The sequence below is a fragment of the Leuresthes tenuis genome, unplaced genomic scaffold (assembly GCF_036924035.1).
Source record: "Leuresthes tenuis unplaced genomic scaffold, fLeuTen1.0.hap1 SCAF_13, whole genome shotgun sequence".
NCBI classification, from domain to species: Eukaryota; Metazoa; Chordata; class Actinopteri; order Atheriniformes; family Atherinopsidae; genus Leuresthes; species Leuresthes tenuis.
Genome location: NW_027325367.1, coordinates 21,988,705 through 22,060,793, shown reverse-complemented (window position 1 = coordinate 22,060,793; position 72,089 = coordinate 21,988,705). Strand labels below are relative to the sequence as shown.

At 38.8% G+C, this 72,089-nt stretch overlaps 1 protein-coding gene across 1 annotated transcript; it reads left to right on the top strand.

Annotated features, from left to right (window-relative positions):
- The first annotated feature begins 13,681 nt into the window (after nucleotides 1–13,681).
- Nucleotides 13,682–67,527, top strand: opn5 (opsin 5). Its single transcript, XM_072362745.1, has 6 exons — nucleotides 13,682–13,824; nucleotides 33,059–33,178; nucleotides 53,074–53,244; nucleotides 54,282–54,616; nucleotides 54,746–54,987; nucleotides 67,198–67,527. The coding sequence occupies exons 1-6, from the start codon at nucleotides 13,701–13,703 to the stop codon at nucleotides 67,262–67,264; spliced, it is 1,059 nt and encodes a 352-aa protein (XP_072218846.1). The 5' UTR covers nucleotides 13,682–13,700; the 3' UTR covers nucleotides 67,265–67,527.
- The last annotated feature ends 4,562 nt before the right edge of the window (nucleotides 67,528–72,089 follow it).

Here is a 72,089-nt window from a genome sequence, read left to right as displayed (position 1 = left end):
GTGTTATACACAATGTTGTCTGAGGTTAATGGTAAGAAATTCACTAATTTGGGTTATTGCAGAATTGACAAAGTGAGAGCCATTATCGCTGCTCAGTTTTGGTGTAGTTGTAGTTCCCAGATGGAGAGTAATCTCTGTTAGCAGAGCCTTTGCTACCACTTGGCTACTCTGGTGTTTTGCTGGAAATACTTCAATCTATTTTGACCACGTCAACTATTACTAAGCAGCGTTTCTTTCCTTCTGCTGGTGACAGTTCTATGAAATCCATCCTTAAGTGTTCGAATGGTCTGTCTGGTGATGGGTGAGTGATGTGTGTGACTGCTTTGGTTTTACCTTTTATGCGTTGCACAAACCATACGCGGTTGACTGATCTTCTGCTGCATGAACTGAAAATCCTTTGGTGAACCAGTGCTGGGTTATGGCATCCATCATCCCCCCTTTTGACACATGGTCCAATCCATGTGTCAATTTCGCGAAATGAGGGAAAAAATGTTTAGGTAGACAAGGCTTATTATCGGTTTCTCGCCACACATCTTCCTGTGGCGTGGCAAAAGATTGCACCGTTGTCAGAGAGGTGGAAATAGTGACAGGGATAAATTATAGTGGGTGGGAGTGTAGCTTCTTTTTCAGCAGCATCCGCTCTTGCATTTCCTTGAGAGACAGGACCTGAGTTGTTAGTGTGAGCAAAGCATTTACAAACAGAGATTGACTTTTTGGAGTAAAATGGCATCAAGAAGAGCTGTGACTTTGTCATGATGGAGAATGGGTTTGCCGTTAGATTTTAGGAATTGTCTGTGTTTCCACAGAGTGTCAAAATCCTGGACAACCCAAACATGTGTCTGGAATCAGATTAGATGGTTACTGCTTTGTTGTTAGCTAGTCTGCATGCCTCTGCCATTGCTATCAGTTCTGCCACCTCTGCAGAATGGTGAGGAGGGAGTGAGCTGGAGAGAAGAGTTTCATGATTAGTGACAACAGTAAAACCAACTCTGTTGTGACCCGTTTGTGGGTCACGTGAAGCTGATTCATCTGCAAAGAGAACCAAATCAGGGTTTGTTAATGGTGTTTCTTGGCAAGTAAACCGGTTGGGGGACAGCAACACAGTTATGTTGTGTTCTGTCATCTGGTGTGGGGAGGAGGGTGGCAGGTTTTAACACAGGGTGTTTGACAGTGATGTTAGACATTTCTAAAAGTGTTTTGTTGTATCGTAGCCATCGTGCTGTGGAGAGGTAAGAAGTCTTTTGTTCAAGTAAAATCATGGACACATCATGTGGGACCAGGAGAGCTACATCAGAATAGGCCACAATATCACTGGAGGCCATAACTGCCTTTGCCGCCACAGATCTGATACATCTTGGGAGATCTGCAGCCACGGGGTCCAGTTTTGAAGAAAAATAAGCTACAGGCCGCAGCTTATTTCCATGATCCTGCAACAAAATTGAAGTCATACATCCATCTTTTCCATCTACTGTTTGAGTGAACGGTCTGGTAGGGTCAGGCAGGCCCAAAGTTGGAGTGCTTTGTAAGGCAAGTTTTAGTTCTATGAAAGATTGTTCTGCTGCAGGAGTCCATTTGATCTCATGTTTTGCTTGCAGGCCTTTGCCATGAATGAGGGAGGCGAGTGGAGCTTCAAGAATGGAATAGTTAGAAATGAATTGTCGACAGTAAGAGCACATACCAAGAAATGACATCATCGGCTTCTTTGTGATGGGTTTTGGAAGGTTCTGAATTGCATCCACTCTTTTTGGTGAAAGAGTTTTACCTTCAGAAGTGATGACATGACCTAAGAAGACAACCCTTTCCTGGACAAATTGGAGTTTTGTCAAGCTGGCTTTGTGACCAGTTTGTGCCAGATGTTTCAAGAGTGTGACTGTGTTGGCTTCACACTGCTCTTTAGTCGGACTGCAGATCATGAGGTCATCCACATACTGTAGCAAGGCAGTGCCTGGGGAGAGAACAAGAGATTCTAGACTTTGTCTGAGAGCCTCATTGTAGATGGTGGGACTTTCGCAGTATCCTTGGCACAGACGTGTGAATGTGTAGCCTCGCCCATTGAAGTTGAATGCAAACCAGAATTAGCTTCCTGGGTGACCTGGAACACTGGAGGTGTCTGAAAGGTTGACCACTGAAAAGAATTTTGCATTAGTTAGTTGAGCTTTTTGTTTAAGTGAGTATTGAGCCTTGCAAGGTTTAAAGTCTGATTTTGGAATGATGACAACATTTTCACAATCTTTGACAAGGTTAACATACTTTCTGTTGACTGTTCTTTGTGTGTGCACAAAAGATGTCACCCTTTTTGAGTAGCATTGTAGTGAAGGTGAAAAAATAATAGATCTATCAGATGTTTGTTGCCTTTCGGCAATTTCATAACTGGGCTCAAATCTTCCCAATTATCTGATGTGTGTCTTGCTAGTGGGATGTGTGGGACTGAATAGTCCATGGTGTACATGTTACGTTGAGCTGGTGTGAGAGAGACTGACACAGCATATTTATGTTCTGTACAAAAAATGTGTGTCAGTGTTAGTTTGTCAAACCTCTCACTTAACCAGCTTTCCTCGTAAGATTCGTCAGATTCTGGTGACAGATGGGAGGTACACTGCAGGTCCTCTTTGGTCATGAAGTCTGTTGAGGCTGCTGAAATGATGTTTTTCGCTGAAACAAACTCAGGGAAGGTTGTTAGTGGTTGCAGTTGCCATTGATATGCATATGTGATGTGCAAATTATGCTTAATTTGCACATCCAGTTCCTGCCTGTCAGGTTACTGGGACAGATTTTAGAGAGCAACTTTTTTTTTTTTTTTTTCTTCCAGTTTCTCTTCTAGTTTTTCAGTTTTTCTTTGTTTTTTTTTTGTTTTCTTTTAAACTAAGGGACCCCCCTAATGGGAATCTGAGCTCATTTGTCCATAGATTTAAATAATTTAGACTTTTATCCCCAAATTTCTTTTTCATGATTTCCACGATGGGCCCCTCCGGAGGCTCAACCACCTCAACGGAAAATCTCCCCATGCCGAATGGGGATGGGGAGGCCGTACGACAAATCCAGTCCAGACGTCTCTGTACTGGGTGCTTTTTTCAAATGCCAAGTCACAAATGCTAACTGTTTCGTATTTTGGCCACAAACAGCAAAAAACCCCTTCCTTTTGTGTTTTCTTTTCTTCTTTTTCTTTGTCCAAAGGATACAAGCAACGAACGGAATTATTACGTGTTCGTTTTAAAAGCGAAAGAATAGAAATAAAGAAAATAAAAAGAAGCCCCGTTACTTGTTTATCCAAGCACCGTAACATTACTTCGTCTTATTTAAACTGCTACAAGTAACAAAAAGCATGGCCACTTCGTCTCAACGCTACAAGTGGCAAAAAGCTGGCCAACTGTGGAGACCATGAAAAAACTCAAATGTGCCTAATTAAAACCCAAATTTGAAAGACAATGTATTAAGTCAATATTTCAAAACTCACCAGACGAGCTTCGCTGAACTCTGTTCTTGGCAGCGACTCAGGACGTGTTACCGGTTAGCCCTCCCGTCTCACAAATTAATTGAGGTTTGGAGGCTGGAAATAATCTATTTCTCCAGGATGGCCTGTCGCTTTCCGTGCCTCGTCCTGAACGGCTGCTCACGGGGTCCTGCCCTACAACGCCAAACTGTTATGGAAGTTTTCAATCGCTTCCTTCCTAATACCTCTGATGAGCAATGAAATAGAGAAACTTACTTTTTCTGCCGGCCGGCTAAGTTTTTTATTCTTCGTTGCAAGGAAAAAGATCAGTCCACACCATTCAGCGGCAATGGTATGAAAAGATATAAACAAAAGAAATACAGAGTATTTATACCTGAAGAGGGGGGGCTTTGTTCTTTAGATGTGTAATCACACAGGATGACTGCAGGATGCAGTCTTGATGATAATTAAGAAACAGGAGGTTAAAACAATTATCTTGTCTGAGTGTTAATTAAGAGGCAAATAGTTTAAAACAATTAGCGTGTCTGGGTGATACAAATGGTTAATGTGGATTGGAGAGTCTGTCAGTCCTGAGACAGACATTTTACCATCACATGGACAGGCAGCCAGTGTAAAGACCTCAGAGGTGGACTGATGTGCTCCACTTTTTTTGGTCTTAGTGAGGACTTGAGCAACTGAGTTCTGAATGAGCTGCAGTTGTCTAACTGACTTTTTAGGTAGACCTGTAAGGATGCTATTATAAGAATCAAGCCTACTAAAGTTGAATGCATGGACTAGTTTTTCCAGGTACTGCTGAGATATCAGATATTTTAACCTTGATATATTCTTAAGGTGATAGTAGGCTGACTTTGTTATTGCCTTTATGTGTTTTTCCAAATTTAGGTCTGAGGCCATCACTACACCCAGGTTTCTGGCCTGGTTGGTAGTTTTTAGGTGTATAGATTGACGCTCTGTGGTGACCTGCAATCATTTCTCTTTGCTCCAAAGACAATTAGCTCAGTTTTGTTTTTGTTTAGCTGGAGAAAGGTGTGGCACATCCAGTCATTAATCTCCTCAATGCATTTACCAAGGGCCTGTACAGGGCCTCGGTCTCCTTGTGACATTGTAATATATATCTGCGTGTCATCTGCACAGGTATGGTAGTTTATTTTGTCGTTTTTTAGAATCTGTGCCAGTGGGAGCATGTAGATGTTAAACAGAAGAGGTCCCAGGATGGAACCTTGGGGAACTCCACATGTGATTGTCTGCTCAGATGTAAAGTTACCGATTGACACAAAGTACTTCCTGTTCTCTAAATATGTTTTGAACCAGTTTAGTACAGTTCCGGAAAGACCCATCCAGTTCTCCAGTCATTTGAGTAATATATTGTGGTCAACTGTATCAAAAGCAGCACTGAGATCCAGTAAAACTAAGACTGACATTTTTCCACCGTCTGTATTCAGACATTTGTCATTAAACACTTTGGTCAGAGCAGTCTCAGTGCTGTGGTGCCGTCTAAAACCTGACTGGAAGGTATCATAGCAGTTATTTTGTATTAAAAAGTTATCAAGCTGTTGAAAAAATGCTTTTTCAATGATCTTACTTAAAAATGGTAGATTTGAGATGGGCCTGTAGTTGTTCATTTGTGTCTCGTCAAGATTGTCCTTTTTCAGTAGAGGTTTAATTACAGCTGTTTTTAGTGGCTCTGGAAACACACCTGACATTAAAGACAAGTTCACGATCAGTAACAGGACTTTGGATTTTGGACTTTGTTTGTGAAGAATTTGGCAAAGTCATTGCAGGCCATGGTGGAATGAAGTTCAGTTGCCACTGACACAGAGGGTTTGTTAGCCTGTCAATTGTAGCAAATAAGGCCAGAGCATTATGATTTTTTTGGTGATAATGTCAGAGAAGTAGGACTTCCTTGCATTCCTCAGTTGTAAATTATAAGAGTAAAGTTTCTCTTTATAGATGTCATAATGAACCTGGAGATTTGTTTTTCTCCATCTGTGCTCAGCTTTCCGACACTCTCATTTCCCATTTTTCACCAGTATGGAATTTGGCCATGGAGACTTCTTCCGTCCAGAGATAACCTTCACCTTAATGGGAGCAATAGTATCCATAACATTTAACATTTTAGCATTGAAGCTACTGACGAGCTCACTGACTGAACCCCCGGACAGGGCAGGTGTTAAAGAGAATATCTGGTTAAAGATCTCACTACTTTTTTCAGTTATACACCGTTCTGAGATCACTGCTGTTGAGACATTTGTGTGTACTGAAATCGTACTCTCAAAGAAAACACAGGAATGGTCAGACAAGCCCACATCAGACATAGTAATCTTTGAAATGCTCAGACCCCTAGAGATCAGTAAGTCTGGAGTGTGCACCCTATTGTGCGTCACCTCTTTTACATGCTGAGTCAGCCCAAACTTGTCCAGAGTGTTACTCGGGTCTTTAGTCCCTTTGTCCTGAGGGTTGTCCATATGGATGTTAAAATCACCAACAATAATTACACAGTCAAAATCAACACAGATCATAGACAGCAGTTCACTGAAGGCATCAAAAAACACAGTATTTAGGGGGCCTGTAAACATTCAGAAACAGGACTCAGGCTGAGGCCTTCAGCTGTACAGCCATATAGTCAAAGGACTGAAAACAGTGGTGGCTGGTGTGCCAACAGATTTCCCTGCCTAATCTAGTTTAAGCAAAATGAACAGTTGAAAATGAACAGCCAAAAAATGACTGCAGTTCCACAATAATAATTTAATTTCACAGTATCCAGTTTCACAGAAAAATTCTCAATTTTACAGCTATATTCAGCTATATATCAAATACTATACAATACAATACAATACAATACAAGGGATAAATTCACAACAAGGGAATCATACCCTTGTTGTGTCTAAGTGTCTTATGTGAGTGTGGGTTGAGAAGAGAGCATGAAACAGAACTTTTCAAAAGCACCACAAAATTCAACATAATTGATGATCTTAGATAAAATTTTTAGTTTTTATCTACCTCTTCATTGTGCCTTCATACAGCAACGCGGTGCCCATCATCTAGCTGTGTTGCTATGCTAATCTTTCCGAACACAGCTAGATTTACGTAGTTTTCCATGTGAACTTTGGATCCATCATGCTTCTTCATCCGTTCGGAGAGGTGCTTTAAGTCAGTTGCTAGGCCAATCAGGCATTGGCCACTCCACAACCTGCCAGCTGCATCTTTGAACCAGGTCTGGCAAAAACTTAGTTTGTAACATTTATCTTTCATTCATCTTTTGCTCGGAAATGTTGATTTCAGGCTTGTCGGGTCCCAGATTCTTATTGAGAATTTTTTCCTCCGTCTTCCAACTCGCAAAAGGATGCATTACTAATGATTTCACCGAATTTAGTGGAAGCTTTTCTTGAACTCCGGTTGTCACCGCCATGATCCCTCTTCGTTGTCACACGTATTTTTTTCCCCATAGCGTAGGTCAGAGTCTGAGAGTCGCACTACGAAAAAAACGTCTCCACAGACGTTTGGCGACGTTGATAGGCCAGTTATTCATTATATCCCCCTAACATCCATAACCGGATTGGCTGTTTAGCTAGAGGTCTGGGGCTATTTGCCGATAGCCCCATGAGAGAATGATGTCAATGGAAATTCACTGTTTAATGAGTGTCAGTTGGTGGAAATTGTGTTTAAATTATTTAAATTGCATGTAGGCACACACACTATTAAGGAAAACTGACATTGATTTAAAAAAAAAAAAAAACTACTATTTACTTTTTCCTCTCAACAGCTGGTGGGGCTGAGCCCCAGCGCCCCCATGGGCCAGCCCCCACTGACTGAAAACTTCCAGGAGATAACTGCTTACATTAAAATGGTTAATTGAAGAAGACTGTGACCCCTCCTGCTATCTCTGGCCTCACTGATAAAACTGTAACCAGGAGGGGTCGACTCAATGAGAACAGCAGCACTGTTATTTTGGTCTAACCAAGTTTCAGTTAAAAACATAAAATCCAGGGTGTGCTCAGTGATAAAATTATTAATTGAGAATGTTTTCCCAGCTAAAGACCTAGCATTTAATAAAGCCAACTTAAGTGTTTTAGAGGTATTATTTGCCCCCTCGTGTTTGGGAGCAGTCTGTGGCACACAAGGTATGTTTACTTTGTTTAAAGATATTTTAGAGTGCGTTTTGACTGGGCCACATTTCTCCTTCTGTCACGTAAAAGTACAGAAATTTTAAAACCTTCTAATAAACAGAGCCTCAGCTTGTCCTTGGAAAAGTCATGACTGTCATAATCCTCGCAGCCCGGACTGGAAGGAGTGGGGCTCGGTGGCGAACCTTTGGCTGCTCAGGTGGGGGGTTTAGGGGGGACAAAAAGGGATTGGGCTGGGGGGTAGATCTGAGCCCAGTGTTGACCCACTCCATCATCTGCTCAGTGAATTTCAGGTGAGGGGAGGAGGGAGAAAGGGAGGGTGTGGAGTGCGATGACCTGTCAGGGGTTTGGGGGGCAGAGGAAGGTCCTGGTCCTGGTCCTGGTCCCTGGTGCTGTTGAGAGGGTTGGGGGGAAATAAGGACCCGTCTTCTTGCCTCTGATGTCTCTCCTTTCAGAAGCTCTTCTCGGGTAGGGGAGTTCTTCCTCAAGGTTTCTGTTGGAATTTGTTTGTTCCTCTCTATGAGATAACTCCTCATTTATCTCAACCTTGGCACCGAGCACAGATGGATGATGTAGGAAATAAAATATGTTGGAGGTGAACAGTTTCACCCCTGACTTGTTCAAATTAAATCCATTTGCCTTAAAAAGATGCCTGCGTTCCCAAAAAAATGTTAAAATTATTAATTAAATGAGTGGTCAGCACACACCAATAAAAGCCATTTATTCAGTGCCAACAATCTGCTGAATCTTTCCTCTCCTCCTCTGACTGGTGGTACAGGTCCACTGATGAATACAGTTGCATTCAGCGAGCTCACTGTGTTAAATAATCCAATAAAGTCCCGTTTCAGAACCTCAGATTGTTGCTTGGACACATCGTTTGACCCTGTATGCAGAACAATGTTTGTCACAGTTGGAAATTCATCTGCAATTTCAAGAATTCTCTCCTTCAGATTGTTAACCTTATCCCTAGGTAAGCAGAGGACTTTAGTGTGTTTACCGCACATTCTTTGTACATAATTTACGATAGAGTCACCCGCAATCAGTGTTTCAGGCCCAGCCTTTAGCTTTTCCTGTGGCCTTTTACTTTCAAACAGGTTGTCAGTCCTTGCCTTACTGCTTTGTGATTGATGCTCATCCAATAAGGATCCAGAGTCCTTCAATAGTGGAGCAAATCTGTTCACACTCGTTTGTTTTGGAGGTTTGTTGTGAACCTTCCCATTCACAGATGTCCAGTCCTGTTTCTTACCATGTACAGGGGTAGAAGAGCTCCTCTGTCTCGTAGGAAATGAAGGCCAGTCGGTTTCACGTCCTCCCACTTTCAGGAGAGAAAGATTTACTTTGTGGTTTTGCACTGAGACAGTTTCAGGGAGGATTATTATTCAATGATTTATTATAATGCATAGAGTCTACTTTCTTGGTCATGTTATCTGTGCTCTTCAGCTGTGTGTTAGCTTGCTCATCTCCACTGTTTAGAATCAATGGCAAGGTTGTTTCATTTCACATAATCCATTTACCTACACATTTACTTCTAATTCTGATGAATTTTCATCTCCAGTACTGCAATCTTCTGTAGGAGGCTGTAGTAGTCATATGTGGAGAAGGAAGGCATCTTGTTGCTAGTTAGTGGTTAACGGTTAGCACCTTTCCAGGCTATTTAGCTTTAGCTGTCAGTCAAAGGATGATTTTAACTGGGTGTTGTCGGGAGCTCTCGGAGACACGTCCGTCTGTCCTTGCTGCATCACGTCCTTCTCAACAAATGTATTATTGACCTTCTAACATTGCCAGCTGACTTGTTTTAGAACAAAAGCTTTTTTAATATGCTCTTGATAGATGTACCCATACACTGTAACACTGAGGTTAAAGCTAACAGGTCCCAAGCTCATAGGAAAAATATCATCACCCACACCAGTCAAATATCCATTCAGAGTACTCAGAGTAAATATATACAGGGGAGTTTTTTGCAAGTGCAAAGAAGCAACACAAAGGTTAGCTATGTTGCGCTATGAAATCAAACACAAATCTCTCCTCTAACGGAGGCGCTATGAAACTTTAACAATAAATCAAAGACGCAACGCTCCTCTATCGGAGTCTCTATGAAACATTAACAAGAACAAAAAAACACTCCTTAATGGAGGAAACAAAACAGATTATGAAACTTTAAACAATGTCTAAACTATTATTCAAAAACTTCACGAAAAAAATAATCACTCTGTATAGGAGGAACGCTCAACTACAGGCTCGTGGAGCCATGGAGAACAGATAGAAACACTTTGGAATCAGGGAAGACAATCAGACGCTTGACACAAGAGGAAGAGCAAGATACCTGAAACGAGAGGGAAGTTAATATTTCAAAATAAAACAGGAAATGACGAGACAAGACATGATTCAAAACAAAATGTGTCAGTGGTTCATGACAAAAAGTGCAGTTTGCACTTTAACATCAGGTTTTTGTTTTAAATTTAGTTTTACAATATTTTATTTAAATTAAAATTTATTTATACAACATATATAAATATAACAGAAAACGTATTTATGCACTGGTAAAGAAAATAACTATTATAGCTCTGCCTTCATATTGGTCTTTTGTAAGAATTGCTGATGGATGCATTTATGTGCTAAGTACTTAAAGTAGTCATTCATACTGGGCAAAATGAGCTGAACACAAGTACACCGTGGGGTACTCTTTGCTCTGCATGGGCAATTAAAGAAACATGTCACTTAGGTATTGCTTTTAAGATGGAGATCATTAAGATGGCGCAACAGACGGCAACCTCAGTGTATCGGTGCGCTTTGTTTTTTTTTTTTTTGTTTTAAACCGGAAAACAAAGCACCAGCACACCATAACAAATTCCTTGTATGTGTAAACCTACTTAGCAATAAAACTGTTTCTGATTCTGATTGGAAGCAGACTAAATATAAAGTGTACCCAAATTAACCCTCGATTAAAAAAAAAAAAAAAAATGGTCGAGTTTCATAATGTGAAATTATTTTTAAAGGGTGCCATATGGTTATGAAGGTTATCTAGTAAAATTGGAAAGAAAAAGTTTAGATCTGCTCAAAAGGAAAGACAAAGTAAGTCACCAAATATTAATTCATAAAGCAAATGTGTAAATCACTTAACTTAGGGAAGACTAAAGAACATGGATTAACCTAATGAAAGAGGTCAGATGGGGACTGTCCAAAAGTGTGTTGATGAATGGTTTTACTGTCATCTTTACTTACATCAGGCACTACCTGAAAGAATTATGTTTCTTAGTCTTCTTAATCTCCTAGTTTAGTCCTGGATGCACAGGATTTGACATATTCTAAATAAGACTTGATCAACAAACATTTAATTCTGTCCAGAGGGATGATGGGTAGTTCAGCTGTTGTCATCATAAATTCTTGAGATATACAGTATGACATGCTTCCCAATAGCTGGAAATACTAATAGTGCTTCAAAACAGCATAACATGTCACTAATAGTGTCAAAGTGTTTATGTTTTCTAAACTATTCAGGCTCATTCTGTTTATATTAAAAACCCGCAAACCCCTGCTAACTGCTAACTGCTAAAAGCAGGGTTTGTCAGTTTGATCCAAAAATTGTACATTTTGTCTGTTATAGCCAAAAGGTGTTATGGCGTTATAGTTCATTTACCATTGTTTTTAACATTGTGGTATGAAATGTTTATCTAAAATGTTCATACTGTAAATGAGATTAAGACTTGTGGTTGTATATTATTAAAAAAAATTTGCCAGTGAGAGGCACTAGGGAGTAAAATATACACATTTTAAAGTTGTTAACTACTAGTTTTCTGTTTGCATGGGGCAACATTAGCATTAATTTATCATAATTCTCTGCACCTGGTGAATTTAAATCCAGTAATCTCTCATCTTGCAGCTATTGGTTGCTATAAATTTGTTATTTTCCTAATGATTGTTTTATAATGTTCACCAGCCGTAAAACTTTTTAAACGGACTTCTTTCCTTGAGTAAATAACTTTGATCTATAGTTTGAATTAAACATTTAATCTAGCCACTTTAAGCAGTATTTCCACGTATCTTGGCTTGCACTGTGTATTGTTGTTTATAGATACACCGATTAGCCATAACATTGTGACCAACTGAAAGAAGGAGAAAGAGGGTTATACCATTTCTTCCCTTGATCATCATACGAAGTGTGAAATCACTGTCAGATAAAATGGACAGGCTCGCACCCCTGATGAGGACACAGCAGGAATACCAGGAAGACAGTATATTTTTTTCATTGAGACATGACTGCAGGGTCAACTCTCTAGTCAGCTTTAAGACTATACAGGCAGACAGAGACGTTGAACTGTTGGCTGTGAGTTCCTGTCCATGTTGTCTACTGTGAGAGTTCATCTGTGTTACCTTCAAATGCTGAATGTGCCTTTATCAGCTAAGTTGTTGCCAAAGTATAAAAACACCCCAACCCATCAATGTCGACAAAGATTACTACCACACCTTCCTCTCTGCTACATTTAACTTTCTACCTGTCTGTCAGCTGATTTATAATTTGTTTTGTTATAAAAATAACATCTCTTTAACAATAATTAATACTGCAGAAATATAATTTATTTCAGGGGTTTAATGAAGTGTTACTGGATTGAATTGAATTATATATTCCCTCACTAGTGGCTGGAGTGTGGCTTAAAACATTTAGAAAAAAACAATTCAAAACAATCAATACCGTGATCCTTTGAGACAATGGCTTATGCAACAGAAACAATGTCAGTTTGCAGTAATGAATACACTACTCTGAGACAGTCTGGTTATTGATTTTCCTTTCTGCTGTTTCAATTGTGATTATGTAAAAAAAAAAAGTTTATATCTTATCCTTTACTTCAGTCATCTCTGTATGACGAAGATGGATAGGGTAGATAGAGTAACTTCAAAGTCCACATTATTCACAGTTTAGCTCGTTCCATCAGTACTCTTAATTCCACTATTATATCACATCTTCTGTACAGTGTATGCTATTCTAACTTGTATATTAATCAGGAAGGAAGGGCTCATTCCATCTGCATCCTCTTGATTTCAACTGTCTTTGATCTAACACATGCATTTCATCCAGAATAAACTGTACAGGTTTGGCACATTTTTCAAGTTAACAGCACAAGAATGCTGGTGTCTTGAAACAGTTCTTGTGTCAGCCAGACAATGCTGTAGCACACTATTTAGGGGCTAACATTCAGGGCCACAGAGAAAGAAGTGTGACCTTCATGGAGTGAAATAGAAACAAGGAGGGAGGTAAAGATCAAGTTGTTGGGAGAGAGTGGAGTGCATGTGACTTTAACATAGAGTAGGGCTGGGCGATATGGGAAAACGTTACATCACAATATTTTGTATCAGTCGATATCGATATACATTGAGTCCATAACTTTTAGCATCCACCTGAACCCTTTATTTTCCACTGTGTTTATTGGTAGCATGTCTTTTGCGATACAATAAGCTACTGCATTTGTGATAACATGGTGTCTCTTAGATTTTTTTTATCATACGGCATGACGTTGGATAAAGCAGACTATATGGTCTTCTGTTGCACTGACTAAAGACAAGCTGCGTGTTTTCTGTTAGTAGAATTTATGAAAGTTTATAGATGCTGGCTGGATGCTGAAATGTTCAGTTTTTTTTTTCTTTTGACAGAGGGTGGACTTTGAGGTTATTCTTCTAATATTAGGATGAGTTTGAATAATAAGGTAAAAGCACATGTTAAGGAAGCTGCACAGTGGTGTGGTGGTTAGCACTATCGCCTCAAAGCAAGAGGGTTCCAGGTTCAAATCCTGGCTGGTTCTGTTCTACCATCAGCTGTACACTACAGGGTGGGTCACTTACATAGGCTCCAGTCTAGGCTCTGTGTCATTCTAGCAAATAAACTTACACTTAGTTTGAGACAAATTATACCTCTCTACCCATGACAAATGTTTCTAAAAGTTGTCTTGAGAGGAGCAGACAGTGGACTTATTTATTTTATGTATGGATTTCTTACACAGCATGTTGCTGTTGTGTCCCGTTTACCTGATGCCTTCAAATGTGATTGTGAACTGTTTTCAATTTGAGGAAGCAGCTCCATTGTTTCAGCCTTTTTTCCTCAATTCACAGGATATATCCCTCTGTTGGCAGTGATGGAGAACACAACTTGGCCACATCCCTCGTACGTCCCCCATTATCTTCTTCGTGGTGACCCTTTTGCTTCAAAACTTTCCAAAGAGGCGGACATCGTTGCAGCCTTTTACATATGTATCATAGGTCAGTCTTATTAAGAAGGACTCTTTCCTTTTTCTGAATACATGCCTGTTGCATTGAAATCAAACGTAATGCCAATGTTCTGTGATATAAAACATCAGTTTTTTGTTTTGGGCTGCTTCTTCAGAAAAGTTGCATGGTTTGCTCTGACTCTTAAGAAGAAGATCAGTTCAACTTTCCAGATGCTAGAGTACAGAGCACAGGAAGAATTTTTAAAGTTTAGGTTTACTTTGGCTGACTGTTAAGGAAGCATGCAGTGGTTCTTTGGCATGCTGTTCTTTGGCTCTATGCTGTGGCAGCAGGTGCAGCTGTGCATGAATGTAAGTCCATTTTAGTTTATATGGTGCAGTAAGGAGCAATAATTACTCCACTGAAGAATAACAGATCTCTGATAAACAGCCCCTAACAAAAGCAGGGATACAAGTGGAGTGCTCATTCCTTTCTTTTTTCAAAGATTTTTAGTTTTATGAGCTGCTTAAAGGCTTCAATTTAAGTTTCTGCTGCTCTTGTGCATCACCAGGTACTTACATCAGGTGGTATGTTGGATCTTCAAGATGGTCATTGATTAAAAAAAAGAAACATTTCCATTGAGCCAAATGTTCAGGCTTTACACCGCTAAATTCGAATAAATATGAGATGACATCCTCTTGTCATGGATTTCTCTATAAGATTATTATCTCAAGGTATATCATGCTCACAAAGTCTTCTTATTAAGTATATTTAGGTACATGTGTTGGTCCATATTTGACTTTGCAAAGACTTAGAAAATACTCTGAAAGACTATCAGCTCTAGTGTTTAGAGTTTTTAGTCCCAGACTAGCCTCAGACTAAAGATTTTGAAAAGACTGAATCTTGTAGGGTCACTATTTACAAGACTACAACTAAATTTTTCAGATATTTTTTTCCCATCATGCAATTTTTTCCCCATCATGCTCAGCAGAAGTTTTACAAAAATGGAGGAGAAGCAGCTTTTAGCTACAGCTGCTCTTGTCTGTGCAGTGGTTTGCAGTGAAAAACCCAACAAAAAGAAGAGAAAATGCCACAGAATATGGGACAGAATTTTGGACAGTCTATTTTCGCCTGCTTGTTGCACGTTCTTCTACGTCCGCCGACATGTTTGTTATTGACTGTCTGCTTTCCTGTTTCCGATTTTGTCAGTGCTCATCTATTGGTTGTTGATTGTGTTACGTCACTGTGACCTACGATAATATTAAACACGTTTGATATGATCCCAAGCCCAAGACTAGGGAAAGACTGGTATGAAACGCAGTCGCAGACTGCACATTACCACTTTAAACTTAGCGATCAAGATGACGGGAGCGCGCCGAGACTCCAGTTAGACTCCTAAAGACTGTCGGTTTTTAGTCTGGGACTGTGAAAATCGTTTGGTGTAAGCCCAGCATAACAGTACTCCAGTACTCCCAAACAACCACAAGTACATTTTCAGCTTAGGAGAAACAATGCAGTGAAATATGGGGACAGTAATTAATTTTTTTTAGCAGATGCTTAGTCAGTTAGCTCTGCTCTGCTTCCTCAGCTCATGCATTTTTTGTTTATCAGTAGCACCACATGGGCACACCATTCTGGAAGTGTATCCTCATACATTACTGTGCCAAAAGTGTTGAACCACCCCTTATTCTTGTGCAAGAATAATTATCTAGATTTCCTGAAAGTCTTTTAAAGTTGTTGTTCATACAGTGGCATTTTTTCTATTTTTTCATTCTTCCTATTTTTCCCTCCAGTCGTAATGTCTGACCATTTACAGAGAAATATGTTTTTGTTTGTTTAGCCACCTGACACTGCCCCACAACTCATTCAAACATAGAAAGACCTCTAATTCCAGTAGTGAGCCCGTTGTGTATCTAGATCTAAAAGACAACTATGAAAAGACCCACATTTCCTTGCAATTAAAGAATTTTGCACAACACAGTTGTCTTTTAAAACTCAAAACTGTACATGTTACACTTTCACAACAAATAATTAGAGAGTGTACATGCAATTTAGCAAGATCACATGAACCTTGTCAGGGAGCTGGAGTAGTACAAGAATGAGAAAATAATAAAATCTGTATAAATGAGCTCCTTTGATTCAAATTGTGCAAAAATGTAATGCAATGCAAAACACGAAGTGATTCAAGAGCTTGATCAGGCCATTTTTTTGTATAGTTGTTTTCTTTAAAGTGATTCACAAGTAACCAAACAAGACAAAGGCCTGTATCTATGACTGGCAGTAAGTGGTGATTCGAGAGAAAGTGGAGAAGAAATTGTACTATCCAGACCTGATCACAGACTCAAAAGAGGTGACTTATTGGATTCCATTGGCTGCACTAATCAAATTCAAGTAACCTAAGGAACTTCAGGTTCAGGTTCAACTTATGTCACTTCTCGACCACTCACTCCTCATAGGAACATTGTCTCATACTGCCATCCCTACAAACAAGGCAGTGTCAATCTAGACTGTTCTCATTTGTCGTTCCAGGAAGATGGAATGAGCTGTCTGATGTTTTCAGAGCAGGGGTGTCTTTGTGCCTTTAAGAATCTCATCTCATCCAAGAACACTTCTTCTAACACCTCTATAACAGAAACAAGCCAAGCTCTTACTTTTATAACTTTTCTCTGTCCTTTAGGTAAATAAATAGCACTTAGTGCTTACACTAGGGTTTTTACTACACTAAAGCTTCAATGTTGCTCTAAGGAATGATTTTGATAAAATGTAACAACTGATGAACAGGTATGGAAAATACCTAATGTTTATAGTCAGCATGGGGTGCTGACTAATACACTCTTCGTAGGATCTTCCTTTGTCGTGGTAATAAAAATAGGATAGGATTAGAAAAATACTTTATTCATCCCCAAGTGGGGGAAATTCAAATTAGTCGAGTAGCTCAAAAAAATTTAAATATTTACAATGATTTCATACTAAACAACAAAAACAATAATAATAAAAATAATGATGATGATGTTGATAATAATTATCAATGACGAAATAAATAAAATAAAAGTGAGAAGAACATGTCAGCAGTCACTGTTAAAAAGCCTTATGGCTGTGGGGACAAAGGACCTCCTGAACCTCTTAGTCCTGCAGCGCAGTGAGATGAGCCTCTAACTCCAGCTGCTTCTCTGTCCTGCCAGGATGCTGTGGAGAGGATGTCTATTATTATCCAAAACAGAATATAATTTCCTCCTCATCCGTTGCTCCACCACAGCACTTAGAGGGTCTAGTCTTCTGCCTACAATAGAACTGGCCTTTTTTTTTACCAGTTTTTCCAGGTGTCTACAGTGCAACTCCCCCAGCAGACTACAGCATAGAACATTGCACTCTCAATGATAGTGTGATAAAACATGCATATCATATCACTACAGACATTGAAGGACCTGAGCCGTCTCAAGAAGAAGAGACGGCTCTGGCCCATCCTGTACACTGCTACAGCAACAGCCCCAGGTATTTACAGGTCTGAACAGACTCTATCTCCCCTCCATCAATGCAGACTAGCTGGTATGGAGTTTTAGATCTCCTGAAGTCCACCAGCTCTTTGGTTTTGGTAGTGTTCAGGAGCAAAAAATTTTGGTCCAGCCATAATATTCACAGATTAACGTGAATTGCATCATATTTGCCTGTACTGTCTATTGGGCTTTAAACCAGTGTCTTCCCAGAGAACAGTCATCCTTTCTGTGAGGATAACTGACTGCAATTACTTACAATGAGCAGCAAATCAAATAAGTGACCTTTCCTTGTCATAAAGTCCTTTGAGAGATACTTCAGGCAGACGAAGAAAGGTCATTATCGTGACCATGTGAGCACAGTACTAACCTACACTCTGAAAAATATCTGCAATCTAGCAGAAGTGAGCATTTTTGTTCATAAAGAAGCAAAATTGTGGTAAAAAAACAACTTATCCAAAATTTAGAATTGATAGAAACAAGTTGAGCTCCAGCATTGAGTGACACGTAAAGATTAGAGGCTATGATTGTGGTGTGGTGGTTAGCATCATCGTGTCACAGCAAGAGGGTTCCAGGTTCAACTCCCGGCTGGGGCCTTTCTGTGTGGAGTTTGCATGTTCTCCCCATGTATGCGTGGGTTTTCTCCAGATACTCCAGCTTCCTCCCACTGTCCAAAAACATGCATGTTAGGTTAATTGGTATCTCTAAAATTGTCCTTAGGAGTGTGTGTGGTTGTCTTGTGTGGCCCTGTGATGGACTGGCGACCTAGCCAGGGTGTACCCTGCCTCTCACTCAATGTCCAGAATCAGAATTGGATTAAGCGAGTATTAAAAAATGCAAGGCATTCAATTTGCTGGAACTTTTTTCATTTTTTGGAAGTGTTATTCCTCTTCTTTTTTTTAAGATATATAATCTGTCTAGCTGTTGGTCAAAGTGGACATCAGGTAGAATGTGGCTAATGGAGCACAGTCCATCATGTCATCATGTCACGGTGACTCTAAAAACATCTGTGAGTTAAGGCACAAATGGCATCAAACATATCAGACTGCAGACGGTCTTCATTCAGGGATTTGTCAAGTCATTTCATGATATATTAAATCATAATACTTTTCATAAGACAAAAAAATAATAACCTGAATGGCACACAACTTTATAACTAAATATCTTTGTCTGCCGCATAATTTATGACTATGATCAAACTTTGTTTGACATATTCATCAGGCAGACGTAGGCTGATGGGATATCCCGTATATGGGAATCTTTACAGGGGCACGTGCCCCAGTAAAAAAAAACTTCCCCTTTAAAACCCTAGTTTCTACACTTAAACACAGAGAAGCTGGGTACTGAATCACTCATCCTCTTATTAGTTGGATCTACATAACACTCATAGCTCCCCATCTCTGATAAAGAAATCGGACACCATGCAGTTATAATATACTGTAGTTGCATTCTTTATTCAAGGATTATCCATTTTATGTTTCTAAAAAGAAAAAGAATTTAGTGGAATTAGTCGTTTTATTAATCAATTTTCACTGTCAACTCACAAGTCTTTTCCCCAGAATTGCAGGTCACTCTCACTGGAGCAGCTTCAGTCAGTGCTGCTGTTGTGCCTCAGTGTAATGGGTATTATTTAAAGCATGATTTTCCGCTGCCCCACCGTCACATGCTCAAACACAGATCACACATCAAGCACTTTGAAGCAAAGGGATTATCCTGAGGACCTTTCTTTGAATCAAAGGCATAAAAATAACATTTTAATGAGTGTACTGGTCTGTGTAAACACAGATTCTGCACAAACCAGATTCATCTAAATTATTTTATCTGTCAGTGGCCTCAAAGAAGGTCTGCTGACATGTTCATAAAGGCACTGCATTGGAATGCAATGCATTTGGGCACTCATATGCTTAAGTGTATCTTCCTCTCTCTGGGTATAAATGGGCTGCTATCGACTCTATTTCCTCTATTTAACGAAGGTCTTTGTTCCAGTCTGTGTGAAAAAACTAAATTGTGTTATCAAATTACAAACATAAAGCATGATATACGGCTTTCCTATCATAAAATCTTAGAAATCTACATGTAGTCAGCTGGCAGTTAATTTAGTACAACAGCAATGTAAAAGTGAAACAGTTAATTCAGCAGTCCTGCAATAAATCCTCTCTTCATCAAGGTTGTAATTTGCAATCTCCGTTGTAAGTGAGAGGGTACAAAACACTGCAAAATAATGTGCAGTGTGCCTACCCAACTCTGTTCATCATAACTTGATTGAAAAATTTTAACTGGTCTGAAATTTACAAGAGCAAATCTGATGAGAGCTCTCCACATTGAGTGCATTCAGCAGAAAAGGAATATGCAAAATTCTATTGCAAGCCATTTTAACATTTAAAAGCCAGAATGGATATGTGTTGCAGATATCTGTAAATCAGTTTTGCCTAGTCTACATTCTTCCTATTCACAATTGTCATTTCAGATATCCACAACTACATTCTTGTTAGGACAAATGACGTCACTTCAGCCATTCATGTGTATAGGGTTTGTCATTACAGATATCTACAATTCAGTTGTGGATATCCACTATGTGAATTATGGATATCTGTAAGTGAATTACGACTAGTAATAATTCCAGTTTAAGATATCTACAGTTTGATTCTGATTAGTCATAATTCCAGTTCAAAATATCTTTATTTCACCTCAGTTAAAGATATCTACATGTCCCTTTTCAGATATCTTAAATTAAGTTTTGATTAGGCGAAATGACATTGTAGATATCTCAAACTGGAATTACTACTAGTCGTAATTCAGTTACAGATATCCATAATTACGTAGTGCACATCTGTGAAGAATGTAGTTGTGGATATCTGTAATTTAGTTGTGCCTAGGCAAAACTGAATTACAGTTATCTCTATATTTAATTTCGACTAGTCACAATTACATTACAGATATCTTGAATGAAAAATGACAGCATGTTTTTTTTTAACATAGTTTAAACATTAATTTAGGTGTCTTTGTGAAATGTTTTGCTGTACAATAACAGTTTGAAACTTGAAAAAAAACAACAACTGGTGTTTGTCTTTTATTCATCTCATTTAAATCCAAGAGGGTCGTTTGACTGTGAAGTCAAATTAAACAACAGCCCACATATTAGACAGTTAGCGGAAAATCAAATGTTACAATGCTCATGAAGTTATTACAGGACTATTTTGGGACAGTTTTAGCTTATTTTAGCCTTTTTGTTTTGTTTGTCATGTCACACTGAGTTCCACTAACTTTTCCTTGAAAATGTTGGCATTAGAACTACACAAAGTGCAGATATTCTGTGTGCTGTCTGTGTACACTTGTGGTTCTGTTAAAAAAAGGTATGAATTATGGTTAATGATGGTAAAAAAAAAATAGACTTTGCAGAAGATTTCTTTAAAAGACACAAAGGAGCTTCAAAATAAAAAAACAAAAAAGCAAAGACTTAAAAGATTTTACATGTACAGAAAACATCACTAAATGTAAAAACTTTCTGTAAAGATGGTAAAAAAAAAAAGCTTTCTGTAAAAATTCTGTGATTGCATCATTCGCCATCATCAGTACTTTTATTTGTGATCTGTGCAACTTGTGTTACGACTATAATCTGGGAACATTTTTCTGTATTTGGTTGTGCTTTTTCATTTTGGTGTGTATTTGTTGTCAACTCAATCTTTTCTTCCATTTTTTTCTGTCATGGACAGTTCTATGAATTCAAAAAAGGTTTATTCCAAGGAAAAAAGCAAAAACAGAAAGCACGGCTGAGCCGGTTATCAAAAATACTTGAACTGGGTATAACCAAACAAAACAAGACAAGACTGTGACTTATAAATAACAAGACTATGAATTACAAACGCGAAAAGACTATGAGGCTAGAATCAGACTTAACTGTGGCGACTCTGGCATGAAGGGTAAGTGAGGATTCTGCAAAGAATGAGAGGAAACCAGGAGACTAAATGCTGTGGAGGGAGTGATTACTGAGTGAGCGCAGCTGATGACAATGAAACAGGTGACATGAGTGAAACTAAGTGGCAGGGGAAAAACATGACAAGAACATAACAAAGAACCTGAAAACATGAATATCAAACATAAAACATGACAGAACCTGAACATAACAATAATCAAAACATAAACTGTGACATTTTCTGTCTGAAGATACAGTTATTAGACCTGTCAAGAACATTGATAAGATGCCTGACTGCCAGCTTATCTACCTCAAGTAAAAACTGAAAAACAGCAGGAGAGATGATGCTGAAAGAGTCAGATGTGTCTCTTATTTTTTTTTGTCAGGGACACAGTATGCATTACGGTTCTTTATTCACTAGCTCTGAGCAGTTTATTGAGTGTTCTGTTATAGTATTCCTGTGGCTGTAAATCCACTTTTCATGTTGCGCATTATCTGGGTCTGGCAGGCAGTTTGTTGGCGGGTAATTAATTGATTAGTAATTACATGCTCTCAGACAACTTAAGTTATTAAGTTGACAACAACCAAACACACTTTCACACAAGTGGAAGTTGGCTGAAGTGGTGGCTGATGTGTAGATTGTTCTGTACCAGTTAATCTCTGAAGAAAGACTGGACGAAAGTGAAATGGGAGAGGTCAATTCTACACGTGAGCCCATACATACCAATACTATACCTTTTCTTTTAACATTCTTAAGTTTGGGTGGCCGTGGTCAGTGGGTAGAGTGGGTTGTCCAATAACTGCAAGGTTGGCAGTTTGATTCCCACTTGCGCCACTCAAAAAGATGAAACTGACAGCTGGAGGGGTGTCAGTCCACCTCCTTGTCACAGCTGAGATGCCCTTGAACAAGGCACCGTACCCCCAAGCTCCCCAGGTGCTGTGAAAGGCGATACACCGCTCCAGGGTATGGCTTCTGTCTCTATGAGTGTGTGCCCCTGTGCATGTGCGTGTCAACAGATGCCAACTTTGATGGGTTAAAGGCGGAGGACAAATTCTGTGTGTATGACTGTATGCATGACAATAAATCTAGTCTTAATCTTTTTCCTGTTATGATTAAAAAATTTCTCAGAATTTAATTAATTCATAATAGTAACAATAATGATAATAATAATAAGAAGAATACTTTCACTCTCCTGTTGGGCATGTTGGATGTCTTACTTATGCTTGGTTCCTCCAGCCTAAAGGACTGCTCTGTCCTGAATGGAGACAGATGTTGCCCCTGAAATCTTCAGTCTGTGATGCTCTGATAACAACAGAGAGCATCATGGACCTCACCTTTCACATTAGTTCTATCTGATTTTCTCTTCTTGATGTCACTGTTAGCATGATTAACCACACAGCTGCAAATGACCTCATCATCACCCAACCTCCTTTTAACTGATGTCAATTTGCACCTGAGATAATGACTGCAATGTTCCCAGATTTTTAACCTGACATTCTACCACATATCATCAAATTTGCTAGTTTTGTACACGCAGTTATCTTTATATGTTCCATTGAAGAAGCAACATAATTTGCCACACTGTTGAATTTCTTTCTTGAAGGAGTTTTAACTGACTGCTCTCGTGTTGGGGCAATGTTTCCTGTCAATCACCCAGATGCAACAGCTTATTAGAGTGTGCAAGCACTCCCTTTTAATAACAGAGAAATTTGCATATATAGACTTGCTTGCGGGGCTACACAGTGGTGGGGTGGTTAACAACATTGCCTCACAGTAAGAGGGTTCCTGGTTCAACCATCTTTGTGTGGAGTTTGCAGGTTATTCTCGTGTATGCGTGGGTTCTCTCCAGTTACTTCAGCTTCCTCCCAACATCCAAAAGCATGTATGTAAGGTAATTGGGGACTCTAAAATTGTCCATAGAAGTAAGTGTGCATGGTTTCATGTCTCGTTTGTCTCTGTGTGGCCATGTGATGGACGGGTGACCTGTCAAGGGTGTACTCTGGCTCTTGCCCAATGACAGCTGGGATTGGCTCCAGCCCCCCGTAACCTTAAAATGGATTAATCAAGTATAGAAAATGGATGGATGGATGGACTTTTGTACAGATGTATTGTTTGAAAATGCAAATAGGTGATTCATTTTTTTCTCATGAATGAGTGACTCAATTTTCCCTCTACTTGATTTGCAAATACATGTCCAAAATTGATAATTTTATTTAATTTGTATATGTTACAAAGCCAATTTTTTTTATATTAGATTACATAGTTTTGTGTCATATCCTGTTTGGGTTTTTTACAAAATTATATTTGTATTGTGTATAATTTTTTTAAACTTCATAATCCTATAGGCTCTTTGTTGACATTTTCTTATTAGCAACCTTGAAAGAATCTTACTTTTCCATTTTAGTACTGTAGTAGTAATTCACTGTAATAGCTTATTTTTATGGCTGGCAATTAGGCATCATAATATACAAGACTGTCAAAAAGTCTTAAGCCACCCCTAATTTATATATATATTAACAGGAACACATTGGTCTTTCTTAAGATGTCTGTTTTGATAAGCTGAAAAATAACACTCATTCCTTTGAAAACGGTTAGACAGCTTTGTTCAAACAGCAATGCAGAAAGAGAGAGAAAGAAAGAACTTTTGTTCAAAACCACAGAGATTACAGATAACAAAGTAGGCTCATTGAAAACAAGAAATTATGAGTATATTAGACTTTTTAACAGTATTGTTAATTTTGTTTACACTTTTGAAATTTAACTCTATGTAATAATCAATGGGAATGCTCAATCTTGGCTGAATGCCTCCATTTGCTATTTTATTTCTTCCTGGAGCTGTGCATCATATGACTACCTGGAAATCGCAAGATGTACAGATTGCTTGTACAGATTGCTTATTGTGTTATTTATTACAACAATTCCACTTACAAGTGCCCTAAAGATTTACATAAAATAAAGTTATCTAAAAAAAATCTGGTTTGTTCAGAAGTAACAAAGGTGTTTTGAGTAGATCAAACAGACTGAACTGGAGGCAGCTGATGGGGCTACATGGTGGTTTTGTACATGTCCAAGATAGAATAGAACAGTTACATTTTTACAATAAGCCATAATACTTTTTCTTTTACAATATTTTTTGGTGTAGACCATTATGATGGTTCATTGAATATACTGTATGTTCGTAGAGCACAATTTACGAACAGAGCATCTGGGTCAGAGTGCAGCTCTGACTTACAATTTCAGTGCATGTCTTATTATACCCAAACACAGGAGAAGGAAAAAAAATGTCTATGTATCAGACAAGTTATCATAAATTCTGGACTGTAGAGCACACTTGAATATAAGCTACACTCTGTAATTTTAAAAAGAAAATCCATTTTGTACTTGTATAGGCCTCGCCGGATTATAAGCCGCGGGTGTCCACATTGTAATATGAGATATTTACACAGAAAGATGTTACGCGTGAGGATTTTTAAACTTTTAATTAAATGCGTGTGGTAACATAAACAAATACATGTTTTTTTTTCTGAACAGTGCCTGTAACACCGATGGTAAGAAAAAAAAAAAAAAAGGAACCAGGAAAAACCATCAAAGTCATCTTCTTCAGAGTCCGAATTGAACAGCCTCAGAACTTCATCACTCACGTTTGATTGATCGCCTTTAATTTAAAAGCTGCATCATATGCATTTCTTCGTTTGTTTTCCATGTTGAGGGTGAGTACAAATGACCAATTTACAATAACTAAACAAACTATTCATTGATTTTATTGGTCTAATGTTACAAGGCAAAATGTTTTTGGCTTGTAACATTTGAATCAAAAGCATTTTGGCTTGCAACAAAAAAAAAGAAAAGAAAAAAACATTTGCCACACCGTATTATAAGCTGCGGCACTCGAATCCTGACTGAAACTGTTCAAACTTATTATTTCTGTGTAAGTGATCACAAAGTTGAGCTGCAACAAGTCTTTCAAGAACTTTAGACAAAAAAGGGAGATTGGATATAGGCTGATAATTAGCCAACACTTCTGTATCAAGAGTAGGTTTTGTAAGTAAAGGTTTAATTACAGCAACCTTAAAAGTCTGAGGTACATATCCTCATATTATCATAACAAAGACAAATTGATCAAATCCAATATGGAAGTGTTGATTGGGTCTAAAATACAAGTTGATGGTTTAAAAGAGACTATTGCTGTTGTTAGTTCAGAGAGATCGACTGGACAGAAACTATCAAAATACCAATCAGACTTTCTGAATACTTCCAAAGCTGCTATCCTTGATGATACATCAGTGGTAATAGTGGGAAGGATTCCATTAATCTTCTCTGACAGAAACAATTTTATTGATAAAGAAGCTCATGAAATCATCACTGCTGAGAGTTAAAGGAATACATGGCTTAACTGAGCTCGAACTCTTCGTCAGCCTGGCAACAGTGCTGAAAAGAAACCTGGGATTATTCTTATTGTCTTTTATCAATGATGAATAGTACGCTGTTTTAACTTTACGAAGGGCTTTCCAAACTAATTGAGACTCTACTAAATTAGAGGAACACCACTGTCTCTCCAGCTTTCTTGTAGTCTGTAGTTATTTTAGGCCCATTTCAAAATAAAATTCAATACATTTCTTGTGTCTGTTTGTTTTTGTTCCCATGGGCCTTACTGACCCGGATGTACATTGTCCTAAATACGACCTTGCGAGATCATATGAGATATTGCGAAACTTTGCGAGAAAGTATAAAGGAAATGGGGAGATGGAAATGTCTAATGCGAACGTATTCTTATGTAATGCCCATGTTACTCACATGACTATCAGTCAGCTTATTTTCCTTCTCAAGAATAAAAATGGCCAAAACTCAATGACAATAAAGATAGACTTAACATATGTAGTTAAATTCCTGAAGACTTGTCAGGAAAAAATTCCTGAAGACTTGTCTCCATATTACTACTATTCTCCAGCTGATGATTTCTGTGATGTTAATAGAATGTCTTTCAAATTCATTATTTTCTTTTACGCAAGAAACCTCTGGAAAGTGGACAAACACAGTGCTGTGGAGCTGACTAGAGTAGAGTGAGTTCATGATTGGCGTTCAATCTCGATCAGTATTTTTTAATTTAAATGTCTTCCAAACTTAATTTTTGTATTTGATTGCTCCACTTGCTTTCCAAGACATCCAAGGAAATTGCATTTGTTTTTGTTTTATTTGGGGATGCAATAATAGATTGATATGCAGTTTAGTTTTGTAATCTACTCTGCATTTTGTGCTGTCTCAAAAACAGATCAAAAGTTATATCAAAGATGATTGAAAATAACATTTTCTTTGTAAGCTGTAAAAAAAAAAAGTATCTTGTTACAGTGCCCTAAATCCTGCTTTTTAACAATGAAAGGTGAAATTTTGAAGTGTAGGTAACTTTCAGCACATTTACTACATATTTCAAGTTATTAACAGTTATTAACTTCACTTGTTTTAAAGTAGCCTTGATGGTTAAACGTTATCAATCCATATATGGGAATGATTCCAAGCAATGATTAACATTTTAGCTTCAGACCATTATAAGATTTTCATGGCAAATTTCCTGGCTTTATTACATTGACTACTTTTAACACTATGTATGATATATGCACCCAAAAGGCCAGTTGTCTGTATTCAACCAAATTCAATCAATTTTATTAGTTTCACTTACAACAGCTCACAACTGCATTTCAGAATGACTGAGATGTTCTTTTGAATAAACATAGAGTTTGATATCATGCACAGGATTACCAAACTAAGATTGAGTGTTCACTTTGCTCATGCCCCAGTACTCTGCATGGAGCTGTAGATGAAGTGGTTGTTGTGAAAACCTAGAACAGTAGCTTTTCAAAGCTTTCTTTGTGTTAATGTCACCACACATTTTTTTATTTGATCATTTAGATCAGGCCCTGTTAACCACAAAATTACTGGCTGGGGGGGCTTTCCAAGATGGCTGCAGACTGCTAAGACTTGACGTGAAAGTCCTTGCTATGAAGTTGTATAACAGTGATGTGCTAAGTTGTTATGAATAAAGGATTAGCTTTAGAAATTGTTTTAAATTCTAACTTGTTAGATGCTATACACTTATAAATACTTTGGTGGCTCATGTATTGGCAACCAATTTTCTATTTACACATTAAAATCCCAAATTTGTAAATATGAGCAAACATGATTAACACTGTCACACGTTTTATTGTTTTCTATATATAATCTTTATATCATCCATATAACAAAAGCTCTATTGCATGAAAATAAAAAAATAAGCCCTTGTTTTTTTAAATCCATTAAATCAATAATGACTGCGATGTCAAATTTTGTATTTTGTCTCAGTATCTGATCAGATAACTGAATGTAGCATTACATTACTTATTCTACTGCTATTTGTTCTTCTACAATTCAATCAAAAGTATAGTTGACTACTTAATTTGTCACTCCACATTTGATAGAATGTGTTTGTCATATTATATTTTAGATAAAATTTTAAATAGATTAAATTAATAACTTTAGACTGCTGCAATTTATTTTGTCTTATTGTAACTCACTGTAAATTGGTCTTTTTTTTCAATTTCAAGGAGTATACACAGCAGGTGACGGAAATACATTCAGTTTTGGTGAGTGCCAGGCCTTTAAATGGTGACATCAGTGACAATTTAATTACCTAATAATTCTGCTGCCATTGAGTGGTGATTGCCTGAAGCTTTTAGTTGCCGTGCTGCATTCACAGCCAGTCAAATCACTGAACAAGAAAAGTGTTGTATTTGTCCAATTGTTTGCCTTTTAATAAGGAAGACTTTTTTTCATACTATTAGCTAGAACTTCACCAAGACATTGTTGCTAAAGATGAATATCCAGTACCAAAAATATTGAAGAAAAATCAAACGTATTTCATTATTCAATAGAATTAGCTGGAATTAAAAAAGTTAAAACTAAACAACTACATCGAAAGGCCCTGCATACTTACACAGTTGATTTAAGCTGGCACACAACCGATAACGAGTGATGGAGTGTTTTCTGTTTGTCCATATCAGTACAGCAAACCATTTCATAATAATCTGTTTTAGAGTCATGATTGCTCATGAAATACTTCTATTCCTGTCAGAAGCTGCTGTGTGTCCACTTGCCTTTCACAATGTCAGCATTAGACAGCTTCTCCCAATAGATGATGCACTGGGGCTGTTGATATCTCCTGTCCAGATGAGAATATAAAATGGGTAATCTTCATGATACTATCTTTTTTTTTTTTTCTGTAGATGGTGTTCGTCCACACTGATGTTTAGTTGTGTTACCTTCTTGTCTGTCAATTGGAGTCTTGAAGTAAAATTTCCCACCATTCAGCATCTGCATTAATTGACAGGGGTTCCATTTGACAGCAGGTTTTTCCCCTGATTCATATATATGTGTGCTTTTACCTTTCAAGTCTGATACAATGAAAGCATTGAATCATCGTTTTTAGGACGCGTAAGCCTAATAGCAAAGTCAGTCGTTTTTCTATCTCTTGTTCAAGTTTTCAGTTTCACCTTGTTTATCAGGGTGCTCCAGTGTGCTGATTTGCAAACCACAGTTGTAAGCAGCTGCTTAAGTACGGTGGGAAATTCATATAATTACTTCCTGTAAAGAAGAACATTTGAATAAGAAAGTAAAGCTTTGTCAAAAAGCTGGATCCCCAGTTTGTTATGTAGTATATGAATGGAAGTTAACAGGAATAGTGGAGATCAACTTGTTATCTGCAAAACAAAAAATCTTTCCAAGAGTAATTCTTGCAAAATAACAATAATAAGGAAAATAAAAAAACCCTGCAGAGCATTTTAGGAGGTTTTAGCAGACTCTGGAGATGTAATACACTACACCTCACAAATATTGCCTTCATTAAAAAAAACCTTGCCTGTTTCCTCATAAAGTCCATCATGAAAAGTTTGCAAATTTACAACAAACTTGACGCATTGTGGACTGATGAAGTTCAAGTCTTTCACGACAATACGCAAAAGTAAGTGTTTCAGGAAAACAGGGACAGAATTTCAAGACAGGAGCACCTCTTCAACTGTTAGGCACAGTGGAGAGTGATCATGCTTTTGTGGTACAGCCACAGGGAGAATTTCACTGGTAGCACAAAACATGTATATAATTAACTACCAGAAAATTGTGTAGATATTGGAAGAAACTAATTAACTGGATGTGTACTTGTTTAGTTGCCTGATGTTTTGCACACTCCTTTCCCTTCTTTAAATATTCATGTTTTAGATGCAGTTACAATATGGATTAAGTGAAGCATTGTATTAATTAAATTAAATTTTAGGAGTACAATTTGGCTGCACACAGTGTTGCATGATGAGCTTTAACCTGCAGCCAAGGAGTTTAGTCAGCAATTAGCTGAAATGGAAGGTTATGAATCAGGGAAATAAGCAGGGGTCCTCAGGTTTTAAATGTTAATCAGTCAGTTTTCAAATGTACAGGCGGCAATAGTAGTTTTTCAATGTTACAGATTGTGTTAATGTGGTTATGTTTCTGGAAGTATGTTTGGCTAATACGACACTGTTGTCAAGCATAGAACAGTATTCAGTTCAAACATCACATGGAAAAATCAGAATAGAGCTTGTTCCAGCAATGAAGACAGTTGGAGATAAATGCAACCTTTATACTTTCTGTAAAAAATGAAAAAAAAGTTATTAGTTATTAGTTATTTGATAAAGTTATTAGTAACACTGTGTATTAGTTGAAGAAGATATTGCATAACTTAAGTCTGTAAACATATAATGACATGTCTGAATCAGAAATTTAAAAAATACAATCTTCTGTCCTTTATGTAGCTTAGCCAAATTACCCCTTGAACTGTGTATAGTTATTAGGCAGGCTACCAGGGTCGTTTCTTGCTATAGGCGAACTAGGCGAATGCTTTGGGCCCCCTTGCCACCAGGGTGCCCCAAAGCTGCCTGTTCAGCCTCATCTGAGGATAATTAAAATGTCCTGTATTTATCTGTAGCTATTTCATGTATTACATCCCTTATATTCTTAAAAAAATAAACATAGGATATAAATAAAGTAAACTGCAAAGATGGTGTTTTGTGGCATTATTAGGTCATATTTGTTGGACAGCACTGTCACACATTGAGTGGCGTAGCGGGCCGCTGACAGGTATGACGGCAATGATTGACATCTGCCCATCATTCCCATTAGCAAGAAAAGTGAACAAGACAAACGCCATAATGGCATCTAAAAGAAGCGATATTAGTGACGCGGAAAAACAGAGGAAAAAAAACGGTCTAATGATAAAGATAAAGCATGTGTTGGGTGATGTGGGCTGGATAGCTGGAGGTGTAACGTTTTGCGTGTTTATTTGTCCTGCTAGCTAGCCTCGGATAAACATTATGAAGCTGTATTTGTTCGTTATAAACTCAGCTTTAGTGTCAGTAGTGTCAGTGAACAGTCTGTCCTGCCATGGGAATGACTGACTCCAGACCTGTTTATTCAGATTCTGGCAGGGAGGAAGGGATGTTGTCCTGCTCTGGAAGTTGTCTCTCAGATATTTGACACTTAACATTATTTTGGCATTACTTAGGATTAATTTACTAAATTTGGTGTGTATTTTATAAGCCTCTAATTAGAAGTATGCTGCTGTTTATAATAAAAAAATATATATATTTTAAAGGTTTGTTTTTTCAGTGATATACAAATATTAGGCATCATGTTGTTTATTTTAGACTATTGTGGCAGTGGGGGGGGGGGGCTGGAGCCTATCCCAGCATTCATTGGGCAGTCGCCCACCAATCGGTGGTTCGACTCTTCCCGGGCTACATGTCGAAGCATCCTTGGGCAAGACACTGAACCCCACGTTGCCTCCCAGTGTATCCAATGGGGTATGAATGTGTGTATGAGTGATTAGAAAAGCACGTAGTTATGTATCTTAAGACGTGCTGTATGAGTGTGTGTGAGTGGGGTGAATGCGGCATGTAGTGAAGCGCTTTGAGTGGTCAGTTAGACTAGAAAAGCGCTATACAAGTACAAGTCCATTTACCATTACTCCTAAGGACAATTTTAGAGTCAACAATTAACCAAACTGAAATGTGTTGTGAAGCCAGAATACACAGAGAACCCACACATACATGCAAACTCCACACAGAAAGGCCCCAGGTGGGAATGGAACCTGGAACCCTTTCCCTGTGAGGCAACAGTGCTAAGTACACACTGTGCAGTGTGTACCTTCCACAGGGTTAGGAATCTCTTCATTGTATCATCTAAAAAAATTATTATAATTTTAACAGCATAATAAAAATTATTAAAATTATTATCTAAAAAATGTCAAATTAGAGATGGCTTAGTTTCACGATTCTTATTCTATTAATAAATCGAGTGCCTGCAGTATCACATGAAAAGTGTTGTTTAAAGCTACGATATCTCCCATACAATTATTGCTCAGGTCACTGCAGCTTTAAAGCTCATTGGTTTGGTTTTAAGAATCTCAGCCATACTACTTCAGTAAGCCTGAGTCATTATTGAACAATGATTAATAAAGTACTTGAATTGAACTGAATTTAATCTAATTTAATTGAACATAAGTCAGGGGAGAAAATATTAGGAACATTCCAAATGGTAGTCCAGTTAATTATATAAACACATAACCTACATATTGTGTGCAACTTTAACCCCCTTTTTTTAGAATTTATGGCTGTTTTATTGAGTTGCTTCAGAACAGATGCACATGTGTTTCGAATAAGAAATAAAGTGAATGGTAGGCATCTATTTGGATTTAATCATAGCATACTATCTCAAACATGTCTGACATTCCTTAAAGGGGCCATTTCTTTTTTATAATTATTTGTTTGTTTTGAATTGCTCTCTTGCATTTTACTATCACACATTTGTGAGCCCCGGTCTTTTACGTGAAACAAGGAGACAGAAATAGCTAGAGCATCCCTGCAGGAACTTATTTATTTAACTATTTTGCTTTGAGGCTAAATAGAATCACTTCAATTCTACTGAAAACAATAATGGAAGGATATTGGAAAGTAGTCTCCTGTATACCTGGAACAAAAAAGGGGGAAAAAAAGCTTGTTACTTATTGTAATAGTGTGACAGCAGCTTTATTCCACAATGCTTTAGACTTTAGAAATAACAATCAAACAGCTGCTGCACTTTGGGAGTTATTGCAATGTGATTAAAGGGTTTTGTACTCATCAGTATCCTAATGTCTACTGCTGTAGTGCATCTACAGGAGAAAAGCCCTTTAGGAAGAAGAGCACTCTGTGGGAGGTGCCTTCTGTGATTCTGTGATCCTTACTTTAATTCTTCACTTATAAGAATTAAGATATTATTCAATGAGTATACTCAACGCTGTCTGATTTTTGTAATCTTTTTTTTTTTACTGGTTTGAGTATCTTGGTTGTAACTTGTAAGAATGAAAGTTGCAGGAAGGTGCTCTTGTTAGTAGAATTAGAAACTGGCAAAATTATGTTTCTCTTTTGATGTGATTTTGCATTACAACTTGCATTACAGATTTCTACATTCATACTTATGAGACTGTGTCAAAGACATTCACCTTTCGCATTTCTTTTTTTTTACCTGTTCCCTCTTTGCCTTTATTTATTCAGGATTTTTGTTTTCAGGCAATGCTTTAACTTTACTGCTTCCCCTGATGATTTTCACTGAATACCACTGTGTGTCTTTCAAAGAAAATATGTGTCTATATGGTATAGAAAATATGTATTTGATTTGCTATCAGAATTGATAAGCAGGTTGTTTTTTTGTGATGAGCCACCTGATAAAAGACGCATGTGACTGTAACCTATCTGTATCATTCACCAACTTCTGTTCAGAAACAGTTGTGATGGCATATGAGAGAAGCAAATGGAGGATCATTTAATGTTTTTTTCTCTCTTTTTTTGACAGGAATCATGTCTGCAACAGGGAATGGCTACGTCATTTATATGACCATCAAACGCAAGACCAAGTTGAAGCCTCCTGAGCTCATGACTGTTAATCTGGCCATCTTTGATTTTGGCATATCAGGTAATTTTATAAGCACAATAAAGATTATTTATACATATAAGCTAAGGAATAACAACACTAAAACTAAACAAATAATAAGGATAATAGTGCCCAATTGTTATTGGATTATTGGAATCAAAGTTGTTTTTAAAGAGTAAAATTTCCAAAAAAATTATACAAAGGGTGTCTGCATAGTTGTGTAGTGATTGGCACAGTTGCCTCACAGAGAGAAGGTTCCTGGTTTGAATCGCAGGTTAATTAATGATTCTAAATTGACCCTAGGAGTGAGTGTGAGAGTACATGGTTGTTTGTCTCAGTATGGCCCTGTGATGGAACGGCAACCCATCCTGGGTGTACCCTGCCTCTCACCCAGTGGCAGCTGGGATTGGCTATCTCCTAATTACCTTCACCATCTTTTTATTTATTATGTTCTAAAGAAGAAAATAAAACATATTTTAGAGTTCAAACAGGCCTTTATGAGCTATAACATTAAAACCACTACCAGGTAAAGGGAGCAACACATCTTGATCCAATACAATGTTGTGCTGAGAAAACCTGATTCCTGGGATTTGGATTTAATTTTGACACTACCTGAACATTTCTGCAGCCCATACAGTATGGCCACACCACTCCCCTAACGAGCACCTTTTAGCAGAGGGACAGCACTGAGTCATACAAAAACACCATAGAAAGGGCTAAAAAGCATGTCCTAGAGCTTGATGTGTTCCCCTGACCTAAAATATCGGCCGATTTGGGGAGAAATTACGTAATTTTTTTAATCAATCCGATATGTACATTTTATCCGATAATAAAATCAGATAATTTAATGAAATTGGGGGAATTGTTTGCAGGCCGAGTAGCTCCAAAACAGGCCATGTTGCGCTGCTTACTATAGACCATCTATATATACATAGACGCTGACTGCTGCCCCTCACTAGAGGGGAGTGCCTACAGGGCGGCCATCTCGGAACAGTGCCACTCGCTCCTACAGTACATTACATCTATGGAGGAATGGTATTTCCATTCATCACCTACTGGTGGTCAAATAAGTCACTTATAACTTCTCCATACATTGCCTGATCTTCCCCAAACTTCAAAGGCTACACTTTGGCTCCACCCAAAACGCATACATATGACCAAACTTACACATGCTTATAGCGCCACCTACCGGTGGCCAAAAATGTCACTTTTTACGCCTGGCGGTACTCCGCCTGGCTGGGATTCTCACATCCTGCTCTACACTTGACGGACGGCTGTGCGGTGCGCATCGGACTGACTCCAGCGCATACCCCGATGTGCACACCTGCGAGGACCCATTCATGGCTGCTTACAGCTTTAATTATTATTATTATTATTGTTTGCAAAACCTGCTCCAAACCATGCCTATTACTTTAAATAGATTTTTGAAGCCTCTGTGGAAAATAGCAGTAAACATTGAATCATATCAACACTTTCATGAAGTCAGCAGGATAGGAGCAAATACTCGGTATTTGTTCAATTCAATTCAATTCACTTTTATTTATTACAGATTACAATTGTCATCTCAAGGCACTTAAATAATATAGTCCAATTCAAGCCAATTGGAATTCAATTCATTGTAATCATAATCCATTTAATTCATATAGAGCCAATTAAAAAAATAATATCCTAGCTAAGGAAACCAACAGATTGCACCGAAACTTGTCTTCAGTCCAATCTCCCGTCCTGAGCATGCCTGTGGCGACTGTGGAAAGGAACGACTCCCTTTTACCAGGAAGAAACCTCTGGCAGAACCAGACTCAGGAAGGGTGGCCATCCGCCTCGACCAGCTGGGGTTTGAGAAGACAGAAAAGAGGGAAACGAGGGGGGAAAAAAACACCATAGCACCATTCAAAGGATACCTGTTGGAACAGGGAAACACACGTTAATAACCACAATAATGTCACATATGTACATAAAATAATTTGAGAAATTAAACAGGGGGATAAGAGAGCAAAGTGAGGAAAGGTGTGACAGATGAGGTCCCCCAGCAGTCTAAGCCTATAGCAGCTTAACTACGGGATGTTTCAGGATCACCTGAGCCATCCCTAACTATAAGCTTTATCAAAAAGGAAAGTCTTAAGCCTAATATTAAAAGTCGAAAGGGTGTCTGCTTCCCAGACATTTACTTATTCCACAAGAAAGGGGCCTGATAACTGAAGGCTCTACCTCCCATTCTACTTTTAGAAACTCTAGGAACAACAAGTAAACCTGCAGTTTGGGAGCGAAGTGCTCTGTTAGGAAAATATCTTACAATGAGATCTTTAAGATATGATGGAGCTCGGTAATTAAGAGCTTTATATATGAGGAGAAGAATCTTAAAATTCTATTCTGAATTTAACAGGGAGCCAATGAAGAGAAGCTAAAACTGGAGAAACATGATCTCTCCTGTTAGTTCTCATCAGAACTCTGGCTGCAGCATTTTGGATCAGCTGGAAGCTTTTCAGAGAATATGAATACAATAGGAATACAGCCCAATAATAAAGAATTACAGTAGTCCAATCTTGAAGTAACAAATGCATGAACTAGTTTCTCTGCTCACCCTGTTGAGGGCTTATCACGCTTGTCATATATTTGGTAACAGTTTTTCACTCCACTACTGTGTTTATGCTGACATTAAGCTGTTCCGATACTACAGAACAGATACCAGGGTGACGGCAGCTTAATTTTCCTGCAATATGTTTTTGAAAGTTAAAATGCTGGACAATATGTTGGACTAAGAGTAGTTTTATATTACTAAAATGCACAAAGTGCAGTTGTATTTGGGTTGAATATGCCCAAAGAAAAGAAAATGTTTTAATTGTAAGAACTGTAATGGCTTTGATTAGTACTCATATGGGCGCTCGGAATTGGCAAGTACTAAAAGGTAAGTACTTGTACTTGGTTTAAAAAAGAATTTCGTATTGGTGCATCCCTAATGATTATGCATCACAACTCAGTGTTCTAGCTTCCCTCTCATGCCTACTGTAAGATGTGGCTTAACAGGTTTTTCTCAATAAGGCTGAGACAGGTAAAGGCCTCTTTACACTGAAACCGTCTTTGCTCCTTGTCCATCTTTTTCTTGAGTTTAGAGAAGAGGAATATGAGCAGCATGTGTAAGCAGTAGAATTTGACTTGTGCAAAGTGCAATGCTGAGTAAACAATTATTTTAAAATTCCATAAATGTAACAGATTTTGATATGATTATTAAAGATGAATTCCAAACATATAACCGGCCGTTGAAATGTGAGTTCAATACACTTGCATGCTACTTTCAATTAGTATACAATTATTTGGTTGTTCTCATCCATTATGTTGATGTTCAGACATGCAAAATATCAATAAATAGAACTATGATTTATTAACTGAAGACTGACAGCTGCAGAAGAGGAAACTGTATGTAATGACTGGGGGAAGCTGGTCTAAAGTCAGTTTTATATAATCACACGAGAGATGGACAAAGTCAGATTGAAAAAGAAATATAAATCCAAAGAGGATTTACAAGATTACTTTACCCAAAAAGGTCTGTTGCAGTGCATTACCAAATTCCTTTACGATGCATCTGCACCAGCATCAGTTGTGGCCACGGGCATTATGTTTTTTGGGTCGTTCTGTTCTCGTGAGTGTAATATCTCAGGAATACTTAGAGGGAATTTCTGCAAACGTTTGCTGAAACTTTCGCTTTAGCTTAAAGATTCACCGATTATTATTGAGTTTTCAGAGTAGCTCAGAACTTCATTCACTAATGACCAAATTGCACACTGATGTGATACAAGATGATGAAAATTGTGCAATTTTAGAGCCTATAATCAATTTGACTTTAACATTATCTTTTTTATCAATATTTTTTGTCTACAATCACACACCTACAAGCGTACAAGGGGGCAATGTGATAATGTTGTGCCCACGGAAACTTTGCGTTTGGAGAGGCTGGGGATCAACTACTCACCATCTGATTTAGATACGACCACTCTACCCACTGTACCGTAGCAATCCCACAAGACAACACTTAAGTTATGTCAGAGCTAACTTCTAAATACTCTATATGACTAGTTACAGTGCTTACAACTTGTTTAGTAGTTGAAAATATTAAGCTAGGTTTTTTAAGTTATTAAAAAAAACAAAAACATTTTACTTGTTTGGTAAAAAGTTGTTAACTTTTAGTTGTTATTAAATTAACTGCTTTCATGAAAATGTCATAAGGCTTCGATATTCATCCAAAATACATGAAAACTTTGTGTAAGTCATTAAAGTCTAATATTTTATATTAATTAGAACTGCACAGTTAATCGAATCGCAATTGCGATGTTAGTCTGCTCGATTACATTTTGTTAAAAACGTAATGTTGTTAAATAAGTGTAAGTACCAAAGTGACAATTCATTCATTCAATTGAAAAAAAAAGAAGAAGATTTTGTCAGTCTGTGCTGCGATTGTCCGGTCAGTTTCACTTCACTCAGTAGTGCCTATAATCTATTTGGTCAAATTACTTCCAAGTGTGCTGCAGAGGTATATGCGAGAGGGATGGATTTCGAGTCGAGCGACGCTGAACACAACCTGTTAGCTGAAGAAAGCAGAATACAGTTACTGGCGCTTTTACAAGTATCACGTGTATGACCCGTCTTCACAAATACATAAAGAAATCACAGAGTCATTAACACAGTGTTTTGCAAAGGACATGACATGACTCACACACATTCATACAGCACGTCTTAGGATATAACTACGTGCTTTCTAAGCATTCACACACATTCATACCCCCAATGATACACTGGGGGAGCAACGTGGGGTTCAGTGTCTTGCCCAAGGACACTTGGGCACTTCCTGGGGAAGCCAGAGTCGAACCACCGACCTTCCGATTGGTGGGCGACTGCTCTTCCTCCTGAGCTACATTATCTTTCTAACTTTTTGGAGTATCATTCCTGATCATCAAAATATATAGCTTTCATTGAAAGGCAGACTCACGATAAACAACTTCATACGATTAAAGAGAATGACAACACCTACTACTTTTAGAAATAATTTTAATGATGTTTTAGATTGATTAGTAAAATTGTCATTGACAACGTCAGCTGACCTTTTTTAGGTTGAGATTAATTTTTTTGCAGTCAGATGTATCATAGATTTTCTCTAAAAAAGTGGTGATTGACTCATATGTTCATATGTGCCCATATTTAGAGGCTGCCCCAAGTCTTAATGGGTTACACAAACAAAATAAGTAAGTTCACTATTCGTATACAAGTTTTCTCTTGTGGAATGAAACTTTTCATTTAATCTTAACCCCCAATACTCGGCTAGAAATTATACTGAAACCTGATTATTAACATAGTTTACAGAGCTATACATAGTGTAAGTTGTGTTAGGATGTGTTTTTAAATTTAAAAACTCCATTTGCAGACACTGTAAAAGCAAAACTAATAAGTGATGTTATCAAAGAAATCCCCTACATTAAAATCTGTTTTAGTGTGCTCATGATCAGTCTGTGGTTTGTTTGTTTGTTTAGACCATTTACCCTCTGGATTTCGCTAGTCAAATAAGTTAATATAACCGTTAGTAGTTGAAGTTAAGTCATCACATTAATTCAACTTTTCCAACCCAATGTGGATGTAGCTGCATAAACCAGAAAACACTGAGCAGCAGAGAGCCTCAAAGAGCAAGGTTAAATAATTCCCCATATGAAAATATTTTTTGTCTGCGAATTTTATTAAATGCAAAAATAAACCAAAATATTCTCTCTGGAGTTTAAAGTTTGAGAAACAGCAATACCCAGAACAGCTGAGTGATGGTTATACATCTACATTTTTACCGACAGATTTTTTTATTTTTTTGGGGTAAAATACCACACAGTCATTATTATTTGATTTTTTTAAAACTTTATCTGCCTGGTCAGTATGGATGTTGAAGTTTGTGTACAGCAGCAAGGGATATTGACCTGTGTATGCCCCATTAGATGCAGACACAGTCAAAGTTAAGTCAACAAAGAGCGTGTGTGTCCTGAAAGTGAGCAAAGCTGGGTAATCAGCCCATGTGTTTCCCCTGCAGCTACCATTCCTGGCTCACAATAAATGTTTTGAAACCAGTCTGCTGTCTTTTCATGCCTTGTGATATTAATAATGACATTGCAACTGTACAGTTCTACTAAAAAAAATGAATGTCTTGGTATTAACCAGGGTAGACAAAATCATATTGTAATGAATTACAGGGGATGTAAAGGCTTAATGATACTTACTTGACTGGTAACTTGGTAACTTGACTGGGTGACGATACTGTCATATATATTTAAAATTTTCAACTTTCCCCTATGATGTGATTTTAGGGAGATTGACAAAAGATGATCCTGTTTTTCCTTTGCTAAATTACTTTAAAGGAAGACTGACACATACTTTACCCACCAATGTGAGAGTTTGATCAGCTCTTTTCATAGCTGCCTCTTCCAGGTCATTTCACCTTCCTCAGCAGAAAAGATTATTAGGGATTATTAGGGATTTAATTAGGGATTAGTAGGGGTTTAATAACAGCAATTGTTAGGCCCTGTGGGATAATACCAGATGAGATCAAGCAGTTGACAATCTGTAGCAAGTATTTAGACAGATGATTAAAGCACCGTTTTAAAAACTTTGTAGGCAAAGGACCTAAACAGCAGCTGGATGTTTAATTGTGAGACAATCTTTTCAAGGGTAAATAGGTCAATGGCCTTCAATTCAGACTTCAGTGGGATAGGAAGGTAATATGTTTTGTGCAGGCTGATTTATAGAACTTCTGATTGTTTCGATTTTGTCTCTGAAAAACTCAGCAAACTCACTGCATTTACTGGCCGATAAATGTTCAGGGGAAGTTGACACTGGGAGACAAATCATCCTATCTACAACTCTAAATAAAACATGGGCATTGTTAGAATAATTTTTTATCATATCAGAGAAGTAAGATTGTGTTTTTTTAATACTAGGTTGTAATTACGCAAGGATTCTGGAGGATGTGGAGGCCTGATTTTCACCATTTGCGTTCTGCTTTCCTATATTCACTTCTTTGGGCTCTTACAGGAGCTGCATTTCTCCATGGCGCTGCCAGCTTGGGGGACATCAGCTTTTCCTTGACTGGAGAAATTTTATTAATGATATCCATGATGTTTGAGTTAAAGTCATTTAACAGTTGGTCCACACAGGTTGACATTGAGGGAGGGCTCAGTGAGATAGCCTTAATAAACATTTCAGTAGTCTTCTCATCAAAATGCAGTTTTTTAACTATTGCACCATTAGCAGGAGTTTGAGGAGCAGTCGAGATATGAAAGAACACAGAAGTGATCAGAAAGTGCAGCATCAACTACAGATACACTAGAACTATCAACACCCTTTGTGATAACTAAGTCTAGAGTATGACCTCGATTGTGAGTTGGTCCCTGCACATGCTGAGATAGCCCAAAAGTTTCCAGTACAACAGTGACTTCTTTTGCATATTTGTCCAGTGTGTTATCAATGTGGACATTAAAGTCCAGTGATAACTAAACAGTCATATTCAGTCGAAGTGAGAAACTGCTGCAGTATTTTGGTGGCCTGTAAACTGTTATAAATAAAATTTGTTCAGAATGCTTTAAGAGGTATATTGAAAGGTATTCAAAGGAGGAAAACCTGCAGCTGCTTGCACTGAAATTTGTTTCTATTGAGTGCAGCTACTCCGCCACCATTTTTTCCCATCACGGCTGACATTAAAAGTATTAAAATTAGGAGGGGTAGCCTCAATCACAATAGCTGCACTATTTTTGTTATCTAACCAGGTTTCGGTTAGGAATAAAAAGTCAAGATTATGCAATGTGATAAAATCATTGATTAAAAATTATTTATTCCCTAGTGACCTGATGTTAAGTAGTGCTGTTTTAATGGTTTCACAGACAGCCTTCTCTGTAGGTCTGGAGGTAATCTTAACACGAATCAGATCGCTTGAACGGGAGTTAGTATTAAGGTGACTAATTTGTCTTTGGCCATGCCGCCGACTATTTAACATGACTGGTATTTGTGACACAGCATGGTTTTCGGGATGTCAAACAGAGGATACAGGGGAGTAAAAGATAGGCTGGAGGTTTTCTGGGAGTTGTTGGTCTATCCCTGACACACATATTGAAAGACTGGCCTCGTTGGCTGTCACATAAGGACAACTTTTCTAGGCCATCAGTTAAACACAACAGAGTATCAGAGAAAATGGATGACACCCGCTTGCAATTGCAGTTGTTGTCCATTTTGTTTGCTCTTATTTTGTCTTCCGACCTTGGCTTGTGAATAGCGAGATTCTGGAGCCCATATCTTATGTTTGCATTAAGCAGCCGGGATCGCCCCCAGTTTGGGTGGATCCCATTGGATTTAAAGCAGCTACTACAGTTCCAGAAAATGTTAAAATTGTAAATAAAGTGTACTTGATGGGCAGAACAAGCTGTTGTTAACCACGTGCCACGAGTCTACTAAAACTTTCAATTCCTCTGTTCAATGTTGGTATAGAGCCCGATATTGTTATGTGATGCTGGAGTTTTCCCAGGAGTTCCAGCAGGAGAGTAAAATCACGCTTGAGGATTTCTGAGCCTTTTTTCAGGCATAGGATGTCATGTGACCCCGTGTGAATGACGATTTCCTTTGTAGCGGTTGGTTAGCAATGATGGTCGGGATCATTTCCGTTAGCTCGCTGACAGGCGTCTCAGGACCAAAATAGTTGTCCATTTTCGCTGTGCGGATGTCTTTAGTTATAGTGTCCCCGATGAGAATGGTGTCCGTGTCCTCGAGGTTGTTATTATGCATTTTTGTCTGTGTCGAGTCTACCTGAGCTCCGGGGATTGGGTTAGCATTAACTGTATTAGCATTAGCTGTCACCCTGATGCTGGGGTGGTTTCCTAGGCCAGTTGTCCGCAAAGGCAGCTTCAAGGGTTGTTCGCCAGCCAGTAGCTTAGCCTCCGGGCTATTGGGCAGCAAAGAGTCAATAAAATCTTCTGTGTTTCTGATTTCATTGAGGGTTTTGACTCTTAACTCCAGTTCAGTTATCTTCTTAACGAGTTTTGCACAGTTTGTACAAGCTATAGCTGTAAATCACTGGCTCATCAGATAAAAATGATTGAAAAAAAGTTTTGGTTCACTTAAAAGAAAAATAATAAAATTATATCCAAGACTTGTGGAAAGAAGTAAAATGATTTAAAAGCAAGTAAGCAATAAGCAGTAGGAGGAGGCAGACACACATATGCACTCTCCAGAAGCAAGATAACAATTTTAGATATGGAAAAACAATCTAATTGCATTTTTTTTTTAAATATTGCAGTTTGCTAAGTGATTATCTTTTAAGTTAGGGATATTTTTCAACAAATATAGGGATTATATATTTCTGTTATAGTAGACAAACTCAGCTGTTTTCAGCTCTGCAGTCACTCTTTGCTTGCAATTTTTTTAATACAACCCGGTACACCCCAAAAAATAATTTGTCCAAATTACTTAAGACACTTATGTTAACAATTTTCACATAACTGAGTCGTGTTCAAACTGATTTAATGCAATCATTACAGTGGAAATAACTAACCTATGTGAAACCAACAAGGCTGTATTAAGTCATTTAAAAAATATCTGGTAAATTTAACTTATCAGACTGTGTTCAGGTAATTAAATAGACATTCATTACACTAACCCAACTCACTCATGTAGTTTTAACTCAACTGCATTAGGTAATATCAGCTGAACAACTCCTTGTAGTTCTAAGTTAAGTTACTTGAATAAGCAGTGTTTAAATTGTTTTCATAGTATCAAACTTGTGAATTTATATGGGACTTACTAAACCTAGATATGTCAACAATTTCCACACAAAATTGTTCAGCGGGTTCAAATCAGAATACCTTAGTTCTTTGAAAAATACAATTTATTTCTAATAGAAAACCATTACAAATATTTAAAACCACAAACTTTCAACTTGTTTGACATAAAAACATGGTAACAGGGTTATTAGTACAAACTGAGTAATACCTCAAATTCAATTCAGTTTTATTTAAATAGCGCCAAATTACAACAAATGTCATCTCAAGGCACTTAAATGACATAGTCCAATTCAAGCCAATTGGAATTCAATTAATTGTAATGATAATCCAATGAAATCCAATCAATTAATTTCAAAATAATCCAATTGAGATATATAGAGCCAATTCAAAAACACTATCCTAGCTCAGGAAACCAACAGATTGCACCAATCTCCCATCCTGAGCGTGCCTAAGGCAACTGTGGAATGACTCCCTTTTAACAGGAAGAAACCTGGCAGAACCAGACTCAGGAAGGGTGGCCATCCACCTCGACCAGCTGGGGTTTGAGAGGACAGAAAAGAGGGGGAAAAGACACCATAACACCATTCAAAGGATACCTGTTGGAACTTAATGACCACAATAATGTCACATGTACATAATATAATTTGAGAATTTAAATGAGGAAAAGTGAGGAAAGGTGTGACCCACCAGCAGTCTAAGCCTATAGCAGCTTTACTATGGGATGTTTCAGGATCAAAGTAAAAATGCTTGCCTTAAAATGTTTCCCTTTATGCTATACATTTCTCATCTTTGCCCAATAATAAAAAATTTTAAAAAAATCTCTTACAGGACTTACCCAACTACCTTTCCCCTCCTCACAATTACTGTAACTGCAACAATGTTCAGTGAAACCTTAAGATATTGTTTTGATGAAGATGAACCATCAAGAATGCAGTGAGCAAATGTCAAATACAAATACTTATAATTGTGTCCTGTCACATCAGTGTTGTAGAGGTAAAAATACCAAAGCAGTGCACGTTATGTAAAATTAACATGAAGAAGAAAAAGAAATTCCACTACATTCTGTGATAAATGGACATTTTCAATAGATTGTACTAAATTTTATGAAGGGTAACTTAGAAATTGTGTTTGTGGTGCTGTGACCAAATGTTGCTAATTTGTTTTGTCATTCTCCTTGCTGCAACTCTCAATATTCACACAGTCTCCATTTCACATTGATCCCTTCTGTAACTGGTAAATTCAAACTTGTTATTTTGAGTTTGTTATTTCTTCTTCCTTTTGGAAACAGTGCATACTAACAGCTACTAACAGTGCATCTCATCCACTCTACAAAGAGTTAAACATGCAGATCCAAAAATTAGTATTCTGCCAAATGATTTGGGATCATATAGCAGATTAATTTGTTCTCCAAGTTTCCTGTGACACTCAACACTTCTCTAAAATGTTCCTTCAAATAGTTTGTTCTTCAGCACTTGGGTCTTTGTTGAGTTTGTTGCCATCTAGTTCCATCAGAAGTTTTTGCAAAGCCTCAAATGTGTACTTAAGGTTTGTTGGATAGGCCAAACAAAATGGCGACTGTATTTGCAACATTACCAAGATCATGGAACACTTCCACTCCTTCAATGATTATTCCTACATCTGCCAGGTCATCTTCAGTCTCTACACCCTCCCTCTTTATGGCAAAGATTCTCAGGATGGTCTGGTCCATGGCCTCCTGGTTGTCTTCGACATCCTCAAAAACAGAACAAATAGTCCTTGAGTTATATAATACATCACATTTTCAGTTTCTGAAAAAGTGCAATAGAAACCAAAAACTAAGATACTTACCATATAGTGTTTTTAATGAGATCTTCAGGGACCTCATTGAGGTAAACCATTAGTCCTTTCAGTACACAGGCCCTTCTTGTTTCAATGGTATCATTCAACAGCAGAGAATATGGGAAAGGTGTAAAAGGTTATATTGTTATTGCACTTGTGCAGCAATTACCACTATAGATCATCACTGTTCAACCAGTCCAACTAGTCGGGCTACTATGCCTATTTTAACTGTGTGGAGTAAGGTATGCACCGATACACTGATGGACAGTTTTCAGCCCCATGGTGACGGAATGGTTTATCTTTATTATCAAAAATAAATAAAGTAAAAACTACCTTATCCAAATTTGCCATGATGTTTCTTATTTTACGTCCTGCTGCTCCACCCTTCCTCTTGAAGATTGTCATCAGCTGTGTAGTGTGATGATCCAGCTTTTGCATGAATTTTGATCTAAGTGGGATAGTGGTGATGCAAGGCAAGGCAAGTTTATTTGTATAGCACAATTCAACGACAAGGTGATTCAAAGTGCTTTACAGAGACATTAAAACAGAAGAAATAAAAAGCATGATTTAAAATTTAAACAAAAGAAAGAAATAAGAACAATAGATCAAATCAGAAAAAAATATATATATGAAAGATAAAATCAATAGTTAAAATATGATTCCGTTTTGAAACTCAAGCTTATTCAAATGCAGCTGAAAATAAATGTGCCTTCAACCTGAACTTAAATACAGTGAGTGTTTCAGCTGATCTGAGGCTTTCTGGGAGTTTGTTCCAGACATGTGGAGCATAGAAGCTGAATGCAGCTTCTCCATGTCTGGTTCTGACTCTGGGAACTGATAAAAAAAAACGGATCCAGATGACCTGAGGGGTCTGGAAGGTTCATTTTGGGTCAGGAGGTCACTGATGTATTTTGGTCTTTGACCATTCAGAGCTTTATAGACCAGCATTAGAACTTTAAAGTATATCCTCTGATGGACAGTATGTAAAGACTTCAGAGCTGGACTGATGTGCTCCACTTTTTTGGTCTTAGTGAGGGCTCGAGCAGCTGAGTTCTGGATGAGCTGCAGTTGTGTAACTGACTTTTTGGTAGACCTGTAAAGATGCTGTTACGATAATCAAGCCTACTAAAGATGAATGCATGGACTAGTTTTTCCAGGTCCTGCTGAGACATCAGATCTTTTAGCCTTGATATATTCTTAAGGTGATAGTAGGCTGACTTTGTTATTGCCTTAATGTGTTTGTCCAAATTTAGGTCTGAGTCCATCACTACACCCAGATTTCTGGCCTGGTTGGTAGTTTTTAGATTTATAGATTGAAGCTCTGTGGTGACTTTCAATCATTTATCTTTGGCTCCAAAGACAATTACCTCAGTTTTGTTTTTGTTTAGCTGGAGGAAGTTGTGGCACATCCAGTCATTAATCTCCTCAATGCATTTACCAAGGGCCTGTACAGGCCCTCGGTCTCCTGGTGACATTGTAATATATATCTGTGTGTCATCTGCATAGCTATGGTAGTTTATTTGGTTGTTTTTTTTTATAATTTGTGCCAGTGGGAGCATGTAGATGTTAAACAGAAGAAGTTCCTGGATGGAACCTGTGAGCAAACTCTGCTTCGACCTACACACTCTTTTAACAAAAAGGTATAAAAACAACATGAAAAGCAACATGATACCGGTCAATACTAGAGTCAAATTACTGGACCAATGAAATGTTATTTTAACTTCCTAAGATGAAAATTATGTTTGGATATCCCATGATCAAGTAGTGTGTGGATGAATGGACAGACATTTAAGAAGATATAGAAATTTTGTTATAACTGACCTCGTGCTCAAAGAAAAGAGCTGGCCACCGTCTTTTGAACTCTGCAATAAAAGGCCCGTCTTCAATCACCTCATGACACCTGTAAGCAAATGTCTTTCCCACTTTCTCACTTCAAACAATAGTGCCAGTTGGTCTTCCTCAAGCTTATCTTGTGATTGTCATTGAGGTATATGAGCATTCATTTCAGTACAGCTCTGTTCAAGTCACCACAAAGCTTTTTAATCTGGCTTAGGTATGAACTTTCAGCAATTCTGTTGTAGATTTGTTTGTGTTCTTGGGATCATTTTTCTATTTCATCACCCAGCAGGGGCCAACAGATGGCCTCACATATTACTTCCGAATACTTTGGTACACTGATGAATTCATGGCTGACTAAATGACCCATCCAATAAGTCATACTTATTCAGTGTTTTCCTACTATTATAAACTTTAACAGCAGCCTGTAAAGTCTGAAGTGTAGCGCTTTTTTTTGTTATTTCTTCAAGCTTTCCACTGTGTGAGCTTGGGGTTAACATGCACACTAATTTGAGCATGTTTTCCACTTGTAATTAATCTTTCTAACTGTAGAATTATGGGCTTTAAGTTGTTTGGATAACCACAACAACAATTTTCTTTCTCAGATCATTGCTGATGACTTCCCTCCTAACACCAGATCGATAAACTTCTACTCACACTTTTAAGTGTATTTGATTAGAACTGCCTGTGTGCTACTTTGGGTGGAGTATTATATGATGTGTTGCTGTTCCTCTGAGGTTGTGTTTGTCTCATGACTATTTATGCACCAGATTATTTTTTTATGTCTTGACAAGTAAAATCTTCAAATTCAAAAAGGGGTTCCTTTTTGACAGATATACCTATATCTGAGTTTGATAAGAAGTTAAGAAATACATTTTTAGTAATTCATTTGCTGATATTTAAAAAAGTGCAAGTACATATTTTATGCCCTTCATAACAGTAACCACTACACTCATTTGTTTAATCCTCACTAATCCTCCTAAGCTGACTTTTTCTTTCATTAAGCCCTTTTGTGGGCTTTGTGAATATACTGTGAAATTTTCAAAATCATGAAAATAACAAAACAAATAATAGCTAAAAGTAGTAGTCATCTACATACATTATGCTGTTGCCTGCAAGCTTATTTTGTGTGGAAAAGCACAGAACAATCCGGAACAGACTCTGGATGATAAGAGACCTGATACATTAACATTATGAATATTCTGCATTATGAAATGAGATTTTGCACTTTAATACTAAATATTATGAGGTTATTCATTGGTCCAAAGTAAATTGTTTAGAAAGCCACTGTGGTAATTACGGTTAAATTTTTTTTTACAAGAACTGACTGACTGTACTTTTTTGATCCTTTGAATGATGGCTTATCCTATCATTTTGAAGCAGAATTCACCAAGTGTTGGACTGTTCACCCACTAATAGGGTATGTGAGCTGGGGTTAGACCGTCATGAGACCAACTGTGTTGGTCAGCTGATGGTTTAATTTCAGAGAAATTTGATGTGGGTGTATGTAAAGTGTTTATTTTTATTTTTTTGTGTAGCCAGTATACTCATCTCCAGTGAAAAATTGGACCAGCCACCAAACTGCTCATTGTTTTGCCACCAGCCATTATTTGGAGTGATATAGTCACAACCTGGATGATAAATTTCTGTATATTTAATTTTCTCTATATATATCCTAATAATTTCAACAAGCATTGTGAGGCTTTTAACACTAACAGCAACAGACAACATAAGCCATAGAGTAAACAAAACACTTCCCTTGTTTGTACAGCTGGAGGGTATCGCTGTGAACAAGTGTATGTACTGTAAACGCTGTTAAGCCTCTGAACATGTGAGCGATCATGTGTGTGTGTCTACAAATTACCCGCTGGGTTTTCAGTGATTCCAAGAAAACCTTTGGCTCATCATCTCTCTAGTCTCGCCCGAGAGACTGCAGAGATGGTTTGGCACACGACATGGCTCTTGCCCTGTCCAACTCTCCAGGAATAGAGCCCACATCCGATACACAACACCACAGTTATGGAGGTACTATGTTGTGAGAAATAAACTTGAGCTTGGTCCTGAATTCATTAAGCGTAGTTGCATGTGAAGGGTATTCCTACTATAAAATCAATCAATCAGTCATCAATAAACAGTGATAACATTTACACTTTCATTCTAAAGTATTCTAAATTCTAAACTAAGAGTTCTCTCCAGGAATGTTGAACATGGTTATACCTCCATGATTCCATCCTCAATTTCCCTGCTGTCTTTGTTGTTAAGTTGATTGGTGAAGGGATTGTAGGTGAGCAGAGGTTAGCGCACAAGTAGTCATTTGGTAAGTCCAGTTGGGCACTTGGTTTTCCGGTGATCTGTTTGTAAATAGCTTTTTGCTCTTGGAACTGTTTGCATGGATTCATTGATTATTTTATCATCAGTTCAACAAGACATAGAGAGGGATGTTTCTATCTGTTACATTTCATTTAGTCAGGTGAACTGTTTTTCATCTCAACAGCGTGTGCCTTAAGCTTTTACAGCTCCTGTCTGTTATAGTTGCAGTCAACTTTTTTTTTGTTGTCTGTTATTTTGTCTTTAAGGCGACCTCGTCAAGGCATACATGTGGGAAAATTAGATTTAGTTTTGAGTAAATCTGAGTACAAGGAAAAACTAGGGCTGCAAAGAGTACTGACCGGCCCTTCGCACCCCTGCACACGTCGGGGTAGGTGTTGGAAACTCCAGAAATGCGCTTACGTGACCAGGCCTGTCATCTCTGGCGAGTTTAGTGAATTTTCAGCGATGTTTGAAACCAGTAGGTGGCACTGTGACAGATGTCACTATGGCCATATGTACGCGTTGAGGCCGTGTCCATCGTTCACCCTATGACATTTGGTCAGGATCAGACAGTGCATGCAGAAGTTATAAGTGACTTTGCGTTTTGTGGCAAGCAGTGGCGAGTCATCAAACTTTGAGGCGTTGCCACAGCCACACCCTTTAAGGTATTAGAAATCTTTGAAAGATTTTTTATCCCCCATGGCCTAAGAGCAAACTGGCCAAGTTTGTAGGACAAGTTGGATCATATGCGAGGTGTTGGTGTGGAAACAGTGACGTTTCCAACCACCAGCAGGTGGTGCTATAGCTGAGTGTCAGTATGCGCATTTGTATGCAGTCAGGGCAGAGTCTGAAGATCAGAACTGCATTGGTTTGGTGAAGATCAGAAAAAAGTATATCTGCAAGTATATATCTGCAAAAGTTATGAGCGAGTTATGTAAGTTATGAGCTTTGCAAGATTTTTTATCCCCCATGGCTTGAGAGTAACCTGGCCAAGTTTGAAGCATGTAACATGAAATGTGTAGGAGGAGTTTGACCAAGTGTGAGGTGTGGAAACGGGCAAAAATGGCGCCAAAATGCATATTCCACTCAAAATGGCAGACTTCCTGTGGACCTGGCACCATGGCGTCCATGGGCTTTTTTGTGTGTTTGGGCATGGCGAAGGCGTGTACCGAGTTTCGTCAGGGTACGGCAAAATGACCCCATTCGTTTGGCATTATTGCATTGTTGTAGGTGGCGCTACAGTGCCATTTTGTGACGTCAATGTTTGCGAACGCCAAATTGCACCTTTTCTCCCCACGATTGGCGTCCCTGACAAAGTTGGAATGGTTTGGAGCAGGTTTCGCAAACGATAATAATAATAATAATAATAATAATAATAATGCCTTCAGGAACTATACAGTTCACTGCTCGGGCCCTAAAAAATGTATATCTGTTTCTACATGCCAAGGACGAGAAAGACCATCCAGGCTATTACACAGTAGCTGCTTCACACTCGGCTGCGAACCGCTCCATTGAGAGCTGAAGGTCACGGCACGACTACACTAGCAGAACCATATCATCCGCAAAAAGCAGAGACCCAATTCTGAGGTCGCCAGATTCTGCCCATAAAAATTATGAACAGAATCGGTGACAAAGGGCAGTCCTGACCGAGTTCAACCCTCACCGCAAAAACGTCTTACGACTTACTGCCGGTAATGTGGACCAAACTCTGACACTGGTCATACAGAGGCCGAACAGCCCCTATCAAGGATTCCTGCACTCCATACTCCCGGAACACCCCCCACAGGACTCCCTGAGGGACACATTCGAACGCCTTCTCCATGTCCACAAAACACATGTAGACCGATTGGGCGAACTCCCATGCACCCTCCAGGACCCTGCTGAGGGTGTAGAGCTGGTCCATTGTTTGACGGCTGGGACGAAAACCAGTCTGCACTTCCTGAATTCGAGATTTGATTATCCGACGGAACCTCCTCTCCTAATAGACTTTACCAGGGAGGCTGAGGAGTGTGATCCCCTTGTAGTTGGAACACTCCCCCGGTTCCCCTTTTTAAAGAGGGAACCACCACCCCGGTCTGCCAGTCCAGCGGCACTGTCCCCAATGTCCACGCGATGAGAATTTTGCAGAGGCGTGTCAACCAAGACAGCCCTACAACATCCAGAGCCTTGAGGAACTCCGGACAGACCTCATTCACCCCTGGGGCCTTGCAGCCGAGGAGTTTTTTGACCACCTTGGCAACCTCAGCCTCAGAAATGGGAGGCCCCACATCCGAGTTCTCCGACTCTGCTTCCTCATCGGAATGCGTTTCAGTAGGATTGAGGAGGTTCTTGAAGTATTCCCCCAACAGACTCACAACGTCCCTAGTTGAGGTCAGCAGAACCCCATCTATACCATACATGGTGTTGACGGTGCACCGCTTCCCCCCCTGAGCTGCCGGATGGTGGACCAGAATCTCTTCGAGGCCATCCGAAAGTGGTTCTCCATGGCCTCACCAAAGTTCTTCCAAGCCCGAGTTTTTGCCTTAGCAACCGCCGAGGCTGCACTCCACTTGGCCTGTCGGTATCCATCAGCTGGCCAAAAAGATCCGATAGGACTCCTTCTTCAGCTTGACAGCTTCCCAGCAGGGTTTGGGGGTTGCCACCTCGACAGGCACTGACCACCTTACAGCCACAGCTCCGGTCAGCCACCTCAATAACGGAGGCATAGAACATGGCCCATTCGGACTCAATGTCCCCCACCTTCCCTGGAACACGGTTGAAGCTCTGTTGGAAGTGGGAGTTAAAGCTTCTTATGACAGGGGATTCTGCCAGACATTCCCATCAGACCCTCACAATTCGTTTGGGCTTACCAGGTATGATCGGCATGCTCACCCACCTGCGGAGCCAACTCACCACCAGGTGGTTATCAGTTGACAGCTCCATCCCTCTCTTCACCCAAGTGTCAAGGACATACGGCCGCAAGTCCGACGATAAAACCACAAAGTCGATCAAAGAAATACGGTCTGGGGTGTCCTGGTGCCAAGTTCACATATGGACACCTTTATGCCTGAACATGTTTCGTTATGGACAGTCTATGACGAGCACAGAAGTCCAACAACAGAACACCACTCTGATTCAGATCGGGGGGGCTGTTCCTCCCAATCACGCCCTTCCAGGTCTCGCTGTCATTGCCTATGTGAGCATTGAAGTCCCCCTGCAGAACGAGGGAGTCTCCTGCAAGAGCATACTCCAGTGCCTCCTCCAGGGACTCTAAAAAGGGTGAACTGCTGTTTGGTGCATAAGCACAAACAACAGTCAGGATCCGTCCCCCCACCCGAAAGCCTGGCCACCAGGGGCTCGCTGCCAGGCCCTATCCCCATGAGCTGTTCTTTGTCTGGTCCCTCCTCTAGGATCTATTTGCCTTGGTTGACCCTACCAGGGGCTTAAAGCCCCAGGCAACATAGCTCCCAGACTCATTGGGGCACGCAACCCCCCCCACCATGGTAAGGTGACAGCTCATGGGGGAGCTCTCTCTTTTTAAGTAACCAGCAGTGAAAATATCATTATCTAACATTGCTTGCCTTACACCAGAGAGGGAAAGAGACCTTAAAGAGTGATTAGCATTGTAGGTTGTTGCATCTACATGTTCTGCTGCCAGAGAACTGGATCCAAGATGAGAAAATCAACTCTATCTGATTAAAAAATAACATTTTTGTTTAAAGGACAGTGAACCACTAACTTTCCAGAAACTGAAGAGCTCTTCATGGTCTATGAGAAAAATGTCAAGTACAGCATAATATTGGCATTGTGATTCTAACTTCAACTATGGGCTGGAATTGTATATTGAACAACACTTAAACTAACACAGCAATATTCTATATGTATAGGTTGGCCAGAATAACTATTATTTTGAGTGGAGTAATTTGTGATATGATAACAAAAGTGACTTGTAGATAATTAATGGAAATCAATTTTCCATGAAAAAGCCCAACAAACCTTTTGAAATATTTTTAGATATGGATGACAAGATACCCCTTCATCTCTCCAACCCCACTAACACTTTACTTTTTTCCCTCTTAATCTTTGTTTTCCTCATTTCTTTTTTCTTTCTTTTAATTTCCACCCTCATCTTTCTTTCCATTTCATGTCTTCTGTTTTATCCTCCTCATCTTTCTCTTCTTATTTCTGTGTCACTCTTTCCAGTGACAGGGAAGCCATTTTTTGTTGTATCTAGTTTCTCCCACCGCTGGTTGTTTGGCTGGGAGGGCTGTCGATTCTATGGCTGGGCAGGCTTCTTCTTTGGCTGCGGGAGCCTCACCACAATGACAGTGGTGAGCCTGGACCGGTATCTCAAGATCTGTCATCTCCGATATGGTGCGTCAGAAACTTCCTCCACAAAATTTCCTATACATTTAAATTCCAAATACACTTCCACAGATACATATTATCACACAGACTGTTGGGGCTTTATGGAATCATTTTGCATGTAACTTCTAATGTGAAGCTGTACCTGTATTAGATTACTCTCCTGATGTAATGTGTGCTGTATGAGGGCTTTCTGATAAAAAGAATGCAGACCTGTATACTATGAGGATCAAAAGCTATGACTTTATATTAAGTGAAAGTGAGAAAGTTAGGCTAGTATGCTTAGCTTACTAACTTTGGCATTGAACCCAAGGGATTTTTACCTCTTTTTTCAACATCTGCTGAATGTAAAGCAGGCCAATATAAAGCTCCTGCAAAATATGTTAATCATTGAGCAACATAAAAAATATATAGATTGAAGTTAGCTGTCTTTCCTCCTACTTTTAGTTGTGGTGATTGCAAAGTCTGACAGAACTCAGTAATGTCAGAACTTCAGCACTTATTTTCTTTAATTACCGACATCTAACAATCAATACGAAAGAAAACAATGTTATTTTTGCAATATAAATGGCAGTTTCTTACTTTTTCCACTAACTATTTTGTGTGGAATAGTAGTTAAATTTTAGTTTGACCTGAGAATCACAAAATTAGCTCACCTTAACTCTAACCACAGCAATTAGCTAGAATGCAGCAAAAAGACGGTACACAAACAACATCTTTCTAAGGTTAATTGCCTTTTTCTTTTTTTTATTGACACTACTTGATTTGAAGAAAACAAATTGCATCTGTTTAAGGCAGGCATGGTGTTTTAAATGGAAAACACTGTTACTCAGTAAGGGGATGACAAAGGGAACAGCTTCTTTTTAGATATTGTGATTAAATGGTTTGCTGTCAAGATTTGTGTGAGATATATACTGAAGTTGAGGTGAACACCAAAAAATTGGAGTTTGAGAGTTTGGATAGAGTTAAAGTTTTTAAATGTGTTTTTTTATTATCTCTCTAGCGATTAGTCCTTGATACACAATGTTACTTTTCCTCCATAATAGGCCCATGGCTGAAACGCCACCACACCTTCATATGCCTGGCCTTTGTATGGGTGTATGCAGCCTTCTGGGCTACGATGCCCCTGGTCGGCTGGGGAAGCTATGCTCCGGAGCCTTTTGGGACCTCCTGCACTCTGGACTGGTGGCTCGCACAAGCCTCTGTGTCAGGCCAGAGCTTTGTCATGGCCATCCTGTTCTTCTGTCTTGTCCTTCCTGCTGGCATAATTTTCTTTTCCTATGTAATGATCATCTTCAAGGTCAAGTCCTCTTCTAAGGAGATTTCACACTACGATGCCCGAATTAAAAACAACCACAATCTTGAGATCAAACTTACAAAGGTGAGTTAAACATTAAAAAAAGCAGAGTGAAGTGAAATTACTAAAGAAATAACTAACCCTACGAAGCTAAATTTAGCACTGCTCATTCAGAAATCTGTGACCTGAATAATGTTTTGTATTGCCTTCCAGGTTGCAATGCTGATCTGTTCAGGCTTCTTGATAGCCTGGATTCCTTATGCAGTGGTCTCGGTGGTGTCGGCGTTTGGCGAGCCAGACTCGGTCCCCATCCCTGTGTCTGTCATTCCAACTTTGCTGGCCAAGTCCTCAGCAATGTACAACCCCATCATCTACCAGCTTGTGGACCTGAAAAACTCATGCTCATCCTGCTGCCGTAAAGTCATGAAGAAACGAAAGCATTTTAGAAAGTCAAGGTAAAACAATTCTTCAGTAGTGTTGTGTTTATGCATGTATAGGCAATGTTTAAATTCTTATGTTGCAGTCATGTGCCGCCAGCTATGTAAACCCAAGTCAAATCGCTGGTGGTTCCTGTAGTCTGTAAGCTTCCTTGACAGCTTTTCATACTTGTAAGGTTTAACCAGGGGTTAAAACCTTAGGAAATGCAGAATGGCAGCATTCACTGAGGTGTACTGTCAGGATCGGTGGAGGAGGTAGGACCCAGATGCAGTTCTTTCAGATTCAAAAATGTTTATTCCAACAAAACAGGGAGCAAGGCAAAAACATGAGCCGGATTATCAAAATACTAAACTGTGGCAAAACTAATGAAACAAGCGTTAGCGAAACAAAACAAGACTATGAATAAATACTTGAACAAGACTATGAATAACAGTGACTATGAATACACAAAGGAACAAGACTATGAGGCATAACCAGTGACTGTGGCATGAAGGGTTAGTGAGGATTCTGCAATGAATGAAAAGGAAACCAGGAGACTAAATGCTGTGGAGGGAGTGATTAGTGAATGACATGCAGCTTATGACAATGAAACAGGTGACATGAGTGAGACTAACGTGACAGGGGAGAAACATGACAAGAACCTGAAAACACGAGAAAGAAAACATAAGAAACCCCCCCCCCCCCCCCCATATGGATTATGTTTAGATCCCACGATGGCATCTGAATGGTGTACACCCAGGTCGGCAGCAACACATACCACTTCTAACACCAACTGTAAGGTTTAACCAGGGGATAAAATCTTAGGAAATGCAGAATGGCGGAGTTCACTGAGGTGTACAACCCAAAGAAACAATATTCTCCAATATTGGCAGAGCTCTAATTTTATTATTTTTTATTCACCTCTTTTTATATAGTCTCCAACATGCATATATTCCTCATCCTTCCTCTTTCAAATCCACATTACTCCCCAAGTATATAAAACTATGGCCACAACCATCCAGTGTCAACCCGAGGAGTGCATCTACAATTGTGACCCTTAAAAACTAATATATACTAGCGGTAAACACTACCCCCTTTAAACCTACCCCCCTTTACCAAACCAAAATCACCAATACTAATGAAGCAAAAAAAAAAAAAAAAAAACTTCTTTCCTCAATCTCCCCCCACTCCTCAGGCCACTTGGTTAGTGCCAGTCAACTAATTAAGCACACCAGGCCCTTATCAGCCACACTCATGGGCGGGCCTCCACGACCGTTCTGATCTGTAAATCACCTCAGAGAGAGAGAGAGAGAGCGAGAGAGAGAGAGATTAGAAGCAAACCAAAACATATACTGTATTTTCCGCACTATAAGGCTCACCTGATTATAAATCACACCCTCAGTTATGGGGTCCATTTCTGTACTTAACCCATACATAAGGTGCACCTGATTATTAGGCGTATGTATTGCGTAATGTTCTCTGATTGGTTTATCGCTGCCAGCACACGTAGTGTATGTATTACCTCCCTGTGTCAGCGGGAATTGGTCCCACAGTCAAGGACAACATTGTCGGTAATTTTTACACTTATAAACTTAATAAACTGTACATCGGTCTGCATCACCCATCTCAGACTGAAGAACAGGCACTCACTGGGACATGGGCAAAAGCATTAATGATGACAATTAATGATGATTCAATCGCTAAGTACGAGCTCGATACAATCTGCGCCCCATTCAGAGTGAATGGCTGGGATCCGCCTAACCGTGGATTCACACCTAACGCAAAGCGAGCGACGGAAGTAGCTAGTTGCCATTTCCAGTGTACGAGGGCAAAGAGGCGCAGCAAAAGTGAACGTGGCGGTGAATGATGCGGAGGGGGCTTAATACACCGATGAATGCTTGGGGCTCCCCGCGTTAAGTTCAAAATGGCAGTATCCGTGACAGATTTTGGAATCCAGTGCACACATAAGGCGCACCGGATTATATGGCGCATGGTCGGTTTTTGTGAAAATTTAAGGCTTTTAGGTGTGCCTTATGTTGCGGAAAATACGGTACTAAAAATAAACTCAATGTATTAACCAACTACATAGGATCCATCTTCAGTGGATCAACACATCGACCAAAAAACCCAGTGAAACAAATAAATGGCAACCGGGTTTGAATATAACTTGAGTAAGTCTAACCTGCTTAGTGAGGAGGGGGTATCGACATCTCCCTCACATTTCCCTCCCCTTCGGAAGGCTCCAGGTTTTCCTGGTGGGACAGGCTGAGCCACCGTGTTTTGCTTCCCCGGCACATGTTGAATGCAGAACCGATAAGTTTGAAGAGACAGGAACCATCTTGTGATTTGGCTGTTGGTATCTTTAATTCACCCCAGCCATTTGAGAGCTCTCTGGTCGGTTTCAAGAGTAAACTCACGTCCCAGCAGATAGTACTTAAAAGAGTCAATTGTCCATTTCATGGCGAGGCATTCAAGCTCAACAGTTGAGTATCTGGTCTCCCGCGGGAAGAGCTTCCGACTGACGTTAGTCACCGGCTTCCTGTCCTGTCCTTCTCCCTGCAGTAGCACCCTGCCAATCCCCCTGTGGGATGCATCTGTCTGGACTGTAAAGGGCAAACTGAAGTTTGGACTCTGTAGTAGTAGCTCCTGGCACAGAGCAGCCTTCAAATCCTGGAAAGTTTCCTCCTGTTCCTCTCCTCAGACAATCTTCGTCTTTGCAGTACTGGTGAGATCAGAAAGCGATGCAGCATGGGCAGAGAAGTTCTTGATGTACACCCAGTACCATCCAACTAAGCCCAAGAAAGACTTGACCTGCCTCCTGGTCGTTGGCCGCTCACTAGCTCTGACAGCTTCCATTTTGTCTTTCACTGGCTTAATTATGCCACTCCCTAGGATGTGGCCCAGATATTGAAGCTCATGCTTCACCAATGCACATTTCTTGGGGTTTATTGTCAAACTAGCCAGCTGGATCCTCTTTAGGACCTCCTTCAGATGGATGAGATGTTCCTGCTTTAATGTTGCTGTAAATGATAACATCATCAAGGTAAGCGGCAGAAAATGAATCCATACCCATCAAGACCATGTCCATTAGGCTCTGGAACGTGGCTGGTGCACTGTGGAGTCCAAAGGGCATCTTGGTAAACTGCCACAATCCCTGGGAGTTCTGAAAGCAGTCACATGCTTTGCTCCATCAGGCCACTATTTTTACAGAGATCAAGTGTACTGATAAACTTTGCTTGACCGACCAGCTCAATTATATCATCCAATCTTGGCAGTGGATAAGAGTCAAACATTGATTGAGCATTTACCTTCCGAAAGTCAATACAGAAACGGATGCTTCCATCTTTCTTGATTACCAGCACAACTGGGTTGCTCCACTCACTGGTGGGGGGCTCTATCACACCCAGCTCCAGCATGACCTCAATCTCTTCCTTCAGCACTGGGATCATTCTCTCTGAGATCTTGTACATCCTCTGCCAGATAGGAGTGCTGTCCTTTAAATGGATGTCATGTTCCACCAGATTGGTTGTCCCTGGCCTCTCCTGAAAAAATGTCAGGTACTGAAGAGAGCGAGAGTGCAAATGAGGAACCACTGGTAGGTGTAAACTCACCATCCACATCCTCCTCCTCTTTCACAGCTTGAATAAAGAACTGCTGACTTAGTGAAGATTCCCAGGTTTTCCACTCTTTCAGTAGACTGACATGAAATATCTGTCTTGGACTCCATCTCCCAGGCATCTCTATCCTAATGTGGCCAGACCCAGCATATCTTTCGTCCATAATTTTCATCTAATCTTCCTGTGATGGTTGGTCTGTCTTGTACCATTTTCTTGTAATTGCCTTTTTACAGGCTACTAACATAATTTTCAAAATGTATCTATCATCTTTCAACACATTTCCTGTAATGATGCCAAAATATAATAATGTACAAGAGTTTGGATACACCATAACCCAGAATCCTGCCTATAATTGAATTAACATCTTCCCAAAATTTTGCCATCTTAGGACAGAGCCAGAACACATGTGAATGGTTCACATTTACATCTTCTCAGCCTCTCCAACATGGCTGTGTGTTTATTCCTAATTTTGGGTGTTATGAAAAATCTAATTAAATTTTTCCAGCAATGTAATCTCCAAACACGCGATGATGTCGTTGACTGCTGTGTTTTCCAAATGTGTGACCATTCAGCATCAGTTATGTTCACACCCAGCTCTTGCTGCCACTTCAGTTTTACATATGTCGGTGTAATCCCTCTTGCCTCCATTATTTGCCCATAAATTGTAGAGATTATTCTGAATTTCTTAGAGTTGTAGACTTCAGTTATGGTTCTGATTATTGAGTTTTTGTCTTGATTAACACTGTGTTTTACTTTTTTATTGAAAAAGTTCCTTATCTGCCAATATCTGAGGTGGCCTTCGTTACTTAAATCACATTTTTGTTTAATCTCCTGGAAACTCATGAAGTTCTCGTTTTTAATTGCTGTACATATCGCTGTTAATCCATTAGGAATCCATTGTTTAAATCTTTGGTCAAGAGAACTAGGGATAAAACCCTCATCATAAGCTATCCACCGAAGCAATCCAAGCTCTTTCTCTAGTTTATATTTTCGTACCAGATTAAACCATAATTTTAGTGTAAACTGAGTGACTGTATTCACCTGTTTAATTACAGTCATTACTTCTTCTCTGTCTGAAATAACACTTTGAATTTTTCTTCCTTGTATCAACTTTTCTTTGTTACACCAACAAATTACAGTGCCAAACCCCCCCTATCCTTTCCAATCTGTAATTTTTCAATTGACTCTCGGTCTGTGCCCACTCCATATAAACCTTGAAATGATTTTGTCCCACAGTCTGAATTGGTGTTTTGGTATCTCAATGGGTAGTGACTGAAATAGGTAAAGAAGTTGAGGTAGAACACTAATTTTTATGGTCTCTATTCGTGAACCAATGTCTAATGGAAGGATAGCCCACCTGTCCAAATCACTCTTAATTTCCTTATCCAGTTTGACGTAATTAGCTTCATATAAATCATCAGTGTTCTGTGTTAAAGTGACCCCAAGATATTTAATTTTTGTATGGGGAGCAATTAAATGTTAAAATCTGTGTTTTGGTCAAATTAAGCTTGTATCCAGAACAAAAGCTAAACATCTCTAGTTGGTTGACTAGTGTGGGAATACATGTGTCTGGGTCTTCTAAAAAGCAGACCACATCATCAGCAAAAAGTCAGATGGTATGTTCCTCTCCCCCAACCTCTACTCCTTTAAGATCTCTATTTTGCCTGATTGCTTGTGCCAGGGGCTCTATAAAGATTGCAAACAAGGTTGGTGAGAAACAGAAGCCCTGTCTAGTAGATCGTCCTAAAGTTATGCTCTCAGTCAGACTGCCGTTTATTCTTATCCTTGTGGTCAGGTTTCGGTGAACTGTTTTAATACATCTGACAGCTTTGTCATTAAGTCTGAATTTTTCAAGTATCTGATATAGAAAAGTCCAATTAACGCTATCAAAAGCCTTTTCTGCATCAAAGCCTTTTTTAAAATATGATTAATAATATGTTCTCCTTATATTATCTTGGGCTTGACGTCCCTTAATAAAGCCTGTCTGGTCTTCATCGATAATGTCACTGACAAAGTATTCATACCTTTTGGAAATAATTGAAGTATACAATTTATAATCAACATTGAGTAGTGATATGTGTCTATAATCTGAACAAGTCTCACTGTTGCTTTTCTTGGGGATCACTGATATTACCGCTTCTTTCCAGGAAGGGGGCATTTCACCATATTCAAGTGTATAGTTGAAGGATTTTTCGAGAAGAGGTATAACCTGTACATGAAATATTTTATACCACTCAGATGGTAGACCGTCACTGCCGATACATTTGTTTGTTTTTAGTTTATTTTTTGCTTTCTCTATCTCTGCTTTTGTGATGGGTGAAGTCAGATGATCATTCTGTTTTTTCCCAACTGATGGTAAGTCCAGTTTCTCAAGGAAATCTTTCATTTGGTCAAAGTCAGCAGAGGGAGGCTGGCTGTACAAGTCTCTATAGTAGTTCATAAATTGAATTCCTCTTTGGGGTCGTGAATTATTTGATTCGTATTTGTATCCCTTATCTTGTGAATTGTCTGATCTGCTTGCTGTTTTTTTAATCGTTTTGCCAGTAATTTGGTTGCTGTTGATCCCCCTTCATAATAGGATTGTTTTAAAATAGGATTGTCTTCTTTTCAATTTCTGTGGTTAGTATTTTATGTATATTATTCCTAATTTCCTTAATTTTTGGGAGCAATGAGGGGTCTTGTATAGTTTTGTGTTGCTGTTCAGTTATATACAGTTTCTCCTTTTCTTTTTTATAGACAGCTGTTTTTTTTATTGCTGCCATTTTTACAACCAGTTTCTCCCTTATAACTCCTTTAAGAGCGTCCCATAAAATAACAGGGGTAACCTCTCCGTTATCATTTTCATTTTCATGGGTTATGATGTCTTCCTTTAACTCCTCCACACTTGAGTTGTTATTCGATATTCCCACATTTAGCCTCCATTACGTATTTTTCTCCTGCACTTTCAATCTGACTTCGAGTTGGACCGCACAGTGGTCAAACACATCTGCTTCTTGAATTTCACACTTCTTTACCCTATATAAGTCATTCTTACTCATAAAGAAGTAATCAATTCTAGCATAGCTGTTGTTAGGGGGTGAATAGTGTGTGTACTCTCTTTTAGAATGTAACTCCCTCCATGTATAAACTATCCCAAATTCTTTAAGTGTTCTCTTGACCATTCTCGTTACATGGTTGGTATGTTTATTCTTGTCTATCGTGTCCAGCTTACGTTTCATCACCATATTAAAGTCACCTCCACATATTAATACTCCATCCATTTCTAAGATCATGGTATCAAATAATGTTTTAAAGAATTGTCTAGCACTATTAGGTGGAGCATATACGTTAACCAGTGTCACCATTTCGTTTTCCAATTTTCCTTTCACAATAATAAATCTCCCTTCTTTGTCACTAATTTTTTTTGATACATTCAACTCACTCCTCTTTTACATCCATGGCGGAATGAACTATAAAATGAGTTGGCATAGCCAAACCTCTTAAGTTTCTCACTTTCGAGACCAGACAGGTGCGTTTCTTGTAGGAAAATAATAAGGATTATTTAAACCATTAATATTCAAGGACAGCATTTTAGTATTATACTCTGTAGTTCCAAATAAGTTTGTGTGGTGATCCAACTCTGAACTTAGAAAACATAACCAAAGAACAACATTTGAACATTGAACAATGTGGCTTCCAAAAAGGAGATGTATTTATTCATACCTTGTGGTCCCTCTTGGTGGGACGAGGGTTTAGTGCCTCACTGTGGCAGGGGCCCTCCCTAGTTGTAAGAAAAAAACCCACAAATACTAGAATTGTGCTTGCTACAGAACACTCCCTCTTATCGGTTATACTGATCTATAAAGTTAAGTCATGAGTCATTATGTCCTATATGGCCCAGATTTGTGAGTATTAGACTAACACTCTATAGTACTACAGCAAATATTATTCAAAGTAAAAAATAATGATGATGTTTGAGTTCACCCGTCAATGTAGCCTTTATCTTTTCATTCATTGCAGTTCCCTTGGTCTGTTTCTCGCCTGAACTCCGTCAACCTCTCCCTTCCACGCTGAGCTGCGCTGTCTGATTGTTGGTGCATTTCCATGGTATCTCTGCATTTTGTCGCTCCTCCGCAGCCGCTAAGATGTGCGTTTTGGTCATCACCTTCACCCCAATTCCGCGTCGATTCAGGTCCCGTGCTGCCTCCTCCGCTGTGCAGTATATCACCAGTCCGGAGTCTCAGTGCACCCGCATCTTCGTGTAAGGTGTCTAGTACTGGATCCCCTTCCCCTTAAGAGCTGCTTTGATGGGCCCGTATGCCTTGCGTCTCTCTAAGATGTCTATCGCATAGTCGTTATCAAAGTAAAGTCTTTTACCGTTGATCTCAATCTTCTGTTGCCACACTTTCCTTAGGACCAACTCTTCAACGTGAAACTCAAAAAATTTGACAATTATTGATCTCAGAGAAGAGGCAGCAGCTGGCTTTGGAATTAATGCTCTGGGTGCCTGCTGGACACGAAGGTCAAGTCCCTCCGGCAGGGCCAGGTGGCGTTTGAACAACTCGTTAACAAACTCAATGAGCGATCTTCCTTCTTTTTCTTCTGGCACCCCGTAAATTCTGATATTATTTCTTCTTGAACGGCTCTCCAGATCGACAACTTTGGCCCACATCTCCATGTTTTCTTTCACCACCATCAGTAGCGTTTCTTTCATCTCCAAACAGGCCGACTCCATATCAGCTATTCGGGTTTGCGTCTCAGCTAACGTCTCAGCTAAAGTTAGCATTTTGGCTCTGAAGCTCCTGCAAAACTTTTGCAAGACCTGCAAGACCTTTAAACTCCGCCAGGTCATCTTTCAAAACTTTCTTGACGTTGTTTTTAAATTCGTCCAGGTCCCGTCTCATTCCTTGTTTACAGTCTTTTAACTCTTTATTAAGCATTCCTAGAGCTTGAAGCAGCGCGTTCTGATCAGTGCTAGCTTCACCTGGCATTGCTTTTCCGATGTTGACGTTTTCCTCGTGCTCGGTAGACTCGGCCACTTCTGAGTTTTGATGTGTATCACTCACATTCATATTCATCATCTGACTCCTTAGCTTTCTCCCTCCTTCCATCCTTAAATTGAAACGGTATCTTTTGCTATTTATATTGATAGGAGGTACTTGGTCCAAATCGACTTGCAGGAGCTCGCTATTATGGGTCCATCTTGTTGTAGCACCGCAACGGAAGTCCGATTCCTCACCAACTTTGTTGCCTTCTCTATTCTCTCTCTCATTTTTAGGACATACATGAGAACATTTGTTGCTGTTCCTTTTCCATAGCCTGTCCAGGACTCCTGGGGTGCATTAAAGGGGCATGTCACTTGCCTGCCATACAAAAGTTAAAATGGCGAAAACCCAGTTGATGCTTGTGGCACCTCCAGATATGCAAAAAGCAGATAAGGCAACCACCTATCCCAGTCTTTTGCATTGATTGCAACAACCTTCTTTAACATGCTCTTCAATGTTATGTTGTAACTTTCCACCAGAACATCAGTCAGTGGGTGGTAGGGGGTGACATGACTGGCAGTAACTCTGCACTGCTTTATAAAGACCTGGCCAGTCGAACCGGCTAACAATTCTGTCCTAGGTCTTTTTAAAACCCAGATACCCCGCTCATGGGATATTATGACCAAGGTTCAGAACCTGATCCCGCAGAACTTGAGGTACCACTAGTTTCTCCATTTCATACTCTGCAGATTTATAATAAAGCAACCCCTCCCGAAGGATATAACCCTCTTCCACCTGGTTATGGGCAGCATTACCCTCCAGAACAGTGACTGCTTGTTTAAAAGCATCCTTCAGTAACTCATCCTGCTCTTGTAATTGCTGAAAATCAATGGACATCAGCTCATCATCAAGCTCTGCAGTGGCCTGATAAGGAGCCTCTCATTTGAATCAGGTGTGGTGGAGGAGGGAAACATCGGAAACATGCAAGGCAGTGGGTCATGAGGACCGGAATTGAGAAACACTGTGTTAACCCTTGTGACCCCACTTTTACAGTTCAGGCCATTCTCTCCTGTCTCCTCTTGCACCTACTCTTTTTTACTTTAACCAGGTTCTCTGTAGGGATATCAGACTCAAAGTAAGGCAACTCTGACCAGGTACTCAATTCAACCTCTGGTGGAACTTGGGAAATTTGCTGATATCTCACAACCGCATCCCCTCAATGTCTGAACCCGTCTTTGTGACCTTGTTACAACATTGACTGGTTTAAAAGACTGAACCAACTTCTGCAGGACACTTAGGTCACTCTGGAACTGAAGGCACCTTTGCAACATGCCGGAGGTGGAGTTAATATCCGCTGATTCTGGTGGCTCCTCCCTGAACTCCAGGCAGCCCTTCTGAAGTTCCCTCTCTTGGGTTCTCCACTGTTACAGAGCCACCCACCTTATTGGATTGGATTATGTTTAGCTCCCACGATGGCATCTGAATGGTGTACACCCAGGTCGGCAGCAACACATACCACTTCTAACACCAACCGTAAGGTGTAACCAGGGGATAAAATCTTAGGAAATGCAGAATGGCGGAGTTCACTGAGGTGTACAACCCAAAGAAACAATATTCTCTAATATTGGCAGAGCTCTAATTTTATTATTTTTTATTCACCTCTTTTTATGTAGTCTACAACATGCATATATTCCTCATCCTCCCTCTTTCAAATCCACATTACTCCCCAAGTATGTAAAACTATGGCCACAACCATCCAGTGTCAACCCGAGGAGTGCATCTACAATTGTGACCCTTAAAAACTAATATATACTAGCGGTAAACACTATCCCAACATATACTTAATTCAAACCTAGCCCCCTTTACCAAACCAAAATAACCAATACTAATGAAGCCAAAAAAAAACAAAAAAACTTCTTTCCTCAATCTCCCCCCTCTCCTCAGGCCACTTGGTTAGTGCCAGTCAACTAATTAAGCACACCAGGCCCTTATCAGCCACACTCATGGGTTATCTATCCATGAGTGGGGCTGATCTCCACGACCATGCTGATCTCTCCAAATCAATGTATCAACCAACTACATAGGATCCATCTTCAGTGGATCAACACATCGACACAGACAAGTTAGTCATTTTCCAAAATAACGATTTCTTTGTTATTTTTCCAATCGTGAAAAAGGTCTTAAAATACAGCTCATGATTTCACTGTGAACCTGAAAGAAAATGTACAAAGATACAAGGCGCACTTAATACAGTTTTACGATTCAACTGAAAGTGAATCGGAGTAAAGTAATTTTTGAGAGTCCCATGAGACGCCTGTCTCTCGTCTGGCTGGATCAAAGCAGATGTCACCTTTGATTTACTTTTGTCCAGATAAGGAAGTGAGTCCAGTTAGTCTGTTGAGTCTCCAATGTCCCCCAAAAAAGGGTTCTTTGTTTGTTCAACTTAATTGGTACTAATACATACACATATGTTTATGGGGCAGGTCTGGGGGACGAGAAACTCCCCAAATACTTTCCATAGGGCAAAGGTTGTTGTAAATTAGATGATCTCTGTCTCTTCCTTGGTGTAGAAATCCCCCATCTGGTCCTTACACAAACATTACCACACAGGAATGTTGCTGAGCCTCCCAAAGGTTTACGTTTTGTATTAAATCCACACTTGAGTTCACTACACATGTAGAGTAATAACATTACAATAATAACAAGTATAAACATGATCCAGACATGTTGTTGCTTTCTCTGGACCGTAACTCATTTAAAATGACTGAAATTAAATGGAGAAACTGTCTTGTGGTCTTACCAGTGAAAATTAAAAATCATTTGAATGCTGCAAGCAGACTGAGAGGTATCATATGGCTAATTATCAGCTCAGTTTTGAAAATGTGGCTGATAACAGAACTGCTCTGTAGGAAAAGAGTCCAGGTGCTAAACTGACCCGACCTGAATATACTGTATTTAAAGCATTATCGAAAATAGTTAAATGAATAAAAATCAAAGTCAAACAGATATTACACCAATGGGGCCAGCTGTTTTTAGAACAAGGACACTGGTCTCATTACAGGGTCATTACAGTGGTGGTAGGAGATAACGCATTCACTGAAATCATGGAATTTTGTAAAACATTAGCACAATATGATCTTGTCACAATGCACTTATTAGTGAAACTGATGAAGTTGTTAATGTTGTAAGAATGATGAATGCCAAGGTTGAGGAAATATGATCCTTGGTCTGTATGTTTAATTTAAAGTACAAATGGGCAGGTGTAACAACATGACAGACACATGTCAAATACCTGGTAATTCTGGTCACACAATGGGACTGAAGTGTCTCTGGAACAGTTAGGTTTGTGGCCTGCTCCCTGAAACCAATGATGATTTGAGCAGGGACCAACCATAAACCAGGATGTTATGGTAACAAGCATGGTCCATAGTGAATTCAACTCACCACAGATATTAGATTGTTGAACGTCTATTATGCAATGAATTATGATCACTGAGCAAACAAGGACAAGGGAGCGATATGAAACATAGATGATGTCATGAGAGTTCCACCTATTTAGATTTTATGTCTTTATGAGCTATACTTCAAACAGTTATATTTTTTTCTGGTTTAATGTGTGAAAGATCCTTTTTTTATGGTGTTTCCTCTTCCTTCCATGTTCCTGTAGGTTATACACCATCTCTGGCTCAATAAAGAATACAGCACCAGCCAAAGAAAATCACGTTGAGATGTGAGACATTTGAGACTGTGTGACTTACCTTTTCTACTTTGGACAAATTGCCTTGTCCCCTGCCCTCTGTGCCCTATACTTAACCATTCCCAAACTGCCTCCTGTAACATCATCAATTGCTCACCTTTGTCACTAGTTCCCGAGTCTTGAAGCTTGTTGTTACCCTCACGCTGGATGTCCATGTGTGTCCTGCAGCTTCCTATTTCTTTATTGATAGAAATGTATTTTACCCCAGAGGTTTTCTTTGATCTGTGGAGTTGCACCGTTCATTGGTACATACATTGGTTACAATATGTATGTGATGTGTGGTGTGAGCATAAAAAAGTGTGAGACTCTGTTACTGAAAATCTGCCTGGCAATGCTAAGAGGAAGAAGCACATATTATCTATGGACGATGGCATCAATTTGATTTGAAAACTGAGGAGGTTTGCAGCCAAAGTCAAGTTACATTTTAAGCTATTTTTTTAATATAATTTTTTTCAAAAATGTAAAAATACTTGTAAAAAAATGTAAGGGCAGATATATTTTCAAGTGTTTCTTTAGCTAAGCTGAATAAAAGAAAAACAGACACACACACACACACACACACACAAAAACCAGTCACTTCAGGTTTGGAAGTGAATGTCAAACTGAAAGTTGTGTTTTTGCTGTTTGTATAGTGAATTGTCTTTTAAACTCTTACACCTGTAGCTTGTATAGAGTAAAATGCATCAATATCTAAAGGCACTGGATCACATTAGCTTATCTTCTCATCAGCTGATAAATGGCAGAAAGGGCGCAATTACACTGGTTCAGTCAGTGAAACCCAGGCTATGACCTTTCAGGAAATCGTCTTTTTGCTAAATTTATTAAAAGATGATGGCGCAAAACAGTTCAATGTTTAGCACTTTACAAGAAAACAAACAGATAGAATGAGTGCACTTTACTTTAAAAACTTTCAGAATCTTTCAAAATCATGCACTGATGACAGCTTCGTGTTACGATTTTTTATGTGGTTAATCGTTGCAGAGAGATGTGCAGTACTGATTTAAAGAAATCAATTCAAATATTTTCTGCCAACAGTTGTGGAAATGGGCACAGGAATAAATATGGTTACTTCAGGGACTGTTTTAAAATATTTTTATTGTTTGCTATCATTTTGATTTTTTTTTTTTGGTTTGTGCTTGACAAGAACAAAACAAAAAACATCAACATAATTTGCATGAGAGAAATGCTGGTGTATGAAAAAGTGTTAAAGCAGAAAGATTTATTGCTTAGCTTAGTATAAAGGCAAATAAAGCACAGGGAACCAATATGCTAGCTGTGAATTATAGACATAGCACAAGTTTTTAAGCTCACAGTTTAAATCTTGAGGGTTTAATCCATATCACAGAATGTGCCATGATTAGCAAGAGCTCTATATACGACATATAATAAATGGACATAAACACCATTATGTTACCCATTAGTTTGAAACCCTAAAAAAGTGATGCCAAAGGGATGTATATAAATAACCCAAGTCACAACTAAACACTGCTCATCTTGTTACAACAGAATTTTCAGCTGGAAAAACCTGCATCCTTAAAATTAGATAGATGTTACTCTGACACTTGCCACTTTACTTAACATTCTTGCAGAGCAATCAATCAGCAGCATTACAGCAATGAACCCTGCCAAAGTCCTTAGAAAGGGCTCACCTTCGGGTCACTTGACCTCCAAGTTATACAGATACTAATCTGATAAGAACTGATGGCGTCATTGAGAAGTAAGTCAAATCTGCAAAGACCCCAGCCCACACTCTATGATATCACTCTATGTTCTCCCTCTATGCTCTGACTGATCATAGCTTGTTTGTGGGCATGAGTAGTACCTGCTCAATATTGCTGGTTGGTGTATACCCAAAGGGGCCACATCAACACAAATGTACGTTTACATTTTTTTTAGTTAAACGGGTAATATCAGTCTTTCCCCGTGAAATGGTCATGAACGAGGTCATTAGCTAGAAAACCAAAACCGTATTTTGTAACAGGCTTGCTGAAAACATGTTTATTTCTGTTCCAAAGTTTGGCATTCCCGAGTAGCCATTCAAGGTACAGCCCTGGAGGTTACTATTTCATGTGTATACAAACTGAGACAAAACATTAAAAACTGTGATTTCATCAAAAGTTTGGTGCTGTAACCAGGACTATCTCTTCCAGACAATAATATATTTCCGATTGTGTCTGGATTAGAAAAGATATGACATTTGGATAAAGCTTTTACAAAGCTGTTTTTTCACTTTTTAATTACATGAAATGCCGGGTGTAATGAATGACACTAACAATGGCTAAGGTCCTTTTCCTGCATGGATAAACCTTGACAGTGAAACAGCATGCTCAATAGGATGACCTTCCCTCAAGTGAAAAGCAGCCATCATTAAACTGTTCAGTTCCTGCTTTGATATATCAAAATTTATGCTGTGAAAAAAATACATCACTGAGCCTTAGAGGCACTTACAGGCTCAATTTTTTTACTTTTGATAAGGCTAGTTTAAGTTTTTCCTTCTCTTCCCAATTTTTACTAATCTAATCTCTTCATCCACTGCTGTACCAAACAGAGAAACACAAAGACTGCAATGCTCCCAAAGATGAGCATGATGTAAACAATAATGGCTGTTACTGAGCTTGCCAACATGCTAATCTTCGAGGATGTGGACTGCAAGCTGGCCACTGCTAGTTATGTGATAATAGTATTGTAAAAAAAAAAAAAGAAGATGACTTGGAAAACTATCTATATAAACTAGATTATACAGTATAAAACATAGAACCAATTAGTCATAAGTCTCCTTCAGGCATTCACTTCATTTTCAAAAAAATTCTGTTTATAAAACAAATTAAGGAAAATGCTAGTTTACCCAATCTACACATTAATACAACAGATTTTAATATAGAATGCTAAAATGCATCCACAAAATTACATTTGGACAAAGCCTAAAATCTTGATTCAAAACTTGTTTTAAAAAGAAGTCAACATTTATTTGGTTGAGTATATTTATTTTTCCATATACCTGGTTTCTAATTTTTGGAAAATGTTCTGTAATTCTTGTTTAATGTTCATGTATGCACATTCCTGGAATGAAAATATCCAATATTCAAATATATGCTTCACCACTGTGTGCGTATCTGTTTGCGCACTTTCACTCCACACTGATTTCGCACTATTCTATCAAGCTTGTCACCATTATCAGGTGACTGGAAGAAATGAAGTTGCATCATGGGACTGAAAGCAAATGGTTGAAATACAGGGTTATGCAGAGCTAGGTAGATGGAATGAGTAGATTCAGACAAAAAGACAGCCTAATCACACAATCAGGGTAAATCAAAGGTCATTCTGACTCAGCTAAAGTGTAGGCAAACAGGGATGAAGGCCAAGTGCTTGATGAATGACATCACTGTTATGGATAATCAAAGCTCTGAATTATAAGTGTTAATTGTGTTTGCAAAGAGTGAACGCAATTGTCAGTTGACGTACTTGACTATCTGAAAATAGTCAAGTACGTAAAGTTCATGTGTAAAGTGAAGGGCTGTAATTATATCCACATGAAGTACTTAAGCTTAGATTATATTGGCTGCAACCGTTTGCAACACTTTTGAAGTGAACAAATTTAGGGAAATTTTCTGTTGCAGCAAATGAACCAAATTTGCTTTGTTAAGGCTAAGTAAATATATTGATAATAGTTTAAACAAATGTAGTTGTTTGGTAATCTTCAACCAGTGGCAAACTCAATCATAGTATGAGAATCAGATGTCTTTATGACTCATCTTGCTTTATAAAGCATGTATACTTCTTGCTTGATGGTCATTAGATTATAAACCTCAGCAGTTGTCATGAGTTGGGTTGGTTGAGGTTTAAGGGATACATAAACACAAACAAAAGAAAAAAACTCCACTCCCAAAAAACTTTATTTGCACACTTGTGCAAAGGTTTTTAATATTTGTATTGGACAAATAATGAGGTGGCATCAATCAATAATATGTCAGTTAAGTGACATCTGCTCAATAATTATTTTTCTTTCTCTTTTCTTTTTCTTTCTATTCTTTCTTTTTTATGTATTTATAATTTTAACTTCAATTATTTGCAACATGTCAAATAGTGAAGGGAATGGGTCATCCATCACATGCTGTACAAATCTGTCAGCCATAGACATTTTTGTGCTAAGATCTTGTGCTGTATCTGTCCCGGAAAATGTTGCCAATACACAAGCAAGAGAGCTTAACTGCATGAGACAGCAGAATTTATTTGCAGAAAACATTGACTGAATTGTACAGAAGGAAGGATATAACTTGATTTTGAGGGTATTACATTTGAAACCTTTGTCAGATATTAATTTGTTTTAGAAATATACTGAATAATCAGAATTTGTAAGCAAATCGCATGATTTTGGCATGGGAGGCTCTCTAGCTTCTCTTTGTCATCCTTGGCAGAACTGAACAATGTTCATGAGTTTTGTATGAAGCTACATATTGTTTGCAGAGTTCAACAATCAGATATTGTCTGATAAATGTTGGGCTTTTTTGTTTTTAAAAATGTATTCTTCATTCAAAAATTTAATGCACACAACAGGCAAATATCTGTTATCAATCATATGCACATTCACATGCTTCTCAAGAGGCTCATACAGGAATCTTTAGTGGACAAATACCAACATATCCATTTGGCTATTTTGATATTGATTGTGGCATATAAGATATGAAAAGATGCCCGTTGTACTGAAATATATTTCCAGAAAAGAGAATTAACTTAATTTTCATCAAAACATTTTAACCTACTTTCAGTCAAAGTCATAGCAGTGAATGACAAAACATAATTTC

Bases quoted from the DNA above. Each gene is read 5' to 3' on its own strand.
- opn5 (XM_072362745.1), top strand. From the start codon at position 13,701: ATGGAGAACACAACTTGGCCACATCCCTCGTACGTCCCCCATTATCTT. The intron at 33,179-53,073 runs GTAATTTTATAA...CACTCTTTCCAG, and splicing joins CTTTGATTTTGGCATATCAG to TGACAGGGAAGCCATTTTTT. The intron at 53,245-54,281 runs GTGCGTCAGAAA...CCTCCATAATAG, and splicing joins GATCTGTCATCTCCGATATG to GCCCATGGCTGAAACGCCAC.